The following is a 72089-nucleotide window of genomic DNA, read 5'->3' on the forward strand; positions in this document are numbered from 1 at the left end:
CATGTGCCCCCCCGTAGAACATTCGCAATAAACGTTCGTCTAGCTACGACAACTACTAACAATTTCCCTCATTATTTATCTGTGCCTAAAACTAAACGAACATTCCATGAGGAAAGTTTCTTTCCTAGAACTGTCCGTCTTTAGAAGCACAATGGAGCAGAGCTGCTTCCCAGCTGACTATAACATAACTATTTTCAAGTCTAACGTGAACAAGTTCCAGTTGAGCCGTTCTTAAAAAAAACACTACCCAGGTTGCACCATTACGATAATCATAATGTTGTCTCACTGGTTAAATTACACTCATTAACTCTTATCCTCGATCGGTCCTCGGACCTTCATAAACGGTGACCTCCCTTTCCCTTAAGTAAAAAAAAAAAAAGCCAGGGTTACTCGGTTTCTAAAAGAAAAGCCAAAGTTCAGTTTTTACTTTTCATATAGGATTGGATATCACATTACGGACGCCATTTCTTTAACTAGTGACCGTTTGGCGAAATTTTAGCAAGTTGAAACTAAAATCCAAACATACAATGAAAAAATGTCGCCACAGTCAATAAAAGTTACTTTTGTATCTAAATGCTCTTGTTAAATCTCAAATATTCGGTTTTTACGAGCGGTTTTGCAAACAAGATAACGGCCTAGAGTCTTCTTCAAACAAACCTACCGCCATATTGTTTTCAAAACCGCTCGTAAAGAAACGAATATTTGAGATTAAAAAAGAGCATGTAAAACTACTTTAAAACTAAAAATAAAAAATTAAACCAAATAAGAACGAAAGTAACTTTTATTGGCTTTGGTAATATTTATTTATTGTGCATTTGGATTTTTCCTTACTTGTTTGTTTGCTCATCTGCTAAATCCCCAAAATAATTCATTAGACGTTTATCCTGATGGAGCTATATAATTAAAAGATAGTTTTTTTCTTTTTGCTGAGGATGGAACATATTACATAGTTTTAATCAAACATAAAGACTATGACTATGACAATTCTTTTCTTTTATTAAAGCAAAAAAAAAAAAAAACGAATTTAGGAAAACTCGTCTCCGGAAAACTCGACTCCGGAAAACTCGTCCCTTTTCGCTAGGTAGGAAAACTGGTCCATTATTGAATAAATATCGATTGAAAACACATTTTATGATCGTTCTTGAAGGAGATATTGTTTTTTAAAATAGACTATAGCCACCATAATATTTAAAAAAAATATTTTTACTTGTTTAATGTTTTTTTTTTTTTTTTTTTTTTTTTTTTTTTAAATAAAATCGATTTTCTAAGTGTCCGTTTTCTACCTAACTGGTTAAGTTCTTAGTGGTTTCACTTCTTTTAAAGCGTTTATTATGTTCATAAACGAGACCGCATTTTTTTTTAATATTAATATAAAAAGAATTTACTTATTTACTGTTGTTTATAAAAGGGTAAAATCGATTTTTCTACCTCGCCGACTATGTTGTTTAATTTATTTGGAATCGTTTATTCGGTAAAGAAAAAAACCCACAGAAAACAAACAAAAAACATGTCAAATGTTACGTGAGAACGAGAAATAATGTCCGGTGTATCACATCTTAGGGGTCTTGATAATCGCTAAAAAATAGAAAATTAAAGAAATTACTGAGGGAGATTTGGTTTTAAAAAGAAAATAATAAATTTTAATATTTTTTAAAATATAATTTAGAGAGAGAGAGAGAGAGAGAGAGAGAGAGAGAGAGAGAGAGAGAGAGAGAGAGAGAGAGAGTGGGGGGGATTAAAAACTATATCTCCCTCCGAAAAACAACCAACAACAAAAAAAAAAAATGAAATTAAAAAGATTCTTGATAAACGATAGCGGAGTTTTCTATAAAATTGATTAATAAATTTATTTAGTGATTACCTTTTAATGATTGATTTTAGAATTTTGAAGTAAAAATTATAAAAAAAATTAAAATTATTTAACGAGAGATTGTTAGCACATGGCATCTCTCGCGCCAAAAAAAATATTTCGTTTTTAATTTATTAGTTAATTTTTGCAAAATTTGACAGGACGACAATAAATGTTGATAATTGATAAAATTATAATTTTAAATAACGCATGAGTGCATTTGGTATGAAAGAAAACAAAAACATAACAACAAAAAAACTATCATAATTAAAAAAACAAAACAAAAAAGTAACGAAAAATCGAATCGCTCCCTGTTTTTTTAAATTTTTTTGTTTTGTTTTTTATTATTGTTTTTATGACTCCAAAAAACATCGTTAAAATAAGAACAAAAAAATATTTGTAATTAACTTTGTATGAACATAATAAACGCTTTAAAAGAAGTGAAACCACTAAGAACTTAGCCAGTTAGGTAGAAAACGGACACTTAGAAAATCGATTTTATTTAAAAAAAAAAAAACATTGAATAAGTAAAATATTTAAAAAAAATATTATGGGGGGGGGCTATAGTCTATTTTAAAAAACAATATCTCCTTCAAGAACGATCATAAAATGTGTTTTCAATCGATATTTATTCAATAAGGGACCAGTTTTCCTACCTAGCGAAAGGAGACAAGTTTTCCGGAGTCGAGTTTTCCGGAGACGAGTTTTCCGGAGACGAGTTTTCCGGAGGCGAGTTTTCCGGAGACGAGTTTTCCCGGGACCAGTTTTCCGGGCACCCCAAAAAAATACCACCACAAGATTTCTTTTTAAAATAAAAACACAGTACTCATAAAGTTTATCTTTGGTCTTTTGGTCTTAGCCCGAATCGTTTTTTTTTTTTTTTTTTTTTTTTTTTTTTTGTGGAGGAGAATGTCGATGGCCATCCAATTTTAAACAAAAATATTCTAGCCACTCCTAAAAAATACAACATTCATACCGTGTAACAGAGCGCGTATCGCGGCTATATGCAAATACTGAGCCGTGCGCGAAATCACGTCACAATAAGGAAAAAAAAGAAAAAGACTATAAAAAGGAAAGAGGACGCGTTAGAGACGTGCGTGACGTCACAGCCGCAAGAAAAGTCACGCGTGGCGAGAGAAATAAAAATATTTTCTTAAGTTGAAGTTCTTTCTCTTTCCTATTCTTTGTCTCCTTTGCGACGTAGTCTGAAACGCGTGGGTCCCGGTTGTCTACATGTTAACACGTGTGCAAAACGTGTGTACTACGTTACAGCCGTGGTTTGACCTTAAATGAACCCGAATTTATTTTAAGAAAATGTTATTTATAAACAAGACAGAATGTTCTAATATGGTGTATTTACAATCAGTATTTAAATACATTGTATTTATGGCAGTTGCGTAGTTTTGTCAAATAATAGATCATCACTTATCAATGCCAAGTGGCCACTCGAAATTAAAGAAAATTAAAGAAATAAAGTAGTTACCTTCGTTTCTGAATTTTTTTTAGATGAGAATTGGTATTTTTTTTGTTTTTACTCATGTTCATCCCTTACAAAGCATATCGCCACTTGGACGTAAGGGGCTACTATTTGGGGGCCATGTCTAGAAAAGATTTACAAGATATTTGTTTATATTACATTTATTCGTATTATTTGGAATCTTCGGACTATTGCTCTCATCTTGAGTGTCATTTTGACAACGTTTTAGACCCTGTAACCTCCGACCCTCTTCAAGAATTTTGTTGAAATCAAGAATCTGGACGGAATGTCGACCAGAACCCTTTATTTACTTCACGGGGCTAGCATGTCTGCAAGGACCTGTGGCGCAGTGGTTAGAGTACTTGGAAAAAAAATCAATTGTAAATTGTAAGGTTGAAAGTTCAATTCACAATGTAGACGACCGAAAAAATACAATTGCGAATTACTTAGAACCTCTATCCAGTCATGGTGATGGAACGAGAGCATGTTACTCTCGAGGAGTAAAGAAAGGGTTCCGTTCGACGTGCCCTCCAGATTCCCGAGTCCGACAGAAACATTCCCAAGTTCGACAAGATACACCTGAAGATAATCGGAGGCTGCATCGATCGAAACGTTGTGAAAATCACACTTAAGATGAGAACGTAATGTACTTGCAATGACCCTTATCCCTGAGTGGCTTCCGGGCCTTGATAAGTGATGATCACTGTGTAAAAAAAGAAAAAAAAAAAGAAAGAGAACAATAGTCCGAAAATTCCAAATAATGCAAAGTTATCTTCGTTGAGTGTGAGTTCGATTTCGTTCGCTGTTACTGCGCCACATTCACTAAACTATATTAATGAATGGTACGCGGGGGGTATGATTCCATATATTTTCCATCCAGCTATGGATTAAATGGTAGGGTAGACTGGGATCTAAAGTCCTAGAGGTACAACTAATATAGGAGAAGGAAATATAAAAACAAAAAACAAAACAAAACATCAGCCTTTATCTGCTTACAATCATTGATAGCCATGGCTAATAAGGTACTACATGAAAGCGCTTCATTCAAACTCCTCAGCTTGCGTTCACAGGGAATATAAATTAGAACAAATACATCGAGGGTATTGCCAAGGCTACTGTGAAGAAGGTGAGCCCTCCCTACCTTGTTACGTACGCCAGAGAGTATCCTGCACCAACATTCGCCCAATGCATGGAGTTTTTTTTTTTTTACCACATTTGGGCTGGTGCATCTGCTACCAATCTCCGACTTCTAGACAGGGTTAAAATTGAGTAGCCAACCTAATAGATCTCGCACTAGCAACCAAACCCAACCTCTGCCGCATCGACGAAATGTTGCATTCCTGTGTCTGTTCTACAAGTATTTCTTTGAAAATGTCTCGACCAACTCCAGGCCCTTGTATTCCCCAGACATAAATACCCCCCCCCAACTAACCCGGCAATTAACAAAATCCCACTCCTATAATGTAGAGATTCCTTCCAAAGGCCTGCTACTCAGATAGTGTCTTCCCTTGAACTATTAGAACTTGTTCTGACTGTACTGACATGCAGAAGTTTCAGTGTAAAGACACCTTGCTGCTAAACACCATACATAGTATCCCTGCAAATAGTAGCCCCTTTACACCAAAGTGGCACTGTGCCTTATTCGGGATGAAAAAGCGGTAAAAAATGAACTGATAATACCCGGTGTGGTGTTAATCATAGGCGAGTTATTCCGGCTTCTACAAACGGAGGAAGTTCACGTGGCTTATCAAATTCGCAAGCGATTCCCACTCATGGGAAGACGACATACAGCGCCTAGCATTCTAAGATGATCGCCCATTGGGTATTGGCCAGGCTCCACGTTGCTTAACTTTTGTTATCTAATGAGAACTGGTGCTAATTCTATAACTATTCTGTACATTTTACTTTCTCTGATTATTCGAAATTGTTTCCAACTGTCTTGAACTCCTTGTCTTTAATTGTCAAGTGATGTGCGGTTGGAGATTCTGCAGCTCTTGCATCACTATAAACTCATCAAACAGATACTATCGCTGAAAGGAGGCAGATTACACTGTATTTATTAGTTGAATTGTTTCCATGTAGTGGATAGTATGATTTATGTCGGACATAATTGGCTTATATTGACATTTTACACGAATGATACTTCAGAGGAACTGACTTGTCGAGTGGAGCCCTTTTTATCGTAAATTCGGAAGAGAAGATACTCATGCCCTATATATATATATATATATATATATATATATATATATATATATATATATATATATATATATATATATATATTGTAGGTATGTGTGTGTATGGGTATGCGTGGATTACTAAAAGTGTTAATAATTACAAATACAATCCCCACATATACTAAAAGTAACCCATTAAAGGCCAAGAAACTCAGCTTCCCGTTACTATAGTAACCGAACAACCGTGTTTTGACCTTTCCTCACAGACACTTATCATGTTTCATCAAAGATAACATGTTTTTGTCTTTTTGCTTTTTGTTTTTTATATTTTTTGTTTCCTTTATTTCTGTTTCCTGTTGCTTTTCTTTCTTGTCTTCTTTTTCATCCGTTCGTATTGGATTGTTCATTTTGTTTAAAGTTGAAAAATCCTTTTAGTAATTTATTTCTTGTTTTTCTAGCAGAAAATCCCGTTTTTAACATAAGCAAAGGCTGATCTCCCCCACAAAAAAGAAAAGAAAACAAAAAACAAACAAAAAAAAAAAAACACGCACACAAACAAAACAAAAAACTAAAACAAAAAACTAACAATAAAAACTAAAGAAGCAACAAAGCGAAAAAACAAAACAAAAAAAACCTCCAAAAAACAAAACAAAACAAAACAAAAAACGCAAGCGAAATAATAAACAAAACAAAAACTCTTTTACATAGAATTCATCTTATTTTGATTTGAAAGTCCGACCCAAATCGCAATCCGTTTGACATATAGCTACTTTTTTCGAACTAGCTTATATATTTATTTGGTTTTTCTTTTCTTTTATTTCGTTTAGTTTCTTTTTTTTTTATATAAATACTTATTCCGACTAAGAAAGCAGATCAAAAGAATATCACCGTGTATGAATTATACCAAGTTCTCCATTTGATTCATTTAATATCAATGAACGAATATGTTTTGCCCTTAACTCATCATCATCATTAGAAAAAGCACATATCAATTCATTAAGCGAAAACATGATTACAAAATTATATGATTATAAAATAAAATGATTATAAAATTAAATGATTATAAAATAAAATGATTATAAAGTAAAATGATTATAAAATTAAATAATTATAAAATAAAATGATTATAAATTAAATGATTATGAAATAAAATGATTATAAAATTAAATGATTATGAAATAAAACTATTATAATATTAAAATGATTATAAAATAAAATGATTATAAAATAAAATGATTACAAAAATTAAATGTTTACAAAATTAAATAATTACAAAATTAAATTATTATAAAATAAAATGATTATAAAATTAAATAATTATAAAATTAAATGATTATAAATTAAATGATTATGAAATAAAACTATTATAATATTAAAATGATTATAAAATAAAATGATTATAAAATTATTATAAAATAAAATGATTATAAAATTAAATAATTATAAGTATAAATGATTATAAAATAAAATCGTTATAAAATAAAATGATTATAAAAGTAAATGCTTATAAAATAAAATGATTGCTAACTTAAATTATTAAATGATGATACATATAATTATAAAATTAAATGATTATAATCTTAAATGTGTATAAAATGAAAGGATTATTAAATTATATGGTTATAAAATAAAATGATTAAATTATTATAACATTAAATGAAATAAATTAAAAATTATAAAACAATATGATTTCAAAATTAAATGATTATTAAATTTAATAATTAAAATATTATAAATTAAATAGTTATGAACTTTAAATGCTTTTAAAATTAAATTATAAATTATATTATTATAAAAGTGAATGCTTATAAAATTAAATGATAATAAAATTAAATGATTATAAATTAAATGATTACAGATTCAACGATTATAAAATATAAATGATTAAAAAATTTAATTATTATAAAATGAAATGATTGTAAAATCGAAGGATTAAATGATGAGAATTATAAATATTAAATTAAATGATTCTAAAAAGTAAATTATTATAAAATTTAATGATGAAATGATAATAATCATGAACGTAAAATTAAATGATTATAAAATCAAATGTTTATAAAATCAAATGTTTATAAAATAATATGATTATAAAATTAAACTAGAATCACATGATCAGTTCTTTATTTACAACATGGCGTTAGCTACCTATATTTTCTTTATCGCTCTCCCTCGACCCAGGAATGTACTCTAATCAATCATGTCTCTGACGGCATAGATGTAGCACTCTCCCTTTACACTAGTGCACAAGTACATGTATTTGATGACTTTAATGCCCACCACTTGGCTTGGTTTCCTTAACTGCATAGACACAGCTGGTACAATTATCAATAACTTTCTATATCCTATTCCTTAACACAAACAGTAACATTCCCGACCCGTCTCCTAGATAGTCAGGACCAGCAAGCCTCACTTCTGGATCTATTTCTTACAAGAGTTTCAGAGTATTGTTTTTTTTAATTTTTTTTTTTTTATTCAATTTTCACCCCAAACAAGGCACAGTGCCACTTTGAAGCAGGGGGCTACTATCAGGGACTTAATTAGCGGGGTCATTATGAAGGGAGATGAGTAGAAAGATGTTTGTTAACATTACACTTGAACTTCTGCATATCATTGCAGTTGGGAAAGCAGAATCCCGGAAGGGAGTTCCAAAGACCCGCAGTTCCGGGGAAGAAACTATTGGAGTAAAAGGCTTTCTTGCACCTAGGGATCTCTACTGTAAAGGGATGAGACTTAGTAGCTTGTCGGGTTTGTCGGGGATAGTTACGTCGGGGAGGTACAAGTGTTTGCAGTTCATCAGAGCATTCACCCACTCGGGAATGCTGACCATGCTGTGATAATGATAGACATTACTCTAAAGTCTCGACCCCAAGTTGAAAAGCCATTGCTCAAAACGACAAGGTACTACAATAAGGCTGACTGGGAAGCCATTAGAGATTACATCAGAGACGCCCCATGGGGAAATATCTTTTCTCTTCTTGCAGAACACTGCGCAAATGAGACCACTGAATGGTTCAAAGCAGCACATATTCCCACACGTAAGTTCTATTGCAAACTCCAATCTCCCCAATGGTTAACTTCTCCTTGTGCAGCTGCCATTGTTCAGAGGCATCATGCATGCCGCAGATTTATCCGGTATAAGTCCAATACAAACAGACAAAAGTTTATAGAAGCTAGAAATAATTCTAAGAAAGAAATAACGACAGCTAGGAGAGAATATACCGAAACCACCAGAAAACGCATTGAAGCGCAAAAATTAGGAACTCGTGATTTCTGGAAAAAATACGACAGTGTAGTAAATAATGGGCAGTCAACAATTCCCCCACTGTCCAACAATCAGCAGGTTGTTTGTACAGCAACCGAGAAAGCTAACATACTTGCCTGTCAGTTTTCCTCAAACTTTACTTTGGACCCAGCAAACCATTCCTCCCTTGATTTTCCTTTGCGGACAGAAACCATACTAAATGATATGAAATTCACCCGTTCTCAAGTACATACTACTAAAAAAAAAACAAAAAAAACTAGATAACTCAAAAGCGTGTAGACCTGATCTCATCCCGGCTCCGGTGAGGTTGCTCCAGTTCTCTCCAAACTCTTCAATAGTCCATAATTAACCAAGCTCTAGTCCATTACCTTATTTGTGATTTTGCTCGGATCCGATATTTGTAGTATGCAATATATGCGATATTTTCCCGGTGTTCATCACTATATATATCACTTATGCAGCACCTATAAACCACCTGTACTTGTTTTACAAGTATATTCACGGAATGTGCATCGATGAACTTAATGCACTTGTGTTGAATATTTAGATCTAATGATTTAATATACCGAAAATATCACTAGGCAGGATTAAAACGTATTTGATACAGATACGCACCAGGCCTGAAGAAACAAAAACCACACTCGTACCGAAGTGGCACTTACCCTGGTAAGGTTGAAGGACTTGCTCCGAAATAAAAGGCACCTGTTTGCCATGGAAATACAATTCTTTGGAAAATTAAATATCTAAGCATACAAAAGAAAAAAAATGCAACGGAAAACTGCAAAGGTCATCTACAGATGCAAGCACAATCGTCTTAAGTTAAATCGAGTGTCCTAAATTATTATATATGATGCTTGAATTAATATAGAGAGTCAACTGCGAACATTCGTGCACCGCCACCAACAATAAAGATATTCCATTAAATTTTTATACATTCTTTTTAATGTTGTCTTGCAGTAATCAAGACAAACGTACTGGTATAATCGACAAAATTATGTTACAAAAGTATACGTCATAATTCTGGTACCATAACTGCCACGAATCGCGGACAGGCTTTTTGCTGTAACTGCATTGTGTCTGGGTAAGTCCATCTATTCCTGAAATGGATAGATTAGATCACTTCATACCACTTACACCCCCTTGACGTAAATACTCCTAATCCGTTCGACTAGTAAGAAAATCACACTTTTTCACTGTAGAGGCACGTAGATACAAGTACATTGCCTCCTCTGAATTGCGTATTTTCTCTTTCTTCCCTGTTTCTTCAATCATACCAACAAGCACAAATTTAAATGTAATGTGAAAAAAAACATGTCGCTGTCCAGACCCCCCTCACAAGTTGCCCCCTATAAATATGCTCCCTATCACAGCAACAGCAACACTTAAGTGAAAATATGCCTTCTTTGAGGGGGGGGGTCGAGGAAAGTTAAAAGCAAAGTTAACCCTTGGTTTATCGGAATGATCGCCGAGACGAACCCTGGCTGGTATGAAACGACCGCAAAAGAGGGGGGGGGTCATACAGTGCTTGTTATGATGTGTTTTTCTTTTTAAAATGCGCGCGTCGTCGTAAAGTAGGTGACCCAGTCTGGCTTGATAAAGCTGAAGCGTCGTCCGTCTGTGGCATGTTAACTCCTGTTTATGACTTTCCCCTCCTGATCCCGACCGAAGATGAGTGGTCTTTTTTTGTTTTTTCTTTTGGCGCTCTGCGTCGTCGGCAATTATCTTCACCATTAGTGCTGTCGTCACAATGATAAGGAGAAAGCAGAAATTAAAAAAATGATTCTCGCCTTCTTTCTGTAATAACCTTTATGCAAGCATGATATTTAAATCAATTTATAACTACGTCATATTAATATTATGTCTATACACAGGGCGACTTAGTAAAATCGTAACCCATTTAATGACCCCGTCAATGTTAATATTTTGTACGTTTCAGGGTTGATAGAAAATAAAGTACTGGCTAAAAATCGTACACTATCCTTTCTATCGATTCTATTATTATATAAAAGGAACTGTGTCTGTGCGTGTGGCTGTGTGTGTGTGTGTGTGAGTTCATTTCCTATGGACACGAAAACGGCTTGGCCGATTTTATGAAATTTCACATGAAGGTACTTTATGTGCTTGGCAGTGTTCTTAGGTAGATTTTATATCGGAATAGCTTTGATAATCGATGACCTAAATGAAGTAACAGGCGATTTAGATCAAAGTTAATACCTTACACAGCCTAACATCACAAGTACATTTGAAAAGTTTTATTACTACATAAGCCAAAAGGTTCAACATATAAAATCAACAATAGGTTCTTTGATATGACAAAGGCGTGTTGGAAATGAATGTTTCTGCTTAGAGCACAATTGAAGCATGATACTTGACTTTTGCATTTTAAACTTTAATGCAAGCCATTATGTATTAATAATATTTTTTTTATAAAATCAACAGTATGTAGACTGTAATGTATTATGGACCAAGTCACAGCGAGGGGGCATGTGAATAGTGCACCAAGATGGGTCCCCAACTAGAGCAGACGATTAATTGCTTTGATTGAAAAATGGTCGATTTCACCAATTTCGATGACAATAAAAATATGGGTGTGTGAAACATTCGTTGATCATTATTCAGTCCCGGGCAACGTCGGGTCTCTCTGCTAGTCATTAATATTAACGAAGTTTTAACCTCCAAAGGGGTGGTTCCGTGATGAAAACCATTACTGATAGGTTGAGAAGAAAGTTCTAGCTGATTTTTAAATTTTGATTTAAAATGATGTATTTTTAAATAAGTTTTCGTTATAACACCTTTATTTTATATATTATTTTATAAGAGCGTTTTTCGCTCTAATCGTTTAAATTACAATCGTTTTAAAACAATTATGTCTTCTTTTCAGAACGTTGAATACAAGATGGAAAAAAAACGAATTTGTACAATTTTCTTATTTCAATTCAAGCTAGGCGGAAAAGCTGCTGAAACAGCTCGCGATATCAATGAAAGATTCACCCCAGGAACCACTACTGAACGCACAGCACAATGATGGTTTAAGAAATTTCATGGCGCCGATGAAAGTTGTGAAGATGATGAGCGGAGTGGTTCGTCATCAGAGCCTTAGTGGAAGACAATCCACGCACAACTGTTCAAGAATTTGCTTCTGAATTAAACGTAATGTATACGACGATTTACAACCACTTGAGAGAGATTGGAAAGACAAAAAAATTTGATAAATGGATGCCTTCTGATGAAAAGGGGGATCTTTACGACAATCAGCAATGCTCGACTCAGTTCACCTATGAAACTCCGCGACACATCCCAAAGTCAGAGTTGCACTAAACGAAGGTCATGCTTACAGTTTGGTGTTTATTTATTTTTACAAAGGAGTCATCACTTATCAAGGCCCAGAAGCCACTCAAGGATAAGGGTTAATGAGTGTACAGTAGTCAATAGGGTAATGTTGTAATCATCGTTAGTAGTGGACATCTGGTAAATTGGATTACTTAAGGAGATGGTTCATCAAGAATTTGTTTATGTTGGACTTGAAGACTACCAAATTTTAGTCAGCTGTAAAACAAGCAAAGAGGAGAGAGTTCCACAGGCGTACAATTCTAGGAAAGAAACTTTGTTCATGGAATCTACGTTTAGGTTTAGACATAGTAGGGAAAATTATTGATAGTGGTTTCAGCTAGACAAGTTTTTTGTGAAAGTTTGTCTATAGGGAACCATAGATGGGATTTCGGACGAGCACTTTCCATAAAAATAACGATAAAGCAGAGAGGCTCGCAACGTCTCTTCTGTTGGAAAAAGGTTGCAGGGAAAAGAAAAGGGCATCCCCCACTAGGCTACGAAGTCTATTTTGAACTTTGCCAAGGACCGATAAGATTTTTCTAGCAGCTCCTGCCCAAATGTGGCAACAGTACTCCATCCTTGGACGTACCTGGCTCTTATATAGATAGAGAATTGCATCAGCAGTGAGATATCTTCTGGAGCGGTAGAAGAATCCCACCATTTTTCCAGCAACCTTGGCAAGGGATTTGATGTACATCTTTCATTTCAGATCAGGAGTAAAGGTCAGACCCAGAAGCTTGTCAAAACATGGAGCCTCCAAGACGAGAGCCATTCATTTCAATTGATGCCAGATGGGGATCAGAGTGTTGATGATGTAAAGATAGGAGCTTGGTTTTAGATGCATTAAAGGTAATCAGCTCAGCCACGTCTTCCCCCACTGAACCACGCACTCGAGATCAGAGGAGATGCCAGAGTGCTAATAATGTAAAGATAGAAGATTGGTTTTAAATGCATTAAAAGTAACCAGCCACCACTTCCCCATGCTACCACGTGCACAAGATCAGAGGAGAGAGAATCAGAGAGAACTTAGTCGTTTACGTCCTTTGATGTATTGCCATAGATGATTGTGTACTCAGCGTAAATGTCTACAAATGATGTAAGGATGTGATTTGGAAGATCATTGATGTAGATCAGGAAGAGAGTTGGGCCCAGGATGGACCCTTGAGGGACTCCAGCATTAATACTGTGAGCTGCTGATTTTTACCCATCAGCAACTACTTTTATGAACCTATCAGAAATAAATGATTTAATAATTGAAAAAACATTTCCAGCTATACCATAGTTTGTCTTTGTCTGATGCTGATGAGATGACCCCAGGTCCATTGATGATAGTTGGGATAGAGCACATGCTCCTGTTCAGAACCCTGGTTGCTATTTGCCAAAATTAGTGGGAACCAAGCAGCTGCTCAACTACTTTGGACTTAACGGACTGAGCATACAACTCTCTCAGGTTTTTTATTACTCTTTTACAGTGGTTGCTGGCAGTCTTGAAGGTGGCTTTAGTCTCAGTACATCTATTATGTTGGAAGTAATGGAAAAAGTGATTTTTGTGGCTATGACAGCAGCACATTCTGGGGAGAACCATGGCTGGCTATTAGGTTTATGCTGGAATTTCTCAAGGGTATGAAGATTCATACCATCCAACAAATTCCAACAAAAACCTAACAGTCAGCCATGGTTCTCCCCAGAATGTGCTGCTGCCATCACACACAGAAATCACTTTTTCCATAGATACCAACGTAATAGATGCACTGAGACTAAAGCTGCTTTCAGGAACGCCAGCAACCACTGTAAAAGAGTAATAAAAAATCAAGGGAGCTATATGCTCAGTCTATTAAATCCAAAGTAGCTGAGCAGCAGCTTGGTTCCCACCAGTTTTGGCAAATAGCAAACAGGATCCTGAACAGAAGCGTGCATTCTATCCCAACCATCATCAATGGATCTGAGGTCATCTCCTCAGCATCAGACAAGGCCAAACTATTTGCCAAGAGCTTTGCAGCTAATTCTACCTCATGCAACGAAGGTCATCAACTCTCCATATTTCCTCCTCTAACAGACAACACACTATGCAACATACAAATATCTATGCATGAGGTCGCCACACTAATCAAGAATCCTGATTCCAGTAAAGCAATTGGTCCTGACAGCATTCCAATTATAGTGTTGAAAAAGCTTCAACCAGAACTTTCCACCGTACTTACAAAACTATTTAAGCGTTGTCTTAAGGAGAAGAGCTTCCCCACACCTTAGAAAACCTCATCAGTATGCCCTGTATTTAAGAATTCAAGTGATACGTCATCTCCCTCCCAGTACAGACCAATAAGCCTCCTGTGTGCCATGAGCAAGTTGCTGGAATCCGTATTAAATAGAGAAGTAGTCAACCACCGTAGCAGAAATAACCTTCTTAGTGACATACAATATGGTTTCCGTTCTGTCAGATCTACAGCAGATGTGCTAACGGTTATATCTCATAGGATTAGTAAATCTCTCGACAAAGACTTCCTTTCTAGGGCCATTGCTCTTGACATATCAAAGGCCTTCGACAAGGTATGGCATAAGAGCCTACTTCACAAGATTTCCAGCTACAGTATAACTGGAAATGTTTTCTCAATCATTAAATTATTTCTCTCTGATAGGCTCATAAGCGTAGTGGTTGATGGGCAGAAATTAGAGAATTAATGCTGGGGTCCCTCAGGGCTCCATCCTTGGCACAACTCTCTTCCTGATCTACATCAATGATCTCCCAAAGCACATACTTAAATCATTTGTTGACATCTCTGATGATAACACGACCATCTATGGCAACACATCTAAGGCCGTAAATGACAAAGTTCTCCCTGATTTTCTCTCCTCTGATCTTGAGCATGTAGTACAGTGGGGGAAGAGGTGGTTGGTTACTTTTTATGCATCTAAAACCAAGCTCCCATCTTTACATCATAAACACTCTGATCCGCACCTGGCATCAGTTGAAATGGATGGTTCTCGTCTAGGGGAGGCTCCATGTTTTGATAAGCTTCTGGGATTGCCCTTTGTTCCTGACCTGAAATGGAACACGTACATCAAGTCTATTGCCAACGTCGCTCGAAAAATGGTAGGATCCTTCTAGCACTCCAGAAGATATCTCACTGCTGATGCAATTCTCTATCTATATAAAAGCCAAGTACGTTCAAGGATGGAGTACTGCTGCCACATCTGGGCAGGAGCTAAAAACAGCCTTGACAGAGTACAAAATAGACTTCATAGCTTAGTGGGGGATGCCCTTTTCTCTTCCCTGCAACCTCTCTCCCACAGAAGAGACGTAGCGAGCCTGTCTTTGTTTTATCGTTACTTCCATGGCAGTTGCTCGTCTGAGCTCCAATCTCTGGTCCCCCCTCGCTGATCTTTCACAATAAACACCCGTCTAGCTGAATTCACTGTCAATAATTTTCCCCATTCTTTATCTGTGCCTAAATCAAAACGTAGAATCCATGAACAAAGCTTCTTTCTTAGAAGTGCACGCCTGTGGAACGCTCTTCCTTTTGCCTGTTTCCCACCTGACTACAACTTGGATGTAAGTCCAACATAAACAAATTCCTGATGAACCGCCCCCTTTAGTAAGACACTATCAAATCTCCAATACTAACGATTACTACGATACTATCCCATTGATTACTGTACATGCAATAACCCTTATCTTCAAGTGGCTTCTGGGCCTTGAAAAATGGTGACTTCCATGTAAAAAAAAAGAAAAAAAGTCTATATATACAATAAATCATTCCACTGATACTATAGAGGACATATTCTTTTTAAGCATAGAATGCAGAGGTAAATTTATGGAAGCTATCCCAGTAGCCATAGAGTATTGATGGAGTTGTACCTCTGACGACATATTACATTTCGTTTTTATCTTAACTGATACAACTGTGTGGTCGGAAGATCCCAGTGGAGACAGAATGCAAGATGAACATAGCTCAGGGCAAGTTGTAAGAAAAAGGTCTAGGAGACTTGCATACTGACCGTCAGTGTCGGGCACACGGGTGGGTTCATGGACAATCTCAATGAGGACATAAACAATAGAGAAATCGTGACAGAACCTCATCATCTTGGTTAAGTGTGTTAACCATTTCATATTGTAAACATTGAAGTCTCCACAGGTGTAAATGTAAACTGAAGGATGAACAAACAGGATGTGGTCAATGTTCTCTGATATGCTCTTAAAGATAGTAACTCCGTTGTTGTGGGGCGATAGAGGGCAAATATAAATGCAATGGTGTGAGCAAGTGCAACCTGGAAGCACATATAAGGTAAATAATGAACGATCAACACAACCCCACTATCCAACAATCATGAGGTTGCTTGCACAGCAACTGAGAAAGCTAGCATGCTTGCTCGTCAGTTTGTCTCAAACTCTACCTTGGACTCAGCAAGGCATGTCCTCCCTGATTTTCGTCTGCAAACAAAAACCACACTAGATTATCTGAAGATCACCCCTTCTTATGTACATGGTATCATAAAAAACCTTGCCACCTAAAAAGCATGTGGACCTTACCCCATCCCGGCGGTGCTATTAAAAAAAAATGCTCCACTGTAGTTGCTCCAGTTCTCTCTAAACTCTTCCACAAATGCCTTAACTACCAGTTTACAAAAGAACTGGCGAAAGAACTAAATTATCGTCTAATTAGCCTTCTCCCTCTTTTCGCTAAAATTATCGAGTCCTTAATTAATCAAACTCTAGTCCACCACCTTACAGCTGCTAAACTTCTGTCTGATCATCAATATGGATTTAGGCAATCCCGTTCTACTGCAGATATTCTAACTGTAATCTCTGAACGTTTATACCAAACACTGGATAAGGCAGGGTAGGGGAGGACAGTAGCCCTAGATATATCTAAGGCTTTTGACAGGGTATGGCACAATGATCTTTTGATGAAAATAAAATCCTATAGTATTACTGGACGAATGCTTAGCATCATTAGATCCTTCTTAAATGAGACAAGAATACAGGTGTTATTCGATGAGTGTACGTCCAAAATTTTTTTATATAAATGTGGGTGTATTTCATGGACCTTTGTTTTTTCTGATATTCATAAATGACTTACATGATAAAATTGTCTATAGACGGTAAAACTAATGAGCACAAATCTAAGGTAATACTTCGCTCAAGCTCCTTAGCTTAATGTTCACAGGAAACATGAGTTGGAATAGATACATCGAGACCATTGCCAAGGCCACTGCAAAGAAGTTAGGCTCTCTCTACCGTGCTAGAAAATTACTTATGCCTGAAAATATCCTGTACCTCTACAAAGCCACCGTTTGCCCATATATGGAGTACTGCTGTCACATCTGCTACTAGTCTCTCGCTCCTGGACATTGTTCAAAAGAGAGTCGCCAACCTAATAGGTCCTGAACTGTCATCTACGCTTCAGCCTCTGAGACATCGAGGAAATGCATCCCTCTGCCTGTTTTACAAGTATTTTAATGGTGGATGCTTTGACGAACTACAAGACCGTGTGTCTCCTTGACGAAAATACCCCCGACAAACCCGACAAGTACAAAGTCCCACCCCTACACAGTAGAGATCCCTAGACGTAGGAAGGGCTTTCTACTCTAATAGCTTCTTTCCCAGAACTGTTAAACTTTGGAATTCTCTTCCGGTTTCAATGCTGCTAAACTCCCTACATAGTAACCCTACAACTTAGGACCCTGATAGTAGCCCCCTATATCAAAGTGGCAATGTGCCTTGTTTGGGATGAAATTGTGTCGAGGAGTGTAATTTTTCAGTAGATATTAATCTAAATAACCGATTAATATTAACTACCCATGTAGGGTTGCAGAAATACCTGGATTAAGACTCAGGCACAGGGCGAACCCTTTCGGTGCTGATGGACCCATAGATCTTCCCAGGTCATCTGCGTAGGAGAAGGAAAACTCTGAAACTAAACCTAGGGGAGGGAGGCCTCTTCAGTCCTGGACGACAACCTTCCTGGAGCTGGTGATTCAAACAAATTACCGGTTGGCAAACCTAAACTGCTTTAGGAGGAGATAGGCTCTGTTTATTGGCCAGCTTTCATACCCCTTCCTTGCCTATTAGCCAGGCGTAGATGTGCTATCACAGGGACTTGTCAGAATCACCCAGTGGTTGACCTTGTTTCCTGACTACGGCAATGAATGCCGGTGCGGTTGGACTTGGCTGACTTTGTCTAATGGGTTGAGGGTACCTGATTGACAGTTCCTAGCTGCTGTTTCCGACTGATAGTACAGGCGCCCTAACTCTTTGGTAGCACTTAGAGCGGCTGCTTCATCAGCAGTTGTATAATATTGGGATGTTTGTAGTGCCATGTCGCGCATGGAAGGGACCCTGCACTCATTCCCGGTGGGCTTTCCTGAGGCCGCAATCCTTTAGGTGAGGACAGCTGATGGTCTACTTGTATGCATGTCTAATATTCTGCACAACTACTTGTCCAGCACCCCTCACTCACCCTAACTGAAACTTCTAAATTAAATAAAATGAAATGACAGCTCAAGTAAAAGTTACATTTAAGCTAGGACCAAACTCAAAGAAAACCAACCTGACTCCTCCTTTGAGGTTTGCGTTTACGAATATCCGTGGGCTTAGAACTAACTTAGATGATGTTGAATCATTTCTCCTTGTAAACACCTCGGATATCTTAGCATTAAGTAAAACTAGCCTACATTCCTCCATTCCCTCTAACCACTTTAACATGCCTGGTTATCTCCCACTCTGCCCTAAGGATTCGGACAGATATATGCATGGGCTTAGAGTCTATATTCATAATACTCTTCCCCTGACTAGAGAAACAAAACTAGAATAAGACGACCAGGCCTTTATGTGCCCTAATAAACAAAGTTTCTGACAGAATAGACACAGCACTCTTCCTCGGTACTAGTGCACAAGTACATGTATTTGGTGACTTCAATTGCAACCACAGTAACTGGCTTGGATTCTCTAATTACACAGAGGCAGCTGGTAGCACAACACATAGCTTCTCTATATCTCATTCCTATCTCAGACGGTTACATTTTTGACACGTTTCCCAGACCAGCAAGATCAACATGCCTCACTTCTAGATCTGTTTCTGACAACAGTTCCCGATGATTGTACAACAAATGCCCACAGCCCACTCGGGAATGCTGATCATGCTGTGATAATGGTAGAAATCGCCCTAAATTCTCAACCCAAAACTGAAGACCCATTGCTCAAAACAACGAGGTATTACAAAAAGGCTGACTGGGAAGCCATCAGGGAACTCATCAGAGATGCCCCATGGCAAAGTATCTTTCTCTTCCAGCGGAACAGTGTGCAAATTAGACCACTAAATGGTTCAAAACTGTAATCAAAGCACATGTTCCCACACGTAAATTCTATAACAAGCCCCACTCTCCCCAATGATTTACTCCTGCTTGTGCAGCTGCCATTGCTCAAAGGCAGCATGCTTTCCACAGATTCAACTGGCAAAAGTCCAGTACCAACAGACAGATGTATATAAAATCTAGAAGTAATTGTAAGAGAGTAGTAGCGACAGCTAAAACAGATTTACTGAAATCACCAGAAAACGCATCGAAGCACAGAAATTAGGAACCCGTGATTTTAAGAAAATCTACAACAGTGTTTTAAATAATGGGCAGTCAACGATTCCCCCACTATCAAACAATCATGAAGGTGCTTGCATGGCAACCGACAAGGCTAATCTGCTTGCCAGTCGGTTTGCCTCAAAATTCACACTGGACCCGGCAGGCACACCACACCCTCCCCGACTTTCCTTTGTGGACAGACACCACACTAGAGGATTTGAAAATCACCCCTTCTCAGGTTCATGGTATCATAAAAAATCTAGACAACTCAAAAGCATGTGGACCAGATCTCATCTCGGCTAATAAAAAAATGCTCTGCTGAGTTTGTTCCAGTTCTCTCCAAACAATAAAGGCCTTAACGAATCTTGTTTTCCCGACTGCTGGAAAACCGCTTCTGTGGTAGCAGTCTTTAAGAATTCTGGTGAAAGAACTGACCCATTAAATTATCACCCCAATGGCCTCCTCCCGCTTTTCACCGAAATATTTGAATCCTTAATTAATCAAGCTCTAGTTCAACACATAACAGCTGCTAAACTCCTATTTATTTATGGATTTAGGCAAGGCTTTTCCACAGCAGATATCTTAACTGTAATTTCTGAACGTATATACCGTTCACTGGACAAAACAGGGCAGGGTAGAGCAATAAGCCCTCGAAGCCCAGTGCCACTTTGAAGTAGGGGGTTACTATCGGGGACATAAGTTGTAGGCACATTATGAAGGGAGATGAGTAGCAAGATGTTTGTTCACATTACACTTGAACTTCTGCATATCAGTACAGTTAGGAAAGCAGAATCCCGGAAGGGAGTTCCAAAGTCTTGCAGTTCTGGGGAAGAAACTATTGGAGTAACAGGCTTTCTTACACCTAGGGATCTCTACTGTAAAGGGGTGGGACTTAGTTGCGTTTGTCGAGGGTAGTCACATCGAGGAGGTACAAGTGCTTGAAGTTTGTCGGAGCATTCACCATTAAAGTACTTGTAGAACAGGCAGAGGGATGCAACATTTTGTCGATAGGACAGAGGTTGAAGCTTAGATGACAGTTCAAGATACTTTCGGGCGTTAGTAGCTTTCTAGCACAGTAGAGAGAACCTACCTTTTTTGCAGCGGTCCTGGCAATGCTCTCAATGTAATTGTTCCAACTCATGTTTCCTGTGAACGTTAGGCAGAGGAGTTTGAAGAAGTACTTTCAGATAAAGAGTCATTGGCCATTGCTATTGGCGGTAGAGAAGGTTTCTTGTAATTATTGAAAGAAACAAGTTTAGTCTTGGCAGCATTGAATGTGACCATCCATTTATGTCCCCATTCCACTACAGATTGGAGGTCATCCTCTAGTGTTTCTGCCATTTCTTTAGAGATGAGTTCATTTGTTTTCCTGTCGTGTCTGTTATAGAGTGTGGTGTCATCAGTATATATACCCATATCAGAGACAATTTTGTCAGGGAGGTCATTTATGAATATTAGGAATAATAACGATCCAAGGATAGACCCCTGAGGCACTCCCACATTTATATCATATTGTTTAGCTGTACGTCCGTCGAGGACAACCTGGATTTTTCTCTTATCTAAGAAAGATTTAATTATGTTAAGTATTCATTCAGTGATACCGTATTATCTGATTTTCCTGAGAAGACCTTCATGCCATCCCCTGTCAAAAGCCTTAGATATATCTAGAGCTACCGCTCTACCCTCCCTCCTTTGTCCAGTGAACGCTATATACGTTCAGAGATTACAGTTAGGATGTCTGTTGTGGAACGGGCTTGCCTGAATCCATATTGTTGAACAGTCAGAAGTTTAGCATCTGTAAGGTGATAGACTAGGAGTGTCAGAATTCGTCATTATAAAAGGAGTGATAATGTAGACTCGCTATCTTTCGAAGCTTATAACAATATGATTAATGTGAATTGAACCCTAATTTTTTTTTCAATAAAAGTTTCCAAGACCAAACTTTAAAATAATAATAAGTTTTATCGAAAAATACACAATAGTTTTTTTAAATCGGTTTTTAAAAAATATTTCACGAAATTCAACGAATTTTAACTTCATCTAAGTATAATAAATATATATAAATTCAAAAAATCACTTACCTATATAAAATACTAATCAATGGATGCTTCCATTCTTTATTTATGAGAATTTATATTTTATATTCCATGTATTTTTTAAATAAAAGAATCTTTTAAACAACTATTTGAAAAGACCGCAATTACATGAGCATTAGCCGATCGGTGGTTCTTCCTGTTTTGAAATACGGATGGACAAAAGGACGTAAATCAATACATACGCATAAGCAGTGAAGCCTTGTGCGTGAAAAAATATGTGTGCTTTTAGGTAAAAAATACTCACATTTTACTTATCAGTTTTTGCCTTAAAAAAACACTCGACGAATTTTTGATTTTTTCAAAGAAATACATGAGTTTTGATTTAATATATTTTAATTCTTCTTCATGGAGTGAATTTTTTTTAATATCTAAAAAAACATTGAATGAAATAGAAAAAATTGTCGTAATTTTACGAAATTTTCTGGACAATATAACAAGATTATAAGGTTTCACTTAAAAAAACAAAAAAAAAAAATTCAACGTGGTTTTTGAAATAAAAGGTTTTAAACTTTGGACTTTATAGGTAAATTTGCAAATAACTGTTCTCTTTTGTTTTATTTATTGATCTTTTATCTTCAATTTGTGATATATAAATTTGAGGTGAGAAAATTAATTATTTTCATTTTAATAGACATTTCAAAATGGGAAGGGGTGAATTAAAAAAAGCGCTTGTCTAGAATATTATATTCAGTTTATTAGAAAGAGCCTAAAATTTCACATTGAACCTGAAAATATCGTAAAAATTGAACCATTAGAAAAATTTTGATAGATTTCCAAAGAAAAAAATTTGACTCGTAAAATTAAATTGATTTCATTACGTAAAAAACATGGCTGCATGACCGCGCGCAGGCATTTTGTAAACACTGTTTTTTTTTTAAATAAAAAATAATATTTCTATTACTTTTAAAACAACTTTAATAGTTTATTTTGAAAGTATATTACATAAAGAAAATAAACAACCCACTTTAAGAAGAGAAATTACGAGTTTTTTTTTATATTTTATTCGCAGTTTTGTGTTAGGGGTATCAAAACTTCCCCAAAAATTCTGACACACCTAGTGATGGACTAGAGCTTGGTTAATTATGGTCTCAAATATTTTGACGAAAAGTGAGAGGAGGCTAATGGCACAATAATTTAATGGGTCAGTTCTTTCGCAAGATTCATTAAGGCATTTGTTGTAAAGTTTGCATATATATATTATGGCTATTAAAAAGGGGGAAAACTGAGATTTTTGTATCAATGGTAAAAAGAAGAACGGAGGGAAAACATTTAATAGAGGTTAAAAAAAAAAGTAAATAAGGGCGTAAAGCCAACCAACCGGGTTTCGCTCTTACTTTTCAAAGCTGAATCGAGGTGTTTTTTTTTTTTATAGGGAAACGAATCCAAACGGTGGAACGACTAAAATAAAATCAAACTATCGAAAAGTAAAAAAAAAAAAGGGGGAACGACTAAAATAACTCTATCGTTCTGATAATGATACAGAGAGGAAACGCCTTAGAGATTAATCACGCCCAGGCCCTATATATATATATATATATATATATATATATATATATATATATATATATATATATAATATGAAGCTGAATGTCTGTGTGTGTATGTGTGCGTGTGTCTGGTAACGACACCGTGGCCTTCGGGCCAAGATCAAAGTGTAGTATCTGTTCCGGCAGATGCTGCAGGCTATGACTAGCTATGACTAGCTATGACTAGCAAAGACCAGATGTGGGGGCAACCCCACATGCCTGACCATTAACCAGCTCCCATTTCCCACCTCTCGGGAGCTGGTCCCCTTTTTCCCTTCCCCCTCCCTTCACTCCTCACATTAAAAATCGGCCTTGTGCCTAATTTACTCGGTGGGGGAGCAAATAAATACCATCTGTTCCGGCAGATACTGCAAAGACCCTATGTGGGGGCGACCCCACAGATAAGACCTTGGTCAATGTAGGGGCAACCCTTCATACCAATTGTCACTATCCAGCTCCCCTACTCCTCGGGGAGTTGGTCCCCATTTCCCCTTCACTCCTCACATTAAAAATCGGCATTGTGCCTAATTTGCTCAGTGGGGGAGCAAATAAATACCGTGTGTCTGGTCACGAATAGGCTCCTATATAGTCGACTATTTTAAAAAACTGATTACATATAATGATAGAAGATGTATCGAGACACATGAATGGGTATGTTTGATCTGGTAGAACAGTGGTTCATTAAAATTGTGAGGTCTGCGTTTGCGCCTGGTCCACAAAGTATGGAAATAAAAAATTAAAAAATTAAAAAAAAGTTTACGAGTGTTTTTGCTATAGATGTACATAATAATACTTTGATAAGTATGTTTTAACTTAATTAGGGATGGTATAATAAAATTGTGGGGTCTGCGTTCGCGCCTGGCCTCCATAGAATGGAAATAGGCACAAACTTTAATAAATACTTTTCATATCTATCTGCGTAAGTATACTTTGATAATTATGTTTCTGTTTGAAGAAATATGGTATAATAAAATAGAAATATAGTCTCCATCCAGTTTAAATGGTATTTCAAGGTAACGTGTTGCGGTTGGTGATGGAAATTTTAAAATCTTTTAGAATATTAAAGCTGGGACGAGAATACAATGAATAGACATTACCTCACTTTTTCGGAAGAAAATAGTTTGAAACAGCAATTAATTTCAGGATGTAGTTTGTGATTCCAAATTTCTCATGTCCAGAGTGGAAATACGTTGGTCCTTGTTTGATGATGTAGGTATTCCTGAGTTCAATTGTGTATCCAAAAAAAAATCTGAAGTAATTATATAATTAATTCTAAAAGTAATCCTTGTTTATAAATAAGTGGATACCAGAATTATTTTGCTCATAATGTAGCTACCACTAGACGTCTCACCCCTACTATGTTACTTAGCATCTTTTTCCTCTTCTGATGAGAAGCATTAGGCTTCGGAATACCATAGTATAAAGAGTTCTAACTTATTGTACACCCCTTATTAGAGTATCATCTTTAATGAATAAATGAATGAATTTATATATGTAAGTATATATTTTTATATTATCATTTTCTCATTTAATTGATACTATGTCAAAAACATAGTTAAACTCATGACTTATACAGTAGCCGCCGATAGCATAGTGGTTAGGTGCCTTGACTGTCGTACAGACGGTTAGCTTTCAATCCTGGCTTGAGGTAGTTGCCTGTCTAGCCACACTTATGAGCTGTGAAACAGCGAAACAGTACTGTATGTCGATGACTATATATATATATATATATATATATATATATATGCAGCCATAACTTGGAAAGAATAATAAAAAAAAATAACAATAAAGTTTTAACTGATAAAACAGAATGTAACCAAAGTACAAAAATAAAAACTTTTAGTTGTATAGATTATCATAGCAATTTCTGTAATATACCAAGCTAGCAAAGGAGGATCCTGCCATTAAAAAATTCTACAATTTTAAATTTTTTTTATTATATTTTCACCCCAAACAAGGCACATTACCACTTTGATGTAGGGGGGGTTACTAACAGTGACATAAGCTACAGGGGTACTATGTAGGGAGTTGGGCAGCAAATGTCGGTCCACGTTACACTTGAACTTCTGCATGTCAGTACCGTTGGGGAAGCAGGAAACCGAAAGAGAATTCAATAGTCTAGCGGTTCTGAGGAAGAAACTACTGGAGTAAAAGGCTCTCTTACATCTAGGGATTTCTACTGTGAAGGGGTGGGATTTAGCTGCTTGTCAGGTTTGTCGGGGATATTTACATCGAGGGGGTACAAGTGCTTGCAGTTCGTCGGAGCATTCACCGTTAAAGTACTTGTAGAACAGGCAGAGGGATGCAACATTTTGTCGATGGGACAGAGGCTGAAGCTTAGATGACAGTTCAGGATCAATCAGGTTGGCGACTTTCTTTTGAACATTGTCTAGTGAGAGACTAGTAGCAGATGCACCAGCCCAAATATGACAACAATACTTCATACATGGGCGAATGGTGGCCTTATAGAGATACAGGATACTTTCAGGCGTTAGTGGCTTTCTAGCACAGTAGAGAGAACCTACCTTTTTCGCAGTGGTCCTGGCAATGCTTTCAATGTAATTGTTCCAACTCATGTTTCCTGTGAACGTTAGGCCGAGGAGTTTGAAAGAAGTACTTTCAGATACAGAGTCTTTGGCCATTGCTATTGGTGGTAGAGAAGGTTTCTTGTAATTATTGAAGTTTTGGCAGCATTGAATGTGACGATCCATTTTTGTCTCCATTCCACTACAGATTGGAGGTCATACTCTAGTGTTTCTGCTATTTACTTAGATATGTGTTGATTTATTTTCTTGTCATGTCTGTTATAGAGTGTGGTGTCATTAGCATATATACCCATCTCAGAGACAATTTTGTCAGGGATGCCATTTATGAATATTAGGAATAATAAAGATCCAAGGTTAGACATCTAAGGCACTCCCGCATTTATATCATATTGTTTAGATGTACAACCGTCGAAGACAACCTGGATTTTTCTCTTATCTAAGAAGGATTTAATTATGTTCAGTATTCGTCCAGTGATACCGTATGATCTGATTTTCCTGAGAAGACCTTCATGCCCTGTCAAAAGCCTTAGATATATCTAGAGCTACGGCTCTACCCTCCCTCCTTTGTCCAATAAATGCTATATACGTTCAGAGATTACAGTTAGGATGTCTGCTGTGGAACGGGCTTGCCTGAATCCATATTGTTGAACAGTCAGAAATTTAGCATCTGTAAGATGATGGACTAGAGCTTAACTTATTATGGACTCAAATATTTTGGCGAAAAGTGTGAGGAGGCTAATGGGGCGATAATTTAATGGGTCAGTTCTTTCGCCAGAATTCTTGAAAACTGGTACCACAGAATCAGTTTTCCAGCAGCCAGGAAAGCAAGAGTCATTAAGGCATTTGTTGTAAGGTTTGGAGAGAACTGGAGCTACTCCCGCAGAGCGCTTTTTTAATAGCACAGTCGGGATGAGATCAGGTCCTCATGCTTTTGAAGTATCAAGATTTTTATGATAGCATGCACCTGACACAAGTAAAACTAGTAAAACTTTCAAGCAAAGATAGGCTGACCACTTTCCTTGCTGCATATTACAGTGAACTTAATAACAATTCTTAAAGAAAACAGAACTTGTCAATCACTTGACCCCCCCCCTTGCTTTCTTTGCTTAAATAAAAAAAACTCTTTATCTCTATTCAAATATAAGGATAAACTCCTAAATGAGACAGAAGGAGTATCAATAAATTGTAGGCATTATGAATCATACTTCCTTTACCACTTAAATACTCCTCCCTCTTTATCCCTAACAAACATGCCTCTAAGACTAAATATAATAATATCCCACAGAAATGCACCTTTTCACTTAAATCTCCCAAACTGAATATTGGATAATATTTATCTATTTCTCTCAATTTATCCACTGTAATTTTGGCACTTGGCATATATATGTATATCTTATATCAAGTCTTTCTCAAACTCTTGAATGATTTTTACTCTTAATAGTAATATTGTTGTATGCTGCAACCCTTGTAATATAGAAATGCTATCACCTTTAGTACGTCCTAACCTAAACAAAGAAAACTGAATTAATAATAAGCCTAAACTTAAATTTTTATTTGAACATTTTGTTCTAATTGAAATCAATAGTTTTAAAGCATTCTTAACCACAACTTCTAAATCGCCAACTCTAAACCTTGACTAGTTTCAACCTCTCACAACCATCAAGTACATTGTACATTTAAACAGTAAAGAATATGCACCATTATATAACATAAACTTATAGACTAACTCTGAAATATTTTAATGTAATCTACTCCAAATGAATAAAAAACATATATGTGCATGTATATATGTGCATGTATATATGGCATAAGGGTCTACTTCACAAGATTTCCAGCTACGGTATAACTGGAAATGTTTTCTCAATCATTAAATCATTTCTCTCCGATAGGCTCATAAGAGTAGTGGTAGATGGACAAAAATCGGAGGCCTGCAATATAAATGCTGGAGTCCCTCAGGGGTCAATCCTCGGCCCAACTCTCTTCCTGATCTACATCAATGACCTCCCTAAACACATACTTAAATCATTCGTTGACATCTATGCTGATGACACGACCATCTACGGCAACACATCAAAGGCTGTAAATGACAAAGTTCTCTCGGATTCTCTCTCCTCTGATCTCGAGCACGTGGTTCAGTGGGGGAAGATGTGGCTAGTTACCTTTAATGCATCTAAAACCAAACTCCTATCCTTACATCATCAACGCTCTGATCCCCAGCTGGCATCAATTGTGATGGATGGCTCTCGTCTGGGTGAGGCCCCGTGTTTTGACAAGCTTCTGGGTTTGACCTTTACTCCTGATCTGAAATGGAACACGTACATCAAGTCTGTTGCCAAGGTCGCAGGAAAGATGGTGGGATCCTTCTACCGCTCCAGAAGATATCTCACTACTGATTCAATTCTCTATCTATATAAAAGCCAAGTACGGCCAAGGATGGAATACTGTTGCCATATCTGGGCAGGAGCTGCCAAAAACAGCCTATCATGCCTTGACAGAGTACAAAATAGACTTCGTGGTTTAGTGGGGGATGCCCTTTTCTCTACCCTGCAACCCCTCTCCCACAGAAGAGACGTTGCGAGCCTATCCTTGTTTTATCGTTATTTTCATGGCAGGTGCTCGTCTGAACTCCAATCCCTGGTCCCCCCTCGCCAAACTTTCACGAAAATCACCCGTCTAGCTGAATCCACTGCGAAAAATTTCCCCCACTCTATATCTGTGCCTAAATCAAAACGCGGATTTCATGAGCAAAGCTTCTTTCTTAGAACTGCACGCCTGTGGAACTCTGTTCCGTCTGCCTGCTTCCCTCCGGACTACAACTTGGATGTCTTCAAGTCTAATGTTAACAAATTCCTAATGAACCGCCCCCCTAATTAAACACTTCATAAAATCTCCTCACTAACGTGATGTACTTGCAATAACCCTTATCCCTGAGTGGCTTCCGGGCCTTGATAAGTGGTGATCACTGTGTAAAAAAAAAAAAAAAAAAAAAATATATGTATATATGTAGATGTATATGTATATGTATCACAAGAGTAGATAATTATACTTTAGCATTGAGATAAATTAATCATATGCATTTTGAGCTTTTATCATTATTATTATTATTATCATTATCATTATTATTATTATTATTATTATTATTATTATTATTATTATTATTATTATTATTGCTGCCACAAACCCGTTTATCCCCATTGCCATCTACTTTTAATTATCATTATCACAAGAGTAGATAATTATACTTAAGCATTGAGATAAATTAATCATATGCATTTTGAGCTTTTATTATTATTATTATTATTGCTGTACAACTTTCAAAGCTTCGCGTAATAAATAAGTAAAGAAGTTATGATGAAAAATAGGATTGTGGGTGGGGGAGTGGACGTTATGGGAAACAAGTAGGAAAGAAACAGCATGCTTTAAAATCACCAACAATAAATAAGAAATAAATTATTTACGGTTTCCCCTTTTAATTTTTTCTCTTTTCCTTCTTTCCATCCTTCCTTTCTTTCCTTTTTCTTTTCTTCTTTCCTCCCTTGCGTTTTTTTCCTTTTTTTTTATCTCCTAACTTTTTATTAATATATGTAGGCATTATAGCGGTAGGACGGCGATGTACACTTTCTGACCATGTATAAAATTCTAGTCAAATTAAAAGCATTTTTAAAACCCCGGTTAAATATAAAAACCTATACACACTAGTATGTTAAAGATATAGGACGGCCATCACACACGCATAAAAATACTATTCTTTCTACTCTTCCATGGTCTCTGTTTCAATCTTTAATCCCCCAGCTTTTCCCTTTCATTCTTGTATTTCAAGACAAACTCAAATCCACACTCCTATTGGGTTTTATTTACATACAACCAAATCTTATTTTACATAATATTTGACAAAACTTCCTTATATTAACTCCCTGTAACGAAGAAGACCTACTATTTCCATTGCAAACTTTGCTGTCGTATAAGCTGTATCGCCTAAAGAGGTCTCTATTTAGTGAAACATGCTCATGACTGCGTAGCAATATGCTATACAACTACCTCCATTATATAATAAAAGCTATACTCCTCCTATATTATAGAGATAACTTTAGTTCTCCCACCCAAAACAGTCTCAATATTTTATCCCTCACTACACAATTATTTCGCTCCTGATGTAAATATCGCTGGACGTCGCATCCATATTATGTTACCTAGCATCTTGTTTCCTCTTCTAATGAGAAACAGTAAGCTTCGAAAGTTCTTACTTAACATGCACTCCTAATTAGTGTATCATTATTAAATAAATGAATATATATATATATATATATATATATATATATATATATATATATATATATATATATTTAATATATATATATACACATACATATATTAATATTAGTATATGTTTATATTGTCATTTTCTTATTTTATTGATATTCTAGCTCCAAAACAAGTTGTTGAGCTTTGCATTATGCTGATAAGTCTCCTCTTAAAGAATCAATGTTATTCTTATTCTTTCGACTCCCCTATATATAACATAGTTGAACCAGTCCAGTTTCGAGTAATTTCCATCACAAGAGTCTCCATTGAAAAAATACAGTTTTTGCCATCTAAATTAGGAGGACTAAAGAATTCACCAGACCAACATATCTACGCAAGACCACCCTAACGAAATATTTGGAGAAATATGGAACTTTAACGGACAGCTATAAACTATGCTTCTTGTATCTCTTGGAGATTAGAACTACTACATTAAGTAATTACGCCGATTCGAGGGACCTGTCCCTCGTGTTCATAAACGAGAAAGTATGTATTCAATTTGCTAAACCTGGCTTGTTCATAAAAACATAAATTTGATGGCTTTTATAATCGAACTTCAAGAAATTTAAAGTTTTAATGCGGACTCTTGAAACTACCGTTCCCGGTGAAGCAATCCTTTAATTTAATTTAAACCCAAGGACCTTTTGTTCACCAAACTCTTACGCTTTCCCGGCTTATTCTACATCTATTTTTTGTTGCGTTTTTTTTTATCTGTATTTGTATATATGGAAATATGTATGTATGTATATATATATATATATATATATATATATATATATATATATATATATATATATATATATATATATATATATATATTCTTTATTTTACTTTATTTTGTACGGGGACCACTTACTCTCACTCTTCAACCCCATTTCCTATAATTCTGACCCCCTCCCACTTGTCCCTTTCTTTTACGCACCCCTAATAATTAGTATTAACAGTATTTTCATTATTATTGGTAGTAGTTGTGGTGATGTTGGAGGTAGTAGTAGAAGTATTGTTACTACTATCTTTATTTTTATCATTATTATTGCTGCATTGTTTTTTTTAACGCTATTACTATTGTTATTATTATTATTATTATTATTATTATCATTATCATTATTATTATTATTATTATTATCATTATTATTGTTATGATTATCATTGTTTTTAACGCTATTACTATTATTATTATTTTTATCATTATTTTTATTATAATCATCATTATAATTGCTGTTATTATTACCCCCGTTATTATCCCCGTTATTGCTACCATAACTGCTACTATCTCCATTTTCACTGTTATTAACATTAACTTTGGATTTACTTCTATCACAACTATTGGTAATATTATATTCAACGTTTATTTTTAATGTTTATCTTTAATTTTGTCTTTATCTTTATCTTTATTTTATCTTCAATTTTACTTGTATTTTATTTTCATCTTTATTATTACTACTATTATTATACTTTTCATAGCTATTATCTTTCATACTATTATAATTACCCCACTATTATTTGGTATATTTTTACCACTCTCATAAGTGGTAATGGTTTCCTTACTCCTCCACTATGTATACTTAACCTTTTGCATCAAGTTAAACGCACTCATAGTTACTGCCATCCTAATCTCCTACCGCCCCCTTATAATCATACTCCCTATATCATAACAAAAGAAACTTATAAATATATTGCCGCATATTACCTTTCAGGTTTACAACCTTGCATACTCCCCTAATTATAAGCGATTTTAGAGCCACCATTTGCCGTTTGCACCAATCAAAATTACCCACTCCATAGAAAATAGACACCCCACAAACCGTTACAATAAATTATCACGCAGCAACAATACACCCCCTATTTAACCATAATACATATACCCCTTAATCTCAATACTATGTTAAAGACCATATACAATCTTATATATTATACTATATATAACAGGCTCCTCCTTATTTATTTAGAATTCAATAAAGCTTACCCCAACATTCTATGATTCCTCTTAATTTTTTTCGTCCCTAATGAACCTTACGCTAGACTCCGCATCTTCCCCATGCTACCTAGAACCTTCGCTACTCTTCTGATGAGAAGCATTAGGCTTCGAAATGCCTTGGCATAAAGAGTCCCTTCTATCCCCCAAATTTTGCCTGTATTCCATTATTCAATAAATGATCCATTCTATATCTACCAATATATAGTTTTGTGTCTTCATTTCATACACTTGTTGTCCTATTGTATAAGCTCCAATAATAATTGTTGAGTTTGGCATTATCCGGATAAGTCTCCTTTGTGGAATTGAACTTTCTCTTTTCCTTTTACATTAAGCTATATATATATATATATATATATATATATATATATATATATATATATATATATATATATATATATATATATATGGCGATTGAGCTACACTGAATATTCCGCGTTTCATCCACTCTAGGATTCTTCAGGCTTCTGCGCGAATTTTGTGGTTGTCTGTCGTTTTTATATACGCACCTTCTATTGAGATTTTAGAAGGTGCGTATATAAAAACGAGAGACAACCACAAAATTCGCGCATAAGCCTGAAGAATCCTAGAGTGGATGAAACGCGGAATATTCAGTGTAGCTTAATCGCCATATATAATTTATAATTACTAACTAGCTCTACCTACGTATTGAGCACTTTTGAAGTAAATACTTAAAGTTTACGCATAAATCTACAGTTATACTTTCGTATATAAATTTATGTGAGTAAATGAAGTAGCTTTATATATATAAATATATATATATATAAATATATATATATATACATAAATATATATACATATATAAATATATATATATACATAAATATATATATATATACATAAATATATATACATATATATATACATACATAAATATATATATATACATAAATATATATACATATATAAATATATATATATATTATTTTAAAATACTATGTTGTATTATTGATTTAAATAGCACAAAGGCACATTGATGATAATATAAGATGATAAATGAACATGCGCATTTATTCATTTAGGCAAAATGGCTTGGGAAATGTGCAAGTTGTGCAGTGTGCACTCCCAATTAACAAAAAACAATTTTTTATAAACTCTGTCCTCATACGTATTCATATCGCACTTATTAAACTTGACAAAAATGTTTTTAAATTATTGTGCAAGCGGAAATTGATCACGCGATTAACAGCCGATTCTGTTTTCGCGCCCAAAAGTGGAAAGGCATAAAAAAGAAAGAAAGAGGAGAGTCATGGAACAGGATGTTAGAAAGATGGAGATCACGCCAGAAAACATCAGATTCAACATTACGTTTGAACGAACATTGAATTACGGTGAGACTAAGATTCGAACGGCAGAAAACCCCCCCCCCAAAAAAAAAACAAAAACAAAAACAAAACAAAATCAAAAAAAAAAAAAAAAAGACCATGCACGTTGTTTAAACTATATTTCTTGTAGCTCTCGTAGTCTGGCGCACGCTCGCACACATATTTAATTACGAAACAATAAAAACATGTGCTGTAATAAACATTATTTTGTTGTTTTGTACAACAGGGACGCGTGTGAGAATTTAAGATAAATGCAAGGAAGCATTTTTTTACAAGGTAGTCACCATTTATCAAGGCTCGGAAGCCACTCGCATCAATGGAATAGTAACGTAGCAATCGTTAGTATTGGAGATTTGAAAAAGTGTTTTACTTAAGGTGGCGGTTCATCAGGAATTTGTTTATGTTGGACTTGGAGACATCCAGGTTGTAGTAAGGTGTGAATCAGGCAAACGAAACAGAGTTCAACGGGCGTGCACTTCTAAGAAAGAAGCTTTGCTCATGGAATCTACGTTTTTAGCATAGATAAAGAGTGGGGAAAAATTTTGACAGTGGTGTGAGCTAGACGGGTGCTTATCGTGAAAGCTTGGCGAGGGAGGAAAGAGATTGGAGCTCAGACGAGCACTTACCATGGAAGTAATGATAAAACAAAGACAGGCCCGCAACGTCTCTCCTGAGGGAGAGAGGTTGCAGGGAAGAGAAAAGGACACCCCCCACTAAGCCATGAAGCCTATTTTGTACTCTGTCAAGGAAGGATAGGCTGTTTTTAGCAGCTCCTGCCCAGATGTGGAACCAGTAATCCATCCTTGAACGTACTTACTTTTATATAGATAGAGAATTGCATCAGCAGTGAGATATCTGCTATTGGTCTGTACTGAGAGGGAGACGACTTATCACCTGAATTCTTAAATACAGGGCATAATGACGATGTTTTCCAGTGTGTTGGAAAGCAACGCTTAAACAGTTTTGTAAGTATGGGGGCAAGTTCTGGTTGAAGCTTTTTCAGCACTATAATTGGAATGCCGTCAGGGCCAGTTGCTTTACTGGAATTAAGGTTCTTGATTAGCTTGGCGGCATCACGCACAGATATTTTTATGTTGCATAGCGTGTTGTCTGTTATGGGAGGAAATACGGGGAGTTGATGGCCTTTGTCGCATAGGGTAAAATTAGATGCAACGTTCTTGGCAAATAGTTTGGCCTTATCTAATGCTGACGAGATGACCTCAGGTCCATTGATGATGGTTGGGATATAACGCGCGCTTCTGTTAAGAATCCTGTTTGCTATTTGCCAAAACTGGTGGGAACCCAACCGCTGCTCAGCTAATTTGGATTTAACGGACTGAGCAGCTAGCTCTCTTGCATCTTTATTACGTTTTTACAGTGGTTGCTGGCAGTCCTGAAAGCAGCTTTAGTCTCAGTACATCTATTACGTTGGTAGCTATGGAAAAAGTGATTTCTGTGCGCGATGGCAGCAGCACATTCTGGAGAGAACCATGGCTGTCTGTTAGGTTTCTGTTAGAATTCTTTGGATGGTATGAATCGGTCTATGCCTACAATTACCCATTTGGTCAGGTCTGATACTATAGAGAACACATCCTTTTTAAACATAGAATGTAGGGGTAGATCAGATATAAATGTACGGAAGCTATCTCAGTCAGCCGTAGAGTATCGATATACCGTACAGTGGAGAGGAAAGTCTGAAGACTAATTACATTTCGTTTTTATCTTAACTGATACAACCGAGTGGTCGGAAAATCCCAGAGGAGATAGAACGGATCATGAACATAGCTCAGGGGAAGTTGAGAGAAAAAGGTCTAGGAGGCTTGAATATTGACCGGGTGTATCGGGCACACTGGTGGGTTCTTGAACAATCTGGGTGAGGTCATAGGCAATGGCGAAATCATGACAGAACCTCCCCTCATCATGTCTTGTTCGAGTGGGTCAGCCATTCCACATTGTGGACATTGAAGTCACCACAAATGTGAATGTAAGCCGAAGGATGAGCAGACAGGATGTGGTCAATTTTCTCAGATATGCTCTTAAAGATAATAACTCCACTGTTGTGGGGGCGATAGAGGGCCAATATAAATGCGGTGGTGTAAGCAAGTACAATCCGGAAGCATATATAAGGTAAATTAGGGTCTTCTCTGGATATATCCCTACCACACGGAAAGCCATCTTTAATGTAGGCACATATACGATGCCCATGGCGATCTTGGGGGTCAGATTTAGATATTAAGTTTGAGTTTCCTTTAATTATGAACTCGTCTTGGGAAGTGGTCGGCCCTAAGAAGAATATGTCCGGTTTCGTCTCCTGTAATAGGGTTTCAGCCTCTGGAAGGTTGGAACGTAGACCCCTGATGAAGGAAACATGGTAGTAGGGGTCTACGTTGGAGGATGGGGGTTCTAGGTTTATTCGTTTTTTTCTGGAGATATTTCATTTTGAGGATTTGTGATTTGTGGAACAGGTCGACAGACTTGGTTAGAGCAAGACAGAAGGAAAGCAATAGAGAAAAAGACAGGAAATTTTTATTTATTTTTTTTTTTTTGTAGCACATGATAAGGTAAAGCCGTAACAATTACCCCCTAGTATGGCATCGAGAGGCTCCACCAGAAACTACTGCAGGGTCCAGAATCCATTCACCAAATGGTAATACAGCAGCCCCAGTATTTGCACCTGCTGATAGAACAGTTTCCTTAGTTTCGGATTCAAGGTTCGGGTCCCTGACTATCAGGCGGATAACGTCAGCCCAGATGAAACGTTTACCTCCAGCGCCCTTACTAGTGACATGACCACAAGGATAGACATAGAAACAGAAAATTTCCGACATCTCCGGCTACTATTCACGAAGTATTGCCGACCCGGAAAGCAGCTTTTTCTTCACCCTATGTCAGAAAAATCATTCATTTAAAATGAGGACTGAGGGACAAATAAGGAGAAGCGAGAGTTACTGGAGCTGCCGATAACGCATCCACAATGTGTTGTCTACTCTCCATGCATTGTCTACTCTCCTTATTTAAATATAATCTACATTCGTCGGAAAAATCTTGACGATGGAATGATTATCAAAATTGGTTGTCTAAATTTCTACATATACTGGATTGTCGTACTATTTCCACTTGATTATTTGCATGCGTCTGCTTTCTTTGAGTTCTCAGTAATGGATTATTAGTAATGTTTTAATTCTGTGCTTTTTTCATTGAATGTACTTTTATAGATGAGAAATCAATGGGAAAATGAGGACAAAGTGAAAAAGAGAAAAATAAAAATGCGAAATAAAAATAGAGAAGAAAAGAAGGAAAAAAGTGAATAAAGGAGTTGACAGATCATTCGACGTATATATTTGAGTTATGCACATGCGGCATCTATATATATATAAAAAAAAAACGATTTCAGTAGAAATTAGTCGGAAAAATCTTGACGATGGAATGATTATCACAATAACACCGCGATTGAGAGATGCCTTTAAAGCATACACAATGGATTCCCTCTTTTATGCCAACCGTCTGTATTAATGAACACAGCGCTTATAAGCACCTGTTCTATCGAGGAATCTAAATTGGTAGACGTTCGCAATGCGAACCCAAATTGAGATTTTACAGCTGTCTCAATAATTATCTGAACAATGCTTTTATGCTCCATTCTCATATATATATATATGTATATATATATATATATATATATATATATATATATATATATATATATATATACACAGGGTGTCCACAAAGTCTGGCTACATTATGCAGCCAGACTTTGTGGACACCGTGTAGATTATGCGGCCAGACTTTGTGGACACCCTGTAGATTATGCAGCCAGACTTTGCGGGCACCGCGTAGATTATGCGGCCAGACTTTGTGGACACCCTATATATATATATATATATATATATATATATATATATATATATATATATATATATATATATATATATGAATTAAATCCAGTAAAGTTTTTCCTTAATCCATCGATTTTCAATGAACAACTTATCTCTTCAGAGAAAATGTTACTAGTAAAATAGATGTAGGTAATTAAAAATTTTGCTTATTAGCATATAAATTTAAAATGAAATCTAAAATGATTGTATAAAAAGGTTAGTCCTTGGATGAATGAATGAGGATACAGAAACAGATCTAAAACCAAAAACAATACAATATATATTATGAAGATATGTTTTTCGATTATATTTCACTCTTTGTGTAAACCAATCCTTTTTTTTTGTTTGGAAGCTCGATGCTTATTAAATATAAAACATATTAAATATAAAACATATTAAATATAAAACATATTAAATATATAAACGAATAACAATTTTGCTATGGAAACAATTATTTTTTAGGAGAAATAACTCCGGTAAATCTTTTAGTAGGTTATATCCCTTGGAACTGCGTGAAATTAAAAGAAATATTCAGATACGAATTAACTTTGCATTAGAAACTGACGAATGCCTAGCTTATAATAGATAATAGGTATTTATTTGAATTTATTTAGGTTTTTAAATGTATACTTTTTGTTATCATGTAACGAAAAAGAAATTACTCAACAATTTGAATTGATACGGCGAATAAACAATACAATAACTTTTTCCAAAACACAAAGATATGAAATGCAATGTTAGTTTCGCACCCACAACTTAAATCAGGGGTGTTCACACTGCGAGGCAGCATTCCAGGGGATGCAAGATATACTGTTATACTCAATTGATTCATTATCAGTTTTTTAGCGCATTGTGTTCATGCAATAATCATTGTGACGAACCCACTCAATAATATGAATTAACCCAAAGGTCCAGATAGAAATAAAAATGACAAAATCAGCAAGAAGAGTGAATCTCATTGGCTAAGGCATATGGCGTGATAGAATATGCGCGCCAAATTTTCACGCGAAGAGCAAATTTCAAAATGATTATTCAGTTGCTGGGAAGATTTCTTCTAGAAACGACCCCTCCTCTCGTTAGACTACAGTGATGAAATGGAAAACGAGGGAAATAAATGGTTTGGAAGAAATAGCAAGGCTGTAACTCCGTTGAAATAAATAAAAACAAATAATTGATGAATTGACAAAAATATTTCGGAGATGAAAAGAAATAAGAGAAACAAAAAAAATGAAATTCCAAAAGATGAGAAGTTAACCAGAAATAACATGTGACATGAAAGAAAAGGAAGTCTCATGTTATCGAAAACGAAGAGATCTAGTTTTATATATATATATATATATATATATATATATATATATATATATATATATATATATATATATATATATATATACAGAGGCGCCAAAAAGTGAGAAGGGTAAAGAAACTACGCAGCAACAACTGAGTTAAAAATCAGCTTAAAATGTCTACCTTTTATGCAATAAAGCATCTCTAATCGTAATTGTTGTTGTTTCTAGGTTATACAACGTAAGAGTTAGTCCATATGCCTTGACTTTTTGTTAGTGATCGTCAGGAGGGCATTAATCTCCACCTTTCTAGTTTATCAAACAGATTGAAACGTCATTAGAAAACGGTACGAATGAATGTGCAAAAGCACCAAAGCACTGGCAGTGTTCGTGATGCGCCTAAATCTGGTCGTCCTAGAGTTACTTCTTACAAGGAAGACAATATTATCAAGATCTGCAGCCTCAGAAACAGTTTGAAACGGCTTCCCAAATCCAACAAAAGTGTAATCTTGTTAAAAGTGCTCTCTTTCTAGAGGTAAGAACAGATCGAATGAAATTAATTTGCGACGCTTTGTTTAAGACGCAAGCCAATGATTTCTGTAAAGAACAGGTAACGCTGTCTGGACTACATCAGATGCAATGAAGATAATGACTTTTTATATTGGTCGAAAATGATTTTTAGCGACGAAAGCAAGTTTAATAGACTGAACAGTGGTAGTGGGCAGTACGTCCGTCGAAAGAAGGACGAAGAATTTAATCCTAAGGGTACAGTTTCAACGCTGCAAGATTGTAGAGCTTCAGTTTTGGTGTGGGGCGTTATTAGTACCAATGGTCTAGGGCCTATAGTTCGCTTGCAAGATCGAATTAATGCGATCAAGTACATTAATATGTAGTGTGAGCATTTTCTACCCTACTTTTGTCGGAAATTGGATGATAATCTCATCTTCATGCAGGATAATGCTCCCATTCACACAGCTGACAATGTTAAGAGGTTCCTTGTAGAGCATAATAGTCCGTGTTTGGATTGACCTGCACAAACTCCAGGCTTTAATCCTATCGAAAACGTATGGCATTACATCAACCAACAGCTACACAATGATAAAATTTCAATTTGGAAGAACTTTGGACAAAAATTAAAGAGAAGTGAGATGCTCTTTCACAGACTAATTAAAGAAATGCCCAAAAGATTGCAGGTTGTTATATTTCAGAAAGGGCTACTAAATGCTGGAAATGTCTTCTCAATTATTAAATAATTTCTCTCTAATAGGTTCATAAGAGTAGTGGTTGATGGGCAGAAATCAGAAGCTCTTAGTATTAATGCTGGAGTCCCTCAGGGGTCCATCCTGGGCCCAACTCTTTTTCTGATCTACATTAATGATCTTCCAAATCACATCCTTACATCATTCGTAGACATCTATGCTGATGACACTACTATATATGGTAGCACATCTAAGACCGTAAACAACCAAGTTCTCTCTGATTCTCTCTCCTCTGACCTTGAGCAAGTGGTACAATGGGGAAAGAGATGGCTTGTTACTTTTAATGCATCTAAGACCAAGCTTTTATCTTTACATCATCAACGCTCTGATTCCCATCTGGCATCAATTGAAAGGAATGGCTCTTGTCTTGAGGAGGCCTCATGTTTTGATAAGCTTCTGGGCTTGACCTTTACTCCTGATCTTAAATGGAACACATACATTAAATCTGTTGCCAAGGCCACTGGAAAAATGATGGAATCCTTCTATCGATCCAGTACATATCTCACTGCTGATACAATTCTCTATCTATATAAGAGCCAAGTACGTCAAAGGATGGAGTACTGTTGCCACATCTGGGCAGGAGCTGCTAGAAACGACTTATCCTGCCTTGATAGAGTTCAAAATAGACTTCGTAGTCTCGTAGGGGATGTCCTTTTCTCTTCCCTGCAACCTCTTTCTCACAGAAGAGATGTTGCGAGTTTATCTCTGCTTTATCGTTATTTTCATGGAAGGTGCTCGGCTGAGCTCCATTCTATGGTCCCTCCCTCGCCAAACGTTCACAAGAAACACCCGTCTAGCAGAAAACACTATCACTAGTTTCCCCCACTCTTTATCTGTGCCTAAACCTAAGCGTAGATTCCATGAGTAAAGTTTCTTTCTTAGAACTGCACGCCTATGGAATTGTTTTTCAGCTTTCCAGCTGACTACAATATAGTTGTCTTCAAGTCTAACGTAAACAAGTTTTTGATGAGCAGTTCCATATAAGTTAACAAATTTACCGAATCTCCATTACTAACGGTTACTATATTGTCCAATTCCTACTGTACACTCCTTAACCCTTATCCTCGAGTGGCCTTTTGGCCTTGATAAGTGGTGACGCCTATGTAAAAAAAAAGAAAGAAAACAAAGTTCATTGTGCTCCTGTTGTATTTGTGTTACATTAATGTTCTAAAGTTAAATTTCCATTGTGCGGAGTTTCTTTTTACCTTCTCTCTTTGAAGTTAATTTTTTAAAATGGACGTGACCACTAGGATACTTCAATTAAAAGTCAAATATGAACAGATAAAATTACAGATGAATAAAAGGCGAATCAAATGAGGTATAGGTTGTTTAAACAGTTATATTCAATATATATATATATATTTATTATTTTTAAAACAATAATCTACGTACACACGTGTTTCAAGGTCATTACCTCTCGTCAGCGATAAAATAAACAGTATAATTAATCTAGGGATTATGGCCTAACGGTTAAGGCACCGGACTGTGGTAAACATGGTCTGAGGTTCGATCCCTAGAAACAGTTGAACTACGCTGACGAGAGGTAATGACCTTGAAACACGCGTGTACGTAGATTACTGTTTTAAAAATAATAAATAAATAAAAATGTTATATACGTCCAAATTAAAAAGGGCGAATTTCTAAGTAAATAAAAAAAAAAAAAAATTAGCTCCGAGGCGGAGCCAATATTAACCGTATGTATCGCTTGAAAAAACGACAATAACAAAAATCTAAATTTATAAGCGATAAAAATAAACAGTATAATTAATCTAGGGATTATGGCCTAACGGTTAAGGCACCGGACTGTGGTAAACATGGCCTGAGGTTCGATCACTAGAAACAGTTGAACTACGCTGACGAGAGGTAATGACCTTGAAACACGCGTGTACGTAGATTACTGTTTTAAAAATAATAAATAAATAAAAATGTTATATACGTCCAAATTAAAAAGGGCGACTTTCTAAGTAAATAAAAAAAAAATGAGCTCCGAGGCGGAGCCAATATTAACCGTATGTATCGCTTGAAAAAACAACAATAACAAATCTCTCTCTCTCTCTCTCTCTCTCTCTCTCTCTCTATATATATATATATATATATATATATATATATATATAGTTTAAAATGCTACCAAAGGCAAAATAGATTGCTCTTCTATAATTAAGACCTTAAAAGATAGTACAAACCTGTTTGTGTCCAGTCTGTAGTATAATTTACATAAAAATGAATTAAATGATCCTAATTATGATATAATAAAATTATTAATTTTTATGTAAATTATAAAATTATTAATTCCATCTACTAACTAACTAACTAATGAATTAATTTTATTCAAACAATTTTCACTGCATAAATATATGCAAATAATAGGGGGGAAATAAGTTCAATCCAGCGACTGACACCCTTTCTAACTCAACGATAAACAACAGCATATGCAAATAATAAATAAAATATTTATCAATATTCAAATTTTATTTTTAGCTGCAATATTTTAAGTCTAAAAAATTCTTATTTTTTACTTTACTAGAATATCTTGTTCTTTACTTTTCCAGGTTGAATTTCTTGTCCTTTACTTTTCCAGGTTTAATAAAATCTTAAGAATATTACTTTTCATGCGCGCATTTTTCCATATAATCCATGATTTTTCCAGGCATTGCTATTGTATTAATATATAAATTTATAATATTTATTAATGATTGTCAAAAAAAATTAGCTCTCAAACACACATTTATGCAATATTTATCATTCAATCACAGTAGTTCCCAGCCAGGGTCTCTACTGAGACTGCGGTTCATGAATTCGTGATCTGTATAGAGCGTAAACTAACAAAAAAGAAGATGGCACTCGGTGTCTTTTTAGATATCGTTGGAGCTTTTGACAACATACCCTTCAGTAGTATGTTCAAGTCGCTACGAGAACTCAATGTGCCACCAGTACTCATCCGATGGATTGAGTATATGGTGAGGCACAGAACAGTTCAAGTAGAACTACTGAGGGCAACTGTTAAAAGGGAAGTAGTTAAATGAAACCCCCAAAGTGGGATTTTATCACCTTTACTATGGAACTGTATGCTGAATCCTCTTTTAAAGGAGTTTAAAAATAGGAATATTTATACCCAGGCTGATGCTGATGACATCGCAGTGCTGGTCGCGGGTTCAAAAGCATCATTGGTCAGACGCATTGCCAAAATGGCATTAAATATTCCTAATAAATGGTCTAATCGAAATGAATTAGAATTCAGTAGCCGTAAAACAGAAATGGTCTTGTTTACATATAAAAGGAATTGCCAACTTGGTGACCCTTTTCTGAGTGGACAGAAATTGAAACTTTCGCAGGAGGCAAGGCTGTTAGGGGTAATCCTAGACAGTAAGCTAACCAGGAAAAGCCACATAGAAAAGATTTCCTCCAAGACGACTGCAGCCCTTATGCAATGCAAACAAATTGTGGGGAAAACCTGAGCAGTTAACTCGCATGTAATGAGGTGGATATACATTACTATGGTATGTCCCATTTTGTCGTATGCATGTGTTTCCTGGATCCGCGGGACAGAGAAACTGTACTTGAGGAAGAAACTCCAGAAGGTACAAAGACTTGCTTGTTTAATGATGTCTTCAGCATATCCGAGCACACCTACTGGAGCATTGGAAATGCTGTTGAATATCCCCCCGATTAAAGAATTCCCGAAGGCAGAAGCGATACGGAGATCCTATAGAATAGATCTCATGGGTCTGTGGTGGTCAAGATCTGTTGGGACTACTGGAAAAACAAAGAGTCACGTGGATTTGTGTAATGAGGCTAGGAAGGAACTACCGTTCTTGCATGTGCCGGGTGACCTTATGACTAAAACCAGATCATTTGAAAAGCATTTCACATGTATGGCTTATGACAGAACAGGCGCAAGAGATTACGAAAAAGAGCTGGAAAACAAAGTAATCAAATGCTATACTGATGGATCTAAAATGAATGATAGGATTGGTGCGAGTGTTTATATAGAATACTCAAACCACCTCACCTGTCAAAAATCTTATTATCTTGGTAAACTGAGGACGGTCTTCCAGGCAGAAGTCTTCACCATACAGGTATCATCGGATACAACACCAAACACCAGTCATGAGCTGGCACCATTGGATGTGGTACCAAACACCACCCCCGCCTTCACCGAAGAGCAGGATCTCAGACCTAAGTCTGACAAGTCAGCTCTAACATTCGGTAAACATCACGACAAAAACCGAACAAGGAGGAGAGATAGCGCATGTTTAAGGCTTTTGAATCTGAGGTTCTGATCATGGAAGAGGTTCAGCAACAGGAAATAGCTATCCTTTCAGATAGTCAGGCAGTTATTAAAGCATTGGAGAATAGTACGGTAAGATCCCAAACCGTACTGTGCTGCATTGAAAATCTAAACCATCTAGGAAAAGAAAACCGCATATCTATTTCATAAGGAGAGTTAAAAAAAATTAGTTATTAAAAAAAAGTTCGGTTTTTTAATTATAAAAAAAAAACGATACACGGGATTGAACCTAAAATCTTTCCACCAACCCCCGGTACTCTAACCGTTACGCTAACATATCATATTGGCAATACCGCAGTAAAAAATATTTATATACAAAAAAAAGTTATGCAAAATAAAAAAAAGCATTAGTCACTTATGTATGTACTTACTCTCCTGTTTGTGAACCCACATATTTTGTTGTAACTTTTTTTCTACTGAACCAATTTTCGAAATTTTTTTTTCAAAATGTAGCTAATGAGGTGTTCTATCCAACTATATAACCTGTTTGAAATTTGGTTGCGAACGGAATTAGTGGTGGGGGTTTGAATGTGTCTCGATTCATTCAATTTCGGACTTAAGCATATATTCAACCACTACCGTGGTTGAATGATTTTAAATGTTATTTGATTATGTTATATTCATAAATTTTATAATCTACCTACTTCTAATATGAAAGATCTGTTTATAACCTATTAGCCATTGAGCTTATTTTGTTGTAATTTCTTTCTGCTGTTAATGTAGACAGAAATCGACGCAGGTCACCACACAAAGAGAGGGCATATTGGGCGTGTAAAAAACTAAGACAGATTTAGTGACTAAATTGTTCCCAGTGGAAAAAGAAAGAAAAACTCTTCTATTACTAACGGTCGGAGTAGTCGGAACCTGTCGGATATGGAAGACAGCGTTATTCAAAACGTTCTTTTCAAAAGGTCTCCCGATTTATCCCTTTCTCCTCTCTTCCCGTCCTCCCATTCTAGGTGTGTGTGTGTGTGTGTGTGTGTGTGCTCGCACGCGCACGTGGGTCTCAGCTGAAACTTGAAAACGGAAACAAAATTTCGGGAAATTCGAGATGGTTTTCTGACTAAATCTCGTCATATTCTTCCAAGCTGATTACGTATTTATTATTATTTATTTTATGCTTAGTTAAAATGATCTTTAAAAAATATTTATTCGCTGTTTTAAGAAAAATGTGTTAAAAATTAGGAAATTAATAGGGCAGAAATGAAATTATTTAGTACAAGAAGTGATACGACTACTCCGGGTAGAGTACTAACCCTAACCCTAACCCGACTAATCTTATTATAATGAAGACTGCCTGCCGCCTGTAACCAAAACCGCGTCACACTTTATATATATATATATATATATATATATATATATATATATATATATATATACAGAGAGAGAGAGAGAGAGAGAGAGAGAGAGAGAGAGAGAGAGAGAGAGAGAGAGAGAGAACCAAGGAGAATTAGAAGAATTCTTTAAATGGAGGCTTATAGGGATAATAAAAAGCTCAACATGTAAGGTAGAGCTTAGATACAAAAAGGAAAAATCGACAATACAAAAATATATACTAATACACATTAATTTAATCATCCATTCAATAAAGAAATTTCATCATTATTCATAAGGCGTATTGTGGCACTATATCTGAGTGCCAGGGTGGTTGTGTAGGGGACTAGGATATATAAATACCCCAATCCCGTTACAAAAGAATAATGAAACGAATGGAATTGAAGGAAACAAAGACTCAATTGATGGATAAGATAAACGTCGTTTATTTGCTGTTGAAAGAATGAACGTTTTAGTTATAACATGTGTTCATGTCCGCGCGTATGTAACCAATGTTTGTTGCACGACTGGTGTTGTAGCAAGAAAAGGAAATGTGTTTTCATCTCAAGTTCGGGTCACTATCGTTTGTTCACGCGTGGTAAGAGAAGTGAGTGTTGTAGTGGAAATGAGAATGATAGTCCAGCGTGTAGACAAACAAGAGGATATGAGAGTTGACATCAGTTAGTAGTCAGCTACGCGAAGGTGTTCTCAGGGACCAGTAGTAGATAGAGAGAGAAAGAGTGTGAATGTGTACATACGGTCTGTTAGCTCGTGCCCCATACATAGTAGTAAGTGGGCGTGAGGTACGCGTGCGAGCGTACGCCTCCCGAAAGGGAGGCGGCTGGTTAGCCCAATCTCTCTGGTCGAGAGTTAGTCCTAAAGAGGTTAGAAACAGCTTGTCTCTTTGTTTTATACTCGTTTCCGGTTGTCTTTTGCGCATGTGTATAATTCCTTAGAAAGCGGAAGTGACGTCGTCCATGTGTGCGTTCGTGCGCGCGTGTGTGAGTACATATGTGTGCGTTAGCGCGTGTGTATATACACGTGAATGTGAGTGTATGTACGCGAGCGTGAATAAATGTACGTGTGTGTGGACGTGGGCGCGTATGTTTGTGTGCGCGTATGTATGTGACAAGCAATATCGCTTGAAATATGAATGTGTATTTTTGTGCGAGCCGTTTCTAGTCTCGCGCAGTTGCTTACGCATCTCCCCCTGCATGGTCAGGTGGTGGTTTGGCCGAAGGCGGAATGATACACGGTAATGCAACCCCAGAATTCCCTTTCTTCTATCGACCTCTTTCTGTCCAGACTGTCATGAGGTGATCACGTATTTTCTGTCCCTTTGTAAGCACCCCTCCTCTCATCATTAGGTTAGTTAGTTTAATGTTGAAGGTTATGACTTGTAAATTGTCTTTGTGTATGTATGGTATACATATCGTAGAATAAAAAGTTAATTGTATTTCTCATATATGGCGATTGTGTGGTGTTGTGTGTTTTTGGATCTGCCTTAAATGTCTGCATTAAAAAACGAAGCGATCCTGAAGACGACGAAAGAAGATTCCAACGAGAATGCCACCAGGGTGAAGATATCATCTTGAGAGAATGAAGGAGCCACAGCCACATCCAAAGTCTCAGGTAAGCGTTTCCTCTTGATACTCATACCCTAATGACTGGCCCATCGTCACATCATCATGGAATCGTTTCTAAGACATTTAGTGTAACACGTGAGGCTGGTCACACGCCAGTGACCGGCTGATCGTGTTATAATATAAATGCCCTTTATACCTAGGTATTTCAAATCCTAATGCTTCTCATCAAAAGAGAACAGGGGACGTTAGGTAATAGATAAGAATTACGACGTCTAGCGATAGGTAAATTAAGAACAGAATATCGGGATATCTAGAATAAAAGGTAAAAATATATATGGAGGAAGGTTAAAACCATAATGGGATGGGATTAGGAGGATTGCCATGATATATTAGGGGGTATGAGTTCAGTACGTGATATCCAATATGTGATAATCCGTTTGGTCGATACTCCTATTAGCGTGAGGAGCAAAACGTCTGATGATGTTACATGTTTTTATTGAGTCATTTGGGTAGAAGAAATATTCATAAACTCTCCAATTTTACATTAATACAGTTTATGGATAGGTTGTTGATAACTTCTAATATTCTGAGTTTATAGTGCATAGTAAGCATCTTTTGGATATAGGTTTGTAGGAATTTTAGAATTTAACAAGCCAAAAACTATATGGTCCCCCGACTAATGCTTTTGTCATGTTTTTGAATAAACGGTAATGAAGCAACTTTAGTAAAAGCCCTCTTACCACGACAAGGTATGGCTTCTGTATAAGTTTTAAAAAAATTAATTCTAGATGTTAAATTTTAGGTTTTTTTCACATTTGTTATTTTTTTTTGTTATTTTATCGATATGAAGTAAATGAATCAAAAGAGATAAAAAGTAATCACACATTAAAGTGCAAAACAAAGTGATCACTAAATTAGCAGGGAAGCCACAGAGCTGGCGAAGAAGAAAGTTCTGTATCAAGAATTAAGTCCAATATACCATCTTCAATTTTAGTGTTATCATTTGACCGCCAAAGAAATTGTTGAGATACAATAAGGGATTCTATTAGTGCCACATTGTTTGCAAGAAACTGATCCAAATTGAAATCACCCAATAAAAGTACCCTTATACCAATAGGAACGTCGTTGAGCTCATTGGTGAGAAGATTTAAAAAATTGCCTAGTGGTTCAGGCTTGCGGTACACGAGCATACAACTAATCGGATGTATTAAAGTTCAATCTACGAATATATAATCAATATTTGTAAAATCAAGTCTACAAGAATTATTTCCCTTGTACGATTAGCAAAAATCAGTCGTAGAACTGTTACCTATTTTTCCGATTTAAACCTCTGGCCTGATATAAAACATTGGGCTAAAACAGCCAAATGACACCGTTTCATGACAAATCTTATTTTTTTTATAATTCGGTACCATTTAAAACCCCTATTTAGATACAAGTATAAGAATAGACATGAAAAAGGCCAAATAAATTTATGATGAACGCAAAAAACACACCCCCTTATACACAAAAGAGCTAAGAAAGAAATTAAAATATGTGAAATAGTATACGAAGAAAAATCAGAGAAAGAAAAATACTGAATCAAAGATGAAAATATAGGCGTGTTGTCCAAAAAAACAAAGACCGTTAAGTGTTTGACAAAGGAGAGAGAAAGATGTCGTTTTTTAATGTGTGCTTAAAAGTAAAAGAAAATATATACATGTAGACTTTACTTTGGGGTAATTCTCAGCAAAATCTAATGGTCGGGAAACATTCTATGTCCCGAAAAGTGCTTTTTTCGACCATTTTGACCCCTTTTGACCCCCTGGGGACGCTTACAGAATTTTTATAAAAGATCCGAGAAAGTTACATTTACTCTCTTGAACAGTTGCAAAACTTCATGCAAAATTCCAGAAAAATGTAATGAGTAGTTATCGAGAATTTTTGGAACGAACGCATGAGGGTTAATTCTAAGGCCCAAATTCAACTAAGTCGGTGGACCAATTATGCTTAATTTGATTTTGTTTGCTGTGTCTTAGAGATTCCATATAGTAGCTTACATGATGTAATGTATCGTTTTTCCGGATATCTAAAATATTATTATGAACATATAATGTCTGTTTAAATGTTCCTTATGTCATCTCGGTGTAAACTTTATTTTTCTTGGTTTTTATGCCTGAGGTCACTTTGACCTCATAAGTGTGCATCCTCCTCCCAAATTTTCAATTTGACTTGTTTTACACGAAAAGTTGATAAAGTGATATATGTTCTGGATTTTGAGGTAATCACAACCTAAACGGGGCTTGCAAGGATAAGTAGTTTTATACGTGTTTCTGTTAAAAAAAGGGATTATGTGTATTAGATGGCGGGAAACGTTTATTTAGGTAGTGGAGAGAGTATTGTTAAATCTGAGGCAGAATGAGGGCAAAACAGATGATGTTTCTTTTTCTTATTGTGGTTTAATGGATAAGGTGGGTGTGTAATGACTTTTATTTTATAGGGGGTTTTGGGGGTGCTTTGGTGTCATATGAAACAGCCTGTTGGAAAATCGTTAGAGATTCTCCTGGTTATGTTAGATATCAGATTTTATAAAGACCTGGAGGATGTATCCGAGTTGGTCTATAAGTTTATGAGAGGAACTGATGAGATCGTTATTTAGGCCAAGGTTTGCATGTAAAAAAGCACACAGTGGTGAGGTTGGTGTCCTTGATAATATTAAAATCCAGTTTGTGAAATAATGTTGGCAGGTGTTTTCTGAACCAATTTAAGCTGTGTCCATTGCAATTGCAAGAGAGGCCTTGACTATAATCCCGGTAGAATTTAAACTTACTGGTTTCCGCATAGGTATTTACAAAATCTTATGCATTTTATGCATATATATATATATATATATATATATATATATATATATATATATATATATATATATATATATATATATATGTATATATATATATATATATATATATATATATTAGCGTTGGGACACTTAATTAGAACCAGAGTCGTGAAATAAAAAATCGGAACATTTTGGGGCATTGGAATCGGTATCAGGATCAGAAAATTTTGTGTTTATTTTCCAATACCAAAAACGATTATTTTCATTGTTTTCTTTTGTTTGTTTTGGTTAAAATTTGATTTTGCATGTCTTATAATAATGACTAGTTGTACCCGCCCGGTCACGTGTTGCCGTGGCTGAGTCTGGTTGACGTAAGTATTAGATTGATTTGTATCGCATGGACAAACAGACACAGACACACAGACATACACGCACACGTACACACGCGCACACGCACACACATACAGACGCGCACACTCACAAGTTCACGCACACACACGCTTTGCAAACAGTCAGGAATAGACAGTTTAAAGGCTTCAAAATCACAGATAAGTAGATATTGAAGCATATGAACTGTCGATTTCTGGTTATGATTAAATATTAGAGTCAAGCAAAATATGTCACTGTGTAAGTTTTTGGCAAAATCCGGGATATTAGCTTATTCCGTTTTATTTTTTTGATATTTAACGTATAAAGAAAGAATGTCAGTCAAATAGTCAGAAATAGACAGTTTAAAGGCTTCCAACGCATACATAAGGATATTTTTGCCAATTTCTGGTTCATCCATATCCTATATTAATCGCTTATTCCGCTTTCTTTCTTTTATTTGGCGTAACTCAAGAAAGAATCTTAGTACAAAAAATAAATAAATGTTATAGTCAACCAATATAGGTCATTGTGTAAGTTTTCGGCAAAATCCAGGTCTCGCTTATATTATTCGCTTAATCCGTTGTATTTTATTTTTACGCAAAAAGATAGAATTTAGTCAAATATTTAGGAATATATAGTTTAAAGGCTTCAAAAGCATACATAAGGGGATATTTGCATTAAATAAACTCTCAGTTTCTAGTTCATGAAAATGCCGCTACATCAATCACTTAATCCTTTTTATTTCATTACCGTCACTAAAGAAAGAATGATAGTAAATTGCACTTTAAAAAAAAGAAAGATTTATGTAGCTTAAAAAATAGATGAAATAAATGAGTATCAGCATGTGCCGATGTGTTGAAAAACAGTATTTAATAAGTGACGCCATATTTGAACATTTTTGGAGCGTTCGTTTTTGCAATAAAATTTAGATTCTGAAATGAGCGAATTGTCAGCAGTCAGCTAATGTGATATAGCGGAATGTAGATAGGGAGAAGTTATTATTTTTGAATTTGGAAATGGAAAGATCATTGTATGTCTATGAGTATAGGATCCTGCTACCCCAGATCTGCCGAAAGTGCAGAATTCCTGCCGGTGATGAGTGGGGGCGGTAGGAGGACTTGTTAATTATAACGACTAAATGTGTCTAAAATGGCGATTTAAAGTTACATAAGACAGTGACTAATAGTGTAGACATAATAAATGCGCATGTGGCATCTGTCGTTGCAAACCTGCGGAAATTTGGTCCAGAAAGGGGATTTCTGCAATCAAAATATTATATAGGAGATGAAATAATAAATATTTATTGATTTTAAACTGCCGGTAAAACTAAAATCTATAGATCATTACCATTTAGGAAATTATATTTCATGGCCTTTGAATAACTTCCCCCCAAAATAACTTCATATTTAGAAATTTAAAAGAATCGGAATCGATAATTTTATTGGAATCGGCAATTTAGAACAGAATCAGCAATTGTATAGAAATGTGAACAAATATTAGAATGATCCAATAATTAACACACACACACACACACACACACACACACACACACACACACATAGTTAGATAGTTAATGCGCAAAGAGTCATATTCTGAGTTTTACTCAGTTTAATTTAGTTTAATGCAAAAGGGGTCAAATAGGTTTAGAATCGTATTGGAAAAATAAGGATAGATCCGATTATTATGCAATATTATCAATATTAATTATTAATTACATTGGAGTATTTTAACAAGTTTTCATGAGGAATAATATAGATACAGTTTGCTATTTTGAAATGTTTAATATTTCAGATTTGCATTAAGTTTTAATCATCACGATTAGGTACCAATTACGTAAGATTCCTGATTTTCGATTTCTTTTCAAGACCCCCTTAGGACTAAAACCTGTGTGAATCGAAATTTTTTATGTGATTATGATTTAAATTATAATACGAATTCTAGATATACAGTTCAATAATATTATATCGTCATTATAATCTTCATAAGTTAGCATAAAAGTCGTAAAAATCTGTCCTTCATTCTTCTGTGTGTCTGTCTCGATATATTTCGTACTATATCTTCCCCAAGACGCTAAGTCGCAGAGCTGCGCGAGGCGAGTCAAATAATTGCATTTTTGTGGACCGTTCTTTTATGAGGTTTTAGCCAGTTTAAATAGCTGCTAAAAAGGTCAAAATTGAAAAACAAAACAAAACAAAACAAAACAAAAAAAAAGCAATGATTGAAACTTGGCAGGTGTTATTCAACTTAAAGTCCCCTCGTACGCATGCACAAATACACATTTATACGTAATAGTCAGTTCAGTTTTAACTATTCTTATTTATCTTACCATAACTCACACGGTAACAAGTAAGGCTGGAGCGCTATATATTTTAGTTTCGATTCTAGCTGATGGCACCGAAGTCATTTTTTTTTAAACTTTTGAAATCATTACTATATATCAGCTACAATATAAAATATAATAATCGATAGAGAATTGATTAATAATAATTAATACGGAATCTGCACAAATTAAAATGTCATATTTAAGCGTATTTTACGACCGAGTAACGCCAGAGGTCCAGCTGGTTTATTTATAAAATTTGATATTGCGTATATATGTACACTATTCTAAAATCTCTAAAACTAATCATTATGAATTTTGTAGCACAACCGGTAGGCGTAATGGTGGGTAATGTGGGTTATAATTAGTTAAATTTTAGATTATGCAAAGATAGCAAACCGGGTGAAAATGATTTAGACTCCCTTCGTGAACATTCAGATACCTTCGCTTTTTGTAAAATTTTAAGATTTTAAGTAATCTGCATCAATAATTCTCCTGATATTTGTTGCCTGAAAAGTTTTAATAAATAATTATATTTTGACCACTCAGATGATTTTCTGAATTTATTTGAAATAGTCTTTCTGGCAGTCACCTTTAAAACGGCCAGACTTTTCTTCAATAAACCAGTGGAACCTAATTGATCCTGGTGTACGGATCGAGGTCGCTGTGCGCCCCTCTGTTGGGTGCTAATCTCTGCAACATATCTTCACTCAAGCACACACAAATATTAGCGAACACACAGACACGTACAATAACTGCTGAAATCCCTTAATGTCGTCTGCTCTTTTAAAACAACTCATCATTTGATATATTCATAATCTTTATCACTGAACTACTTTTTTTTTTAATATAAAACAAGGAACCTTGACTCTTATAAACAACTTTCTAAAGGTCATAATTTACATAAATGAGCAGAGAAGTTTCGATAACGATTTTTCATGATCCCTGAAATTCACGGTTCATTGATTGAGACTTCCTCAGTCTCTCAGCTAATGAACCTTTTTTTGTTTTTACAAAAACTCTAAAAATATTAACGAAGATTCTATGTTTTTACTATTGCTGCAAACGTCTCATTTTAAATATATATAAATCATCTCTTTTGTGAATATATGCCTTCTTAACTCATTTTATGTTTAGTTTATCGAATGGCAATGTCTCTCGTTCCTGTCACATTTGATTATTTAACATGAAAATATTTTTTCTGAATCCGGCTCACCCCCAAAATACTTACCCAATTACGAAACACCTTAAAAAAATAACCCTAAAAACTGGTGATCGACAATCTTCAAAAGGATTACAGCAAAACCAATAAAAAGTAAAAATAATTCTAAATGTTGTAAATAGGTTTCACAGTAAATAAACTCAATCATAAATGCAATTATCATATCATGGATTTTAGAAATTAAATGTATGTAAACTCAATATCATACTAAAATATATTTAGAGTACCAGCGGAGGGCGCCCGGTGTTGCCCGATCGTAAAATACGTTTAAATATGATATGTTATATATATATATATATATATATATATATATATATATATATATATATATATATATATATATATATATATATATGTGTATATATATGTATATATATATGTATATATATATATATATATATATATATATATATATATATATATATACACATTTTTGTTTCGGTTTCAATTCAAGCTGATGCACCCAAGTCATATCGATATATTTTTTTATTTTTGAAATCGCAACTTTATAATATATAAAAATATATAATAATATATACGAAATCTGCAGGAATTAAAATTTCATATTTAAGCGGACTTTACGACCGGGTTACGCCGGGCGTCCGTGCTAGCTTAGATAAATATTTTGCAGCTTTAACAAAAGAGCTACAATACTATCATTTACGCTGAACATCTACAGAATGCCAGCATCAATAAATTACATATGAATGAGTCCCCCTGTGGAATTCCCACAAGTCCCCCTAGTTATTATTATTATTATTATTATTATTATTGTTCCCTTGAGATGAGGCTTAATTTGTGTATCCATTCTTTTTGCGGACTGTTATCCTCATCTTCACAATTGTCTCACCACGTTTCAGCCAACTCATCCTCTTGCCTGTTTGGGTAGAATTGAAACCGCTATCTTCCGCCAATGCTCACCTACAACCGTAGAGCCTCAACGCTTCTATCCACTGTGCCACGAGCCCTGGAGTGGATAGAGGCGTTGAGTCTGAAATACACTTGTAATGTTAGGCTGTATAAGGTGTTAACTTGTTCCTTCTATCATAGGATTATTTTGATTATTGGTTATGGATACTTACTGAAGACATTTCGATAGAAAACCTATGTAAGAACACTGCCGGAGCATTGTCTGAAGATAGTAGTTTCAATCCTATCCAAGCAAACCAGATGATTAGTTAGCCAAAACGTGGTGAGACAACAACAACTATGGAAGGCAGTAATTACTGGAGATATAGTTAAGAGACTCAGCATTCCTTTCCTGTTGCGGTTAATCACATGAAGAAAGCCAAAGGATTAGTTAGCCAAAACGCGGTGAAACAACAACAACTATTAAGTCCGCAAAAGAATGAATACACAAAGTTTAGTGTGTTTTGTTTTCTTGGAAATCATATAAATTTCGGTGAAAGAATTCTACATAGATAACGGAAAACATGCGCAAGAATGGGTTAGGGTTAGAGTAAGGGTTAAGCTGACTCGTCTGTTATCATTTCCTTTTCAGATTGAAGTCATTCAGTTTGGAATATATTTGCTCATTGGCATATGCTACTGGAGGATCATGTCCAAATTATTTTGAAATGATTTATTACACATTTACTGAAATATTTTAAAGTTGTTTTCTGTATACGCATAAATAAGGGCCTTGTCACTAATGGAGAAAATAAGTAAAAAAATAAACAACAAAAAAACTCCATTAGACTCACACAGATGGCTATTCACTATTCCGCGATGCGTTTCACAGTGTCGTTTATTTTAAATTCTGTACAACCCGACCGTAACCTTATGTCGGAGTGTCTAAACAGTTATCACAAAATTAGATTAAAAAGCATTTGCATGTGCTACGCATTACATACAGCAGCGATATTTATTTTACTGCTTTTTTTACAAATCAATAACTACTTTTTTTACGAACCGTTTTGTTCACAGTAGAAAATTCTATGATTAATATATTAATCATAGAGTTTTCATCTATTGTATCCTCAAAAATCAAAAGTTCAGAAAAATACATAGCAAGGGAGTAAACAAAAATATAATAACAAATAAACAACAAATAAACAACAAATGAATGAAATCTAGGCCACTGGAATGTATCCTAATATTGTTTAGTCATATATGCTCTGTTGTTTTGACAATCATTGAGCTTTTCTCTCGAAAACTTGGTCTATATAAAAAGAAAATATATGGATAAAAATATATTTTCTCACGCCTCTCTCCATATATATATATATATATATATATATATATATATATATGTATATATATATATATATATATATATATATATATATATATTGTGGTGTAAATGAAGAAAAAAGAAACAAGAGCGACCGACCGCGTTTTTGTGTGGCTTACCTCGTGTTCATAATGAAGAAGAAAGAAACAAAAATGGCTGCCCTGTTTCTTTATATGCTTACAGGGTGACCACGAGGTATGCAAATGAGATGCTCCTGATTGGAGATAAAAGAGGAGTGATTTGGGAAAGGAAGGCATTCTGAAGTTAGATTGCGAACAGAGAAGTTGTATTTGTAGAAGAGAAAAATCGGATTCGGGGAGAGAAAAGCTAAAGTTGCAGAAGTTCGTTTTGGAGTGGAGAGAAGACGCGTCAAGTGGTAACCAGAAAGTGAAAGTTCGGACAGCAGTGTCACGCAAACGACATATATATATATATATATATATATATATATATATATATATATATATATATATATATATATATATATATATATATATGCGTGTGTGTGTACATGTGTGTGTGTATAAGAGAAACAAAATTGAACTTTGCAATCAAAATTTATTGTTCAACTGAATACTCCAGCGTATCTTTGTGCTCAGTGCTATCTTTATGATCTGTTAACTAGTGTCTTTCGTCTGATGAAAAGAACCTTACGTTCTTTGAAACTCCGCAGAATATGGATATTTCACCACCTATCTTTATTGGAGTTATTCTGTTGAAAAATAAACTTTGCATGTAAATCTCCGGTTTACAGTTTTTGTTTATGCTTAAAGCTCCATAAGAATGAAATCCGGTCGAATGCGTTTGACCGAAATGCAGCGTAACAAACTGAGACTTGTTCCTTTCTCGTTAACTGCCGTGTTTTATTTTTGCCGCCTTTTATTTATTTATTTATTCATTTATTTTGATTCTGGTCATTTGACTGGAAGACAGGGGACCCTTGTCATTATCTCCCTTTTCCTGGTATGCTCCTTAGATCCTGTTCTTTTTAATGGTTAGATAGCTCTGACTGGGTTTCTGTTGATTAGTTATTGGGAAAGTAAAGAAAGAAACAGAAGGAGAAAGAAAGAAATTAAGTGTTGTCGCTTTAAAACAAAACTTTATTTTTGTCATCATCATCATCATCATCATCATCATCATCATCATCATCATTCTTACTATTAATATTACTAGTAGTAGTACTGTTGGTGGTATATTAATTTTAGTTTCACTACATTGTCATCGTTAATTCAAAGATACACGTATTTCTCTGTGCGATGTTGATTTTCTTGTACATACACGCACTTTAATGTGATGATGCTCTTAAGAATTAAACTAAATTACAATACAATATAAGCCTAAACACCCATGATTGCAGTCTTTCAATATACATCATCTCTAGATTTGTAGTCAAAGCGAAGCGGGTAATTCCTCCAAATACTTGTCTAGTCTGGTTTGGAAGGTATTGAGTGACTCTGCTAATAACACTTCTTCCGGCAGTTGGTTCCACACGTTTAGGTGGTTTTAAGAGAAGAAGTGTGCTCCAACACAACCAGCTGCCCGCTCTCAATGTCGCTACTTACCCAAACACAAGGAATGCCCACGGGTCCTACACTCTTGTTTTAAAAGAAGCATCTTGAGATAAGCTACGTTGAATTCCCCGTACAGATATTTGAAGACTTGGATGGCATCCCCTATTCGACGGAATACAAGAATTGGAAGACCCAGTTGCTTCCGTCGCTCCTCGTAGAACACATCATGCAGATTTAGGACCAATTTACTCAAGATTTGGTAAAACCAAAATTGGCAAACCAAATTGTCTAAAAGACCTATTTTAAACACTGTTTTATAATGATATGTCTTGCTGTTATAATTTCTGAACTATAACTTGGTGGATAATTTCTGACCTATAACTTGGTGAATAATTTCTGAACTATAACTTGGTGGATAATTTCTGACCTATAACTTGGTGAATAATTTCTGAACTATAACTTGGTGGATAATTTCTGACCTATAACTTGGTGAATAATTTCTGAACTATAACTTGGTGGATAATTTCTGAACTATAACTTGGTGGATAATTTCTGAACTATAACTTGGTGGATAATTTCTGAACTATAACTTGGTGAATAATTTCTGAACTATAACTTGGTGGATAATTTCTGAACTATAACTTGGTGAATAATTTCTGAACTATAACTTGGTGGATAATTTCTGAACTATAACTTGGTGAATAATTTCTGAACTATAACTTGGTGGATAATTTCTGAACTATAACTTGGTGGATAATTTCTGAACTATAACTTGGTGGATAATTTCTGAACTATAACTTGGTGAATAATTTCTGAACTATAACTTGGTGGATAATTTCTGAACTATAACTTGGTGAATAATTTCTGAACTATAACTTGGTGGATAATTTCTGAACTATAACTTGGTGAATAATTTCTGAACTATAACTTGGTGGATAATTTCTGAACTATAACTTGGTGAATAATTTCTGAACTATAACTTGGTGGATAATTTCTGAACTATAACTTGGTGAATAATTTCTGAACTATAACTTGGTGGATAATTTCTTAACTATAACTTGGTGAATAATTTCTGAACTATAACTTGGTGGATAATTTCTGAACTATAACTTGGTGAATAATTTCTGAACTATAACTTGGTGAATAATTTCTGAACTATAACTTGGTGAATAATTTCTGAACTATAACTTGGTGGATAATTTCTGAACTATAACTTGGTGAATAATTTCTGAACTATAACTTGGTGGATAATTTCTTAACTATAACTTGGTGGATAATTTCTGAACTATAACTTGGTGGATAATTTCTGAACTATAACTTGGTGGATAATTTCTGAACTATAACTTGGTGGATAATCCAGAAACATCCTCAGATGTGACAGCAATATACCATCTTAGAATTTATCTTCTCTTTTGTACCACTAATCAAGCGCTTTTTAAGATTCCCAAACCACTCCAGGCTAAGTATTAATGAGTCTTTTCAGGTGAACGACAAGGCAACATTTTCATAATTGGAGACGATTGTTGAAACAATGCAAAAGTTAATCGCTCCTGTCAAGGCATGAAGCTACTTAACATAAAAGCTAAAAATAACATTTCAAGGGGGGAAAAAAACTTGCCAACAATAAATGTTAGATAGATAAATTCTAACCTAAAATTTGCCAGACTGCCATACTCGTCATCCTTTGTCAGAAACATCGCTCATGGAATGTGAAAACCAAACGACAAACTAATGGAAGCGAGAGATACAAGGTTAGCAAAAGGTAAACTCAAGGTCTAATTTCTACTCTAGTTCAATTATTTAAGAGAAGGGATCTATAAAACATGTTTTAAAATAAAACTTGGAAACGACCATGTTATATTCAGCTAGGAAGCATCCCATTGGTATTGTGTTCCAAAGATGGGTAGATCTTGTAAAGATACTTTGCGGATGACCGAAGATTATTTGTACGAATTGACATAATCGTTAGAGCTAATGGATTGAGAAGATCAGAGTTCAACGCTTGGGCGAGTTATACCAGAGACTAGAAATTGGTATATGATCCCTCTTTGCAAGTATCATTGTTTAGCATTCATTTTGAACGCGCTCCTGACATATCAAAGAACTTACTGTTGATTTTATATGTCTGACCTTTCTGGTTGCGTGGTTATAATGACTTGAATTTAAGTTTAAAATGAAAAAAGTCAGGTATCATGGTTCAAATATAAAGTGCTTTAAACAAAAACATTCATTTCGAACGCGCCACTGTCATATGAAAGAACCTATTTTTAATTTCATATGTCGGGCTTTTCTAATTATGTGCTAATAAAACGTCTGAAATGCACTTGTGATGTTAGGCTGTATAAGGTGTTGACTTGTTCATTCTATCGTCGAATTATTTTGATTATCGATTATCGATACTTACTGAAGATATTTCGAAAGAAAACCTATGTAAGAACACTGCCGGATACATAAAGTATATTTGTATGAACGTTAATAAAAATCGACTGAGCCGTTGTGGAGTCTATAAGGAACAAACTCACGCACAGAAACCCACGCAGATACACATTTTATATAAAAGTAGAGATAGAGATTCCATAGATAGCAATTGTTTTGGGTCAACGTGTATAAAGAGTATAAAAGATAGCATTCTAATAACAAAAAGATGGAATTAAAAATAAAGAAACACGTGTTGGCAATAATAGCAGACTTTGCCATCGTTTGAGCTTAAAACAACACTTGATGCAAGTGAAAACCATTTTTCAGTTACTTCTGTTTTCGTCTCTTGAATATTTTTGTTATCAGCATCAGTGTCCAGAGGGAACATCTGGGCAAGATCGCCACGCCTGGCAAGGCATCATTAACAAGGGCGCTACGTAATACGAGCGGAAGCGGATTGTACAATTACAAAAGAGAACCTAACTTGCATAGATCTGGAGACAACTCCGTGGCGTCAACGCCTGCAGTTAACTCCAGGAGTCAACCTGCGTACAAATCATTCTTCATCACTCTTGTGATGTCTTTGGACTTCACCGGAAGAAAGACGAACGAACAGAAATAGCAAAATTAGATAGATCGATCATTAGAACCCCTGTTGATTTAATTTTGTACTTTTGGAATATATTTGTTTGAAGTAACTGAGTGGTCTTGGTTACGAGTCCTGGAACGAATAATACTATCTAGTAGTGTTGGGACGATTAATCGGAATCGGGAATCGGAAAAATCGGAATATATGAGGGTATCAGAATCGGGATCGGAATCGGAAAAATTTGTAGCGATTTTCCGATGCCGAAACGATTGTTTTAATTGTCTTTTTTATTTGATTTCGTTTAAAGCAAAATCTTCCATTGCTGGTAATAATGATAAAATAATAAATATTTATTAATTTGAAACCACCAGTGTGCTAAAATCGATAGATTGAACCCCACAAGTATATTTTTACGTTGAAGAAAATATTTGCACATTTAACATGCATATTTTTACGGTAATCAGAGAAAAATACAACTATATAGTTAAATATTTAGAGATGTATAAAGAATCGGAATCGGTAATTATATCGGAATCAGGAATAAATAAGGGGCCATTCCTTAATTTCGCATAGATTCCCGAGTTTAGAATAAAACTACTTAGGTTTGAATATATGCCTTTGTGAAAGGTCGAAATGTTGTAAAAATAACAACGAAGATGGGAATAATAGTCCAAACGTTTTACACCAAAATGCATTCCTTTGTGGCTTGGTGTATTTTTACGACACCATAAAAATAATTTTATATCAGTATTTTCAGAATAATTGCAAAGAAAGATTTACAATAAACACTTGGTCATACTAAACTAAACTTAACTCTTATTCCCGAGTGGCTTCTGGGCCTTGATAAGTGGTGACCTCCATGTAAGAAAAAACAAAAACAAAAAAAGAAACAGAAATGTGGGAAAACCGGAAAAACCTTCTCACTTTTGGAGACGGTTTATCTTTATTGATACAAGGATCGTTCCAAAATTAAAGTCTTCTGTTTTTTAGTCAAAAAGTTGAAGAACTATGAAGACGGAAGTGGTACCATTAAAACGAGCGACCTTTGGTGCTCCAGAATTTATTTTTCTACTTAATCAACACCATTCTTTCATGCACTTTTGCCAGGAATTAAATGTTGTTTCTTTGCTTCTGACGTTCGTCCATTGCAGGAGTTGCTTTCTAAGATACCATCGATATATTAAACAGAGAGATGAAACTTTCAGGTCGTGAATGCATAAGTTCAATCACCATTACAACGCAATTTCAAATCCTCTCTGGGCAGATTATATAAATAAGAGGCATTACTTTTGGAACGCGTAGAAGTTTTAGAAATGATTTTTCTTTCTTTTTTTATTTTTATGATAATTCTAAAAAAAAAGTCAAAAATATTTAAATAGCATAAATTATCAATCCTCATTTAAAATCTCCCGAAACATAATTCCAACGCATTTTTTTCAAAAATGTAAGCCTAAAGAATTGATCCTCACCCGTTTTTATAATCGTTAACTGATCAACACTTGATAATTAAGAAGAGTAGAGAGCGGGCCTTGGCTTTACTTTCGGCATTCTTGTCATTCTTATTTCCTTATTTAGTCTTTTAGTCCTCACATTCCCACATTCCGTGAATCTGACAAAAAGGGATGAATTACTATTTTCTAGGTTGAAATCTATTCATATGACACATAATTGTTAGAATTTCGACCTTGAAGCCGTCATTTTAAGCTCCTTATATTAAGAGGCTTTATGCATTGTCTGGGGCGATTTTCACAAAAAAATTCTACGGCCTAGGGGTATTCTAAAGTTGTTATTTTTCAACAACAGAATATAGTTACCGTTTTGAACAATCCGATAAGTCTGCTGCATGTCCGTGTACTTGCTGACATTCATAAATTCTTCTCTTTCTATCGATCTCTTGTGTAATGTTTACTTATTTTAAAACGTTTTTATACGTGAGTATTTGTATCAATTCTCTACAGAAAAGGAAACTAAAATGTTCGTTTGGAGTTTTTATTTAAGATTTTGGAGTAGAGAAATAGCTCATACATAAGGAGAGACACTAGTATACTTTATTTAATTAATAACTAAAAGGGTGGATCTTAGGCAAGGCATTTCGCTCTTCGCGATTATCAAAGTTTCCTTGGAATTGTAACCGCATTCGTGGTGATCTGCCTTATATATCAGCTCATAAGTAAACTGATGCAAAATTTTCTTTGTCAACCTCAATATCGGTGATATCATGTCATGACGTTATCTGACATAGGATCATTCATTGTGTAACAGCTGGTGACGACCAGCATCCTTACGCTTTCTTACTGTAGTTGTTATGGTAACCATTGGATTTACCTTTCAGATGAACTGAATATTAATTGCATGAAAATTTTGATTCACCATAATTCTAAATCAAGGTGAGCTTTGTAACGAGACAGTCTCATCGGGGGGGGGGGGGGGGTAATAGGAGACAATGTCAACCGATGTATATAATGGTCCACGGACCGGTATTGGTCCGCGGCTTGGGGACCATTAATCAAAGAGCATTATACCGAATATAAAAAAGAACAAGTGTATATACTTTTATTGAGTGAGTCCAAAATATGCCGGAATGCTTCCCAAACCCATAATACGAAGTTGGTTTTAGAAATTCCATAGGGTTAATCATCATCATCATCATTATCATCATCATCATCAAATACTATGAATCTGAAGATTCTATTATTGGCATTGGTTTCCCCGATATTTTTCTAGTCAGAATTCATTCTCGAACAACATCGGGAATTATGTGAGAAACCAGGTGAAGGTTGCCAATATCCTAAGTGAAAGTGATTTTTGTGGTTTTGTGGAACGATTAGGATTCGAACTTAAAACAGCCAGGTCGTCAGTCCGTGTCGTTAACTACCAGACCACCATCATCTTCCATAAGAGTAACTAAGAGCATTAGACATTAACAGTGGCGTGCAGTTGTCTGATATAATAATGAAAATATTCAGTATTAATCCCCAAACCTGTTTCCGTTAGTTTTTACTCCATGACTCATTTCGGATGAATTTCTTCTACAATTACCAAGTTTGTGTTTAAAATAATTCTTAAACTAAAATTCTCATTTAAAATAGTAATAATAAAAAATATTTTCATTGTGTGTTAAAATAATTCTTAAACTACAATTCTCATTTAAAATAGCAATAATAATAAAAAAAGTTCTATTTTCATTGTGTGTTAAAATAATTCTGAAACTACAATTCTCATTTAAAAAAATAATAATAAAAAAATATTTTCATTGTGTGTTAAAATAATTCTTAAACTACCATTCTCATTTAAAAAAAAATAATAAAAAAATATCGTCATTGTGTGTTAAAATAATTCTTAAACTACAATTCTCATTTAAAAGAATAATAATAAAAAAGTTCTATTTTGATTGTGTGTTAAAATAATTCTTAAAATACAATTCTCATTTCTAATAATAATAATAAAAAAATATTTTGATTGTGTGTTAAAATAATTCTTAAACTACAATGCCCATTTAAAATAGCAATAATCATAAAAAAAATATTTTCATTGTGTGTAAAATAATTCTTAAACTACAATTCTCATTTAAAATAGCAATAATAATAAAAAATATTTTCATTGTGTGTTAAAAACATTCTTAAACTACAATTCTCATTTAAAATAGCAATAATGATAAAAAAGTTGTATTTTCATTGTGTGTTAAAATAATTCTTAAACTAAATCCTCATTTGAAATTGCAATAATAATAAAAAATATTTTCATTGTGTGTTAAAAACATTCTTAAACTACAATTCTCATTTAAAATAGCAATAATAATAAAAAAATATTTTCATTGTCTGTTAAAAACATTCTTAAACTACAATTCTCATTTAAAATAGCAATAATAATAAAAAATATTTTCATTGTGTGTTAAAATAATTCTTAAACTACAATTCTCATTTAAAATAGCAATAATAAAAATATATGCATTGTGTGTTAAAATAATCCTTAAACTACAATTCTCATTTAAAATAGCAATAATAAAAAATATTTTCATTTTGTGTTAAAATCATTCTTAAACTACAATTCTCATTTAAAATAGCAATAATAATAGAAAAATATTGTCATTGTGTGTTAAAATAATTCTTAAACTACAATTCTCATTAAAAATAGCAATAATAAAAATATTTTCATTGTGTGTTAAAATAATTCTTAAACTACCATTCTCATTTAAAATAGCAATAATAATGGAAAAATATTGTCATTGTGTGTTAAAATAATTCTTAAACTACAATTCTCATTTAAAATAGAAATAATAATAAAAATATTTTCATTGTGTGTTAAAAACATTCTTAAGCTACAATTCTCATTTAAAATAGCAATAATAAAAAATATTTTCATTGTGTGTTAAAATAATTCTTAAACTTCAATTCTCATTTAAAAATACAACAATAATAAAAAACATTTTCAATGACTGTTAAAATAATTCTTTAACTACCATTCTAATTTAAAATAGCAATGATAAAAAATATTTTCATTGTGTGTTAAAATAATTCTAAAACTACAATTCTCATTTAAAATAGCAATAATAATAAATATTTTCATTGTGTGTTAAAATAATTCTTAAACTACAATTCTCATTTAAAATAGCAATAATAATAAAATATTTTGATTGTGTGTTAAAACAATTCTTAAACTACAATTCTCATTTCAAATAATAATAAGAAAATGTTTTCATTGTGTGTTAAAATAATTCTTAAACTGCAATTCTAATTTGAAATAATAATAATAAAATATTTTCATTGTGTGTTGAAATAATTCTTAAACTACAATTCTCATTTAAAATAATAATAATAAAATATTTTCAGTGTGTGTTAAAATAATTCTTAAACTACAATTCTAATTTGAAATAATAATAATACAATATTTTCATTGTGTGATAAAATAATTCTTAAACTACAATTCTCATTTAAAACAATAATAATACAATATTTTCATTGTGTGTTAAAATCATTCTTAAACTACAATTCTTATTTAAAATAATAATAATAAAAAAGTTCTATTTTTATTGTGTGTTAAAATAATTCTTAAACTACAATTCTCATTTAAAATAATAATAATAAAATAATATTTTCATTGTGTTAAAATAATTCTTAAACTACGATTCTCATTTCAAATAATAATAATAAAATATTTTCATTGTGTGTTAAAATAATTCTTAAATTACCATTCTCATTAAAAAAAATAATAAAATATTTTCAGTGTGTGTTAAAATAATTCTTAAACTACAATTCTCATTTAAAATAATAATAATAATAGAATATTTTCATTGTGTGTTTAAATAATTCTTAAACTACAATTCTCATTTAAAATAATAATAATAAAATATTTTCATTGTGTGTTAAAATAATTCTTAAACTACAATTCTCATTTAAAATTATAATAATAAAATATTTTGATTGTGTGTTAAAATAATTCTTAAATTACCATTCTCGTTTAAAATAATAATAATAATAATAATAAAATATTTTGATTGTGTGTTAAAATAATTCTTAAACTACAATTCTCATTTAAAATAATAATAATAATAAAATATTTTGATTGTGTGTTAAAATAATTCTCAAACTACAATTCTCATTTCAAATAATAATAATAATAATAAAATATTTTGATTGTGTTTTAACCTAATCCTTAAACTACGATTCTCATTTAAAATAATAATAATAAAATATTTCATTGTGTGTTAAAATAATTCTTTAACTACAATTCTCATTTAAAATAATAATAATAAAATATTTTCATTGTGTGTTAAAATAATTCTTAAACTACAATTCTCATTTAAAATAATAAAAGTAAAATATTTTCATTGTGTGTTAAAATAATCCTTAAACTACAATTCTCATTTAAAAATAATAATAATAAAATATTTTGATTGTGTGTTGAAATAATTCTTAAACTACAATTCTCATTTATAATAGCAATACTAAAATATCGTCATTGTGTGTTAAAATAATTCTTAAATTACCATTCTAATTTAAAATAATAATAAAATATTTTCATTGTGTGTTAAAATAATTCTTAAACTACCATTCTCATTTAAAATAATAATAATACAATATTTTCATTGTGTGTTAAAACAATTCTTATACTACAATTCTCATTTAAAATAATAATAAAATATTTTCATTGTGTGTTAAAATAATTCTTAAACTACAATTCTCATTTAAAATAATAATAATAAATATTTTCATTGTGTGTTAAAATAATTCTTAAACTACAATTCTCATTTAAAATAATAATAAAATATTTTCATTGTGTGTTAAAATAATTCTTAAACTACAATTCTCATTTAAAATAATAATAAAATATTTTCATTGTGTGTTAAAATAATTCTGAAACTACAATTCTCATTTAAAATAATAATAATAAAATATTTTCATTGTGTGTTAAAATAATTCTTAAACTACAATTCTCATTTAAAATAGCAATAATAATAAAACGTTGTATTTTCATTGTGTGTTAAAATAATTCTTAAACTACAATTCTCATTTAAAATAATAATAAAATATTTTCATTGTGTGTTAAAATAATTCTTAAACTACAATTCTCATTTAAAATAGCAATAATAATAAAACGTTGTATTTTCATTGTGTGTTAAAACAATTCTTTAACTACAATTCTCATTTTAAATAATAATAAAATATTTTCATTGTGTGTTAAAATAATTCTTTAACTACAATTCTCATTTAAAATAATAATAATAGAGTATTTTCATTGTGTGTTAAAATAATTCTTAAACTACAATTCTCATTTAAAATAATAATAATAAAAACGTTGTATTTTCATTGTGTGTTAAAATAATTCTTAAATTACCATTCTCATTTAAAATAATAATAGAATATTTTCATTGTGTGTAAAAATAATTCTTAAACTACAATTCTCATTTAAAACAATAATAAAATATTTTAATTGTGTGTTAAAATAATTCTTAAACTACAATTCTTATTTCAAATAATAATAATAAAATATTTTCATTGTGTGTTAAAACAATTCTTATACTACAATTCTCATTTAAAATAATAATAAAATATTTTCATTGTGTGTTAAAATAATTCTTAAACTACAATTTAATTTGAAATAATAATAATACAATATTTTCATTGTGTGTTAAAATAATTCTTAAACTACAATTCTCATTTAAAACAATAATAATACAATATTTTCATTATGTGTTAAAATAATTCTTAAACTACAATTCTTATTTAAAATAATAATAATAAAATATTTTCATTGCGTGTTAAAATAATTCTTAAACTACAATTCTCATTTAAAATAATAATAATAATAAAACGTTGTATTTTCATTGTGTGTTAAAATAATTCTTAAACTACAATTCTCATTTAAAATAATAATAAAATATTTTCATTGTGTGTTAAAATAATTCGTAAACTAGAATTCTCATTTAAAATAATAATAATAAAATATTTTTATTGTGTGTTAAAATAATTCTTAAACTACAATTCTCATTTAAAATAATAATAAAATATTTTCATTGTGTGTTAAAATAATCCTTAAACTACAATTCTCATTTAAAATAATAATAAAATATTTTCATTGTGTGTTAAAATAATTCTTAAACTACAATTCTCATTTAAAATAATAATAATAAAAACGTTGTATTTTCATTGTGTGTTAAAATAATTCTTAAATTACCATTCTCATTTAAAATAATAATAAAATATTTTAATTGTGTGTTAAAATAATTCTTAAACTACAATTCTCATTTCAAATAATAATAATACAATATTTTCATTGTGTGTTAAAACAATTCTTATACTACAATTCTCATTTAAAATAATAATAAAATATTTTCATTGTGTGTTAAAATAATTCTTAAACTACAATTCTCATTTAAAATAATAATAATAAAATATTTTCATTGTCTGTTAAAACAATTCTTATACTACAATTCTCATTTAAAATAATAATAAAATATTTTCATTGTGTGTTAAAATAATTCTTAAACTACAATTCTCATTTAAAATAATAATAAAATATTTTCATTGTGTGTTAAAATAATTCTTAAACTACAATTCTCATTTAAAATAATAATAATAAAAACGTTGTATTTTCATTGTGTGTTAAAATAATTCTTAAATTACCATTCTCATTTAAAATAATAATAAAATATTTTAATTGTGTGTTAAAATAATTCTTAAACTACAATTCTCATTTCAAATAATAATAATACAATATTTTCATTGTGTGTTAAAACAATTCTTATACTACAATTCTCATTTAAAATAATAATAAAATATTTTCATTGTGTGTTAAAATAATTCTTAAACTACAATTCTCATTTAAAATAATAGTAATACAATATTTTCATTGTGTGTTAAAATAATTCTTAAACTACAATTCTCATTTAAAATAATAATAAAATATTGTGATTGTGTGTTAAAATAATTCTTAAACTACAATTCTCATTTAAAATAATAATAGTAAAATATTTTGATTGTGTGTTAAAATAATTCTTAAACTACGATTCTCATTTAAAATAATAATAAAATATTTTCATTGTGTGTTAAAATAATTCTTAAACTACAATTCTCATTTAAAATAATAATAATATATTTTCATTGTGTGTTAAAATAATTCTTAAAATACAATTCTTTTTTAAAATAATAATAATAAAAACGTTGTATTTTCATTGTGTGTTAAAATAATTCTTAAATTACCATTCTCATTTCAAATAATAGTAATAAAATATTTTCATTGTGTGTTAAAATAATTCTTAAACTACAATTCACATTTACAATTATAATAATAAAAAAGTTGTATTTCGATTGTGTGTTAAAATAATTCTTAAACTACAATTCTCATTTAAAATAATAATAATAATAATAATAATAATAATAATAATAATAATAATAATAATAATAATAATAATAATAATAAAGTAGTGTTTTCATTGTGTGTTAAAATAATTCTTAAGCTACAATTCTAATTTTAAATAATAATAATAAAATATTTTGATTGTGTGTTAAAATAATTCTTAAACTACAATTCTCATTTAAAATAATAATAATAATAAAAAAGTTGTCTACGAAAATAAATGTTTTAATTAATAATAATAATAATAATAATAATAATAATAATAATAATAAAGTTGTCTATGAAAATAAATGTTTTAATTAATAATAATAATAATAATAATAATAATAATAATAATAATAATAATAATAATAATAATAATAATAATAAAGTTGTCTATGAAAATAAATGTTTTAATTGACAAGTATATTTTAAAAATTCATTTAATTTAGTTTCTGAATTTTTGAGATGAGGATTGGTCCTTCGTATTACTTGAATTCTTCAGTCTATTGTTTTCATTTTGAGTGTCATTTTCAAAACTTTTCGGTCGATGTGATCTCCAAGCTTCTTCAGGTGTATTGTGTCGAACTCGGAAATGTTTCTGCCGAAGTCAGAAATTTGGACGGAATTTTGAACGGACCTCTTTATTAACTTCAGGGGGTAGCATGCTCTCATTCCGTTATCCATGACTGGATAGAGGTTCGCAAAGATCAGTGGGGCCTTGGTTAGAGTATTTAGAAAAAACAATTGTAAAAGTGACCGTCTCCTGAAGATTGAAGGTTTAATTCTCAGTCTGGGCGACCAAAAAACACAATTGCGAATTACTTAGGAACTCTATCCACCTAACGGACCGAGAGCATGCTATCTCCATGAAGTAAATGAAATTCGTTCGAAATTCCGTTCGACAGAAACATTGCCGACTTCGACAAGATACATATGAAGAAGGTCGAAGGTTACATCGATCGAAACGTTGTGAAAATGACACTCAAAATGAGATCAGTAGTTCGAAAAATCCAAATAATACGAATATTTCATTTAGTGTAGAAAAGTTTTCGGATTTAACTTTCACGTTAGCAAATTCTACGATTAAAGTGTGTAACTTTATTTACATCACTGTTCTGAAAGACATAAATTTAATTTCTCATATTTTCTGAATATAGAGAAGAATATTATGCCAGCAAGTAAATGGACAACTAACAAAGCCGCCATTCGCTCATGCATGGAGTATTGTTGCTATATCTGAGTCGGTGTTATCACTGGCCTATCCCCCTTGTACAGGGCCCAAAGAAGATTCCCCAATCTAATAGGTTCAGCACTGTCAACGCAGCTATAATCCCTGTCCCATCGTCGCAATGTTGTATATATGTGACTGTTTTACAAGTATTTTAATGAAATGTGCTTTGAGGAACTCATCGCACTTGTATCCCGTCGACGTCCACACCGCCGACAAACCCGTTTAGCAACAAAGTCACACCTCTTCACTGTTGAAGTCCCTAGATGCCGAAAAGCCTTATACTCTAATAGTTTCTTTCCCTGGACTGCTAGACTCTGGAATTCCCTTCCTGTTACCTGCTTCTCTGGCTGTACTGACATGCAGAAGTTTATATGTAATGGAAACAGACATTTCGATGATCTCCCCCAAATCTGGTCTTAAATAGTATCCCCTTACGTCCAAGTGGCAATATGCCTTGTTTGGGGTGAACATCAGTAAAAAAATAAAAGAAAGAAAAAAAAGATGTGCCCGCAGTTAAAAGGTCCAAACAGTTTAACAAAAAAGGTGCAGCTCTGTACATCAACAAAACCACCATCCATTCATGCATGAAGTATTGTTGTCATACATGGCCCGCTGCAGATACCATTAGTCTCTCACTTCTGGACAGGGTTTAAAGAAGAGTCTCCAATCTAATAGCACTGTCAACAAAGCTCCGATCTCTGTCCAATCGTCGCAATGTTATATCCATGTGGCTGCTTTACAAAGTATTTTAATGGAATGTACTCTGATGAACTCATCGCACTTGTGTCCCACCGAAAGAGCCCGAAGAGTTTAACTACCAAGAAGCAAGGTATATATGCATATCGTTAGCAGAACTAAAAAATCAAAACCTACTAAAACAGCAAAAAAAAAAAAAAGAAAAAAGATATAGAGTTAAGCAGGATTATTACATTGTGCAGACGGATACGTTAAAAGGGGGATAGTCTACGTAAAACCAAACACAGCAAGATGAATGGGCAGACAGTTGATAGGGTGAAAGACATGTCTCTGAAAATGGAGGTAGAGATGTAACCTTTTTTTTTTATTTTGATCCTCTGTTTTTTTAATTTTTTATTTTATTTTTCTGCTGACAACTGCAAAGTTCGTTCCCACAGAATGTTTATCGAGAAGCAGACTCGGCGCACAAGATTAATTTAAAATGGGCGAAGGCGGAAGAATACGATAGACTTATAATAATAATTCTAATGACGAGGATGATGACGAGAAGAGGATGAGCGCAGGTACCCGCACCCTAGTACACTAACATGGACACACTAATAGACGAAAGAAAACGACACTTTTTAAAAATATTTTCTGATCAGTTTGCTCAAGCTGGGGTGGGGCACCTAGCCGGATGTCAAATATTCAAACGTTAAAATTTCAACCGCTAGAACATATTAAGATTCTCGCTGTCCCATACCATAGAGTAGCCACGCTAATTTTATATATATATATA

This window comes from Euprymna scolopes, chromosome 8 (assembly GCF_053919585.1).
Source record: "Euprymna scolopes isolate OS-2025 chromosome 8, ASM5391958v1, whole genome shotgun sequence".
Taxonomy (NCBI): domain Eukaryota; kingdom Metazoa; phylum Mollusca; class Cephalopoda; order Sepiida; family Sepiolidae; genus Euprymna; species Euprymna scolopes.